This window comes from Syzygium oleosum, unplaced genomic scaffold (assembly GCF_021117445.2).
Source record: "Syzygium oleosum isolate NSW1041296 unplaced genomic scaffold, Sole_v2.1 Sole_v2.54, whole genome shotgun sequence".
NCBI lineage: Eukaryota > Viridiplantae > Streptophyta > Magnoliopsida > Myrtales > Myrtaceae > Syzygium > Syzygium oleosum.
The window spans coordinates 381,646-453,734 of NW_026607538.1; the positions used below are offsets into that span (position 1 = coordinate 381,646).

The 72,089-nt window shown below is 41.9% G+C and overlaps 3 protein-coding genes and 1 long non-coding RNA gene across 4 annotated transcripts; 2 read left to right on the forward strand and 2 right to left on the reverse strand.

Moving 5' to 3' along the window:
- Nucleotides 1-1,737: 1,737 nt before the first annotated feature.
- LOC115693892 (disease resistance protein RPV1-like) lies at nucleotides 1,738-3,545 on the forward strand. Its single transcript, XM_030620953.2, has 2 exons — nucleotides 1,738-2,246; nucleotides 2,900-3,545. The coding sequence occupies exons 1-2, from the start codon at nucleotides 1,777-1,779 to the stop codon at nucleotides 3,543-3,545; spliced, it is 1,116 nt and encodes a 371-aa protein (XP_030476813.1). The 5' UTR covers nucleotides 1,738-1,776.
- A 3,434-nt stretch (nucleotides 3,546-6,979) lies between these two features.
- LOC115693888 (disease resistance protein RPV1-like) lies at nucleotides 6,980-9,568 on the forward strand. The gene is made up of 3 exons (XM_030620950.2): nucleotides 6,980-7,466; nucleotides 7,562-7,846; nucleotides 7,929-9,568. The coding sequence occupies exons 1-3, from the start codon at nucleotides 7,080-7,082 to the stop codon at nucleotides 9,537-9,539; spliced, it is 2,283 nt and encodes a 760-aa protein (XP_030476810.1). The 5' UTR covers nucleotides 6,980-7,079; the 3' UTR covers nucleotides 9,540-9,568.
- Nucleotides 9,569-37,539: 27,971 nt separating this feature from the next.
- On the reverse strand, nucleotides 37,540-38,246 carry LOC130136916 (heavy metal-associated isoprenylated plant protein 47-like). Its single transcript, XM_056307519.1, has 3 exons — nucleotides 38,145-38,246; nucleotides 37,944-38,022; nucleotides 37,540-37,735 (listed from the first exon to the last, which is right to left on the reverse strand). Exons 1-3 carry the CDS (start codon nucleotides 38,148-38,150, stop codon nucleotides 37,599-37,601), a joined length of 222 nt encoding a protein of 73 aa, XP_056163494.1. The 5' UTR covers nucleotides 38,151-38,246; the 3' UTR covers nucleotides 37,540-37,598.
- A 28,154-nt stretch (nucleotides 38,247-66,400) lies between these two features.
- On the reverse strand, nucleotides 66,401-67,206 carry LOC115686413 (uncharacterized). The gene is made up of 2 exons (XR_004006349.2): nucleotides 67,051-67,206; nucleotides 66,401-66,708 (listed from the first exon to the last, which is right to left on the reverse strand). It is a non-coding gene; the product is annotated as an uncharacterized LOC115686413 (long non-coding RNA).
- Between the last annotated feature and the right edge of the window lie 4,883 nt (nucleotides 67,207-72,089).

A 72,089-nucleotide genomic window follows, 5' to 3' on the forward strand; every position in this document is an offset into this window, starting at 1 on the left:
TTCTAAACTTCTTCACGTTTTGATAATTGAGTCTAACCGGTTAATTTTGGCTTGAAATCGCTAACGTGCACGCCAGCCGTACTACGTGGCATGACTGGTATTGACGTGGATAATTTTTAATAATATTTTAATTTTCTTGATTTTAATTTAATTTTCTTTTATTCTTTTCTTTTCTTTTTCCTTTTTTTCCTTTTCTTCTATTTTCCTTCTTTACTTTTTTCTTTTTTTTTCTTTTTCTCTTCTTTTCTTTTTTTTTTCTTTTTTCTTTTTCCCCTTTTCCCTCCGCTGGCCATCACCGCGCCTTGTCGACACCGGCCTTAAGTGAGAGCTACCCTCTCCGAGCCCTCGCGACAAACATGAATACTCTACCTTGCACGGCTCTTCCATGGATGTGTTACCATACCTCAACCGTTGGTACTCCTTTGTTGATACAATGTATCAACTGTTGAAAATTGATTAAGGGAGTTCTGTGTTCGGTAGAGAATTTGATTCGCATATATATATATATATATATATATATATAATATATATAGAGAGAGAGAGAGAGAGAGGTACTCCTTTGTTGATACAATGTATCAACTATTGAAAATTGATTAAGGGAGTTCTGTGTTCGGTAGAGAATTTGATTCGCATATATATATATATATATATATATATATATATAGAGAGAGAGAGAGAGAGAGAGAGAGAGAGAGAGAGAGAGAGAGAGAGAGAGAGTTTGTTAGGAGCTTTTTTACTGGAGCAAGTAGGTTGATTATGTCTGAAAAAACAATTGAGTGGGTCATTCTTAATACCCAATTATTATTTGTCACATTATTTAGTTAACTAATTTTGTAAATCTAGTAAACATAGAATTCTCTTTTAAAAATATCATGGCCATATTGGGCTAACAATGGCCGCTACCTTTTTTTATTTTATTAATATAAAAGTAATACAGTGAGATGAGAAGATAGCAGAGAGAGAATATCATCTAAGCATCCATTTGTTTGAGGGAAAACTGTTTTTGAAAAATTATTTTTGACTTTTCGGTGTTTGGGTGACGTAAAATTAATTGATCTACGGAAAACATTTTTCATGGATTGAAAACAACATGCTTATTTTTTATAAGAAAGACATTACTTTTCTTAAACCATCAAACAAAAGAAAACTAATTATTTTTCTAGAAAATTATTTTCATTAAAATTTTTTCCTTTATCATTAACTTTTCAGTGGAACAAACGCACTCTAACTCTCTCTAGAGTCTAGACTTGGGAATTGTGACTAGATGGGTTTTCGGAATCAAGTCGTCCGTGTCCGGATTAATACAAGTTTGGGTTATAAAGTGATTTTATTTTTAAACGGGTTGGGATTTAATTTGCCGCATGAGTCATATCCGTGTCTATCCTTTGAAAAACCAGTGATCGCCAAAACGTTAAACAGAAAATCTACGTATTGATAGCAACTCTATGATAGTTTCTAAATGAAGGCTAAATAAGTTTTCTAAAGACACCACAAGAAGTATAATATATAGAGACCTCAAATCACTTAGGACCTTTATATTCCTATTCCAATCCCTCCGGCGGTCAGAAAATGCATCACACGTTTTACTCCTCCACCAGTCAAACTTTAAAAAATAAACGACCGGCACCAACTGCAAGTCATCGACACTTATCTCGTTCGGACACTTGGAATTGTTGCTCCAACTTCCCTCCTTACTCGACTTAAAAGGGCCAAAAAGAGAAAAGAGAGAGAAACAAATAGCTTGCAGGCAACCCCAAACCCTAACCATTCTTGACGATGGACGATATCAATTATTCATCATCATCCGCATCCTCTATATGGCCCGAAGTGTTCTTGAGCTTTAAAGGAGCGGATACGTGCAGGGATTTCGCGGATGCCCTCTACACCGGCTTGACCAACGCGGGGATAAGCGTGTATCGAGACAAAAGGAAGGCGGGGGCAGAAAAGGATATTAACCCCACGCTGGTCGAAAAGATTGGACAGTCGAAGATATCGATACCGATCATCTCGCCAGGGTACACTTCCACCAAGAGCTGCCTCATGGTGCTGGCCAAGATGTTGGAGTGCAGGGACACCATGAACCATGCCATTATTCCCATTTTCTATGCCGTCAAGCCCTCTGGCAATGGCTCCTCCGCAGATAACAAAAGACGAAGGATCGATCCCATGCTTGCCGACCCCTGGAAGTCCGCCCTCCATTGTATTGAACAGTTGGAGGGATATCGTCTTGACCAGCAGACCGACGTGTAATTCTAATCTACTTTCCTTTGCCTGTACCTCATAAATTCCAATGCGAAGTGACTGATGTTGAATTATCAAGTTTTTGTAGATTATCTTTGAGACTTTATGGCCGCCCGGTTACACTCTATGCTTTGAAATGGCTCCAGAAGAAAGCACGATTGTGGTTATTCAAAAAGTGGCCTTTATTTGATTTTGGAGTTCTTTTAGTATCTTTTAAAAATCTTTTTACTTCCCTTATGTCGAAGGTGGGAGTGGGACATCGATAAATTCTCACCTTGCACATGTAAATCCTGAGTTCGTACAAGAACAAGCCATTTATCGAATTGAAATACGCCGTTTGGATAACTACTGAGTCTTTAGAGACAACAAAAATCATGCAGGTTACCGGTCTGACATAATAATAGTTGACCCAAATCATGATTAAGAACTGATGTGGAGCATACACTAATTCCACAAAATTTACAGACTCTCGATTCTGTGTTGTGATAGATTCTATTTGTCATAGTCGTACATGGCTTTTCCATAATGCTTTGCCCTCGTGGGTCACTAATTGGGTATAACTCAAGTATTTTGCTTCATTTTTTTGCCTTTCTTGTTATTTCTTTCTATAGTTTCTCATGATTAAACGTTGCTTTTATTTACTCATTTGGACTGTTAGGAATGGCAAGCTTATATCCGAGATCGTCTTGTATGTCACTCGGCAGCTGAAGAAAGCTGAACTAGTTGGTACTTCCATGCCAGTTGGAATTGAGAATCAAGTCCGTGAGATGATGGTGAAGCTTGACGTCGACTATCGCAACGGACAAGCGGTTAATGTACGTGGCAATGAGGTCCGAATGGTCGTAATACATGGCTTCGAGGGGATTGGGAAAACGACTCTTGCGAAGTTTGTTTACAACCAACTATATCCTCTGTTTGAAGGCTGTAGCTATCTGGGAAACATCCGAGAGATATCAAAAACCGACCCCCTGGAGCATCTGCAAAGCCGAATGGTTTCTGACCTGCTAAAACAAGAGCACATCAGCTTTGGTTCCCTAGAAGAAGGTATTTACCACATTGAACAAATGTTTCTCGATAAGAGAGTTCTCATCGTGCTCGATGATGTCAATAAACAGGATCATCTCGAAGCATTTGCCGGGAACCTAAGCTGGTTTGGTCCAAGAAGCAGGATAATTGTAACGACCAGAAACGCCGATCTTCTTAATATCCCTAAAGAAGTTGTGATTTATGAAGTTGTGCGTATGGATTTTAAACAATCCCTTCGTCTTTTCTGTCTACATGCTTTTGGGGGAAGTTCTCTGTAACAGCCCGAATTTCGACGTAATTCCAGGATCAATAAAATTAACAATATTTCGCATTTCATTTTAGTAAGTCTCGCCCAGAGCTGATCACTCTCGGGATACTAACCAATGGGGTATGGCTAACTAGGAAACGGTACGTGGACTAGGGACTCGATAGTGAACGGGACACCGATCTCGAGATACGATGAGTGAATATTTTGGGCCAACGTGAGCCGATCTTAGGAAAGGTGATGGATTTGGTTTGGCCAAGGCCAACGATGTACAATCGGATCGCAGGTGATTCTGCAAGACCGAAAGTGCACGTGGCCAACCAGTCCTGAACCTGAACCTAACGATCGTGAACTTTGGAACTAATGATAATTTCTCATTCTCTCAATGATCGGGACCGTCGTAATTCGAATAACCCTAGGTCGATACGCGTATGTCCTAAACAGCCGCCCGTTAGTGAGAGACCCTGAAATTGGAAATTGAGCGAGTTTTGATCACGAAATTGGGTCCGGATTTCGATGTTGATTTTCGAAGGCTTAAGAGACTATTTTAGGAATCTGACGTCATATTACGCTGGCCACACACGTTTGGAGTTAGTACGAGCAAAAAGTGGAATTTCGGTCCGGGGGTGAAAAATTACGGTTTTGCCCCTGTGGGCACCGAGGCTGGATTCGGAGGCCGTTTGAGGTTATTTTTCGCGGCCAAGATCATTTTGGGGTGGCCAGGCACATTTAGAGTGGTTTTGGCCAAAAATTGGAATTTCGACAAAAATTGGAAAAATAATATTATTTTATTCCCGAAACTTCGTAGTCGATTTTCGAGAGCTTAGAAAGTGAATTTCGCGAATCCGACGCCGTATTATGTTGGCCACGCACATATGGAACACGTATGTGCGAAAATTGGAATTTCGCCCCGGGACCGGAAAAATGACGGTTTTGCCCCTGGGCCGTTTTCGGGTCCGAATTTTTGGGAAATTTTTGGGATAAGTAACTGTGGTTATCAGCTGCATTATTGGCACCAAAGACCCAATTGCCCCTCAATTATTTAAGCCTATCTCTTTAGAACCGTTAGATTAGGGGCGTTTTGGTCATTTTTCACGGATCGGCGACACGTGGCACTTTGGGCTGCTTTATTTGACCAAGTTGGACTGTTTTCTCTCTCCTCAGCCCTCCCTCACGGCAGAACCAGCCCCCACCAGCAGCTTCTCTTCCATTTTCCTCTCTTTTTCTCCATTTTCTCTCTTGGTTTTGGCTTCGCCGGAATTTGCCGCCGGCCACCGGAGTGCCGCCGCCGACCGCCGTGCCCCGCCGTCGACCACATAGTCCCCCAGCTTCAGCCTCGCCCCTGTCCAGCCCTTTTCTCTCTCCCTTTCTCTCTCTTTCTCCCTCTTTTTCTCTTTCCCGTCCGGCAAAAAGGGTCGCCGGAGCTTCGCCGGAGCTCGGATCGCTGTTCCGTCACCACCCAGCCGTCCAGCCTCGCCGTGCGTCGCCATCCAGCCCTGTCCGTACGGTGTCCGTACGGTGCTGTTCATCGCGCCCCGTACGGATCACTGTTCATCTCGACCGTACGCCGTCGCGGCCGTCACCGGCACTTCGCCGGCCACCGTTTCCGCCCGTCCGTACAAGTCCTTACCGCGGTGAATGGGGCCGCGTGAACAAGACTCCTGTGAAGGCAAGTGCGGCGTGAATGCACGTGCCCGTGAATTCCGCCGCCGGTTTCACTGTTCATCAGTGATCGGCCGCCGTTCCCCGTCGTCGTGGTCCAGAAATTAAGTGAGTAAAATTCCTAAACCCGGATTGGGACTGTTAGTGCGTTTTTCTGGACTGGTTTAGGTATTATCGGTACAATTTAGACTGGCTTAGATGGTATCAGTGTGTATTTCAGACTGGGTTGAGGACGGATTGGTAGAAATTATCATTGGGAAATTTAGTGGATTAATGAGAATTAATTGGGGAGATTAATTGGATTAAATGACCAATTTAGGAGCCCGTTGAAAAATTACCGGGTATGTCCGGATTGACTGATTGTACGTCAATTGTGCTTAATTGTGATTGATTTCGTACTGCTATGTCGTATGTGGTGTGGCTGATTTTATGGAGCGCGATTGGCCATTGTTTGGTTTACAATGATTTACTGATTGGTGAATCGCACGTTAGGCCACACGGTATTAATTGGGCCAATTAAGCACGTGTTGTGACATTGGGTGTCTGAATTATATTGGTGCTCGTGGTGCATTGCATTGCATAACATGGACACGCATTGCGTATGCCAAGAGTGAGGCATGTGATGAACTTGCGTGAGAATGCGTGTCTGCCATGAGTATGTAATCACCTAAAATACCCTGAAGCGTTATACGCTGGGTTCAGATAATAATGAGTTGTGTGATCACCTAAGGACCGTTGGGTCATGACCTTCGGGTCGATACCGTCCTCATGCACTTTGAAGCAGGACGATGCCCGGTACGTCCGGAAGGCGACCATCCTCATGCACTTTGAAGCAGGCTCTGGTTCGCAAGGAGAACAGTGTTGCGCCTCATGCACTTTGAAGCAGGCTAGAGACACTGGGCCAGATCGGTTGCTGCGCCTCATGCACTTTGAAGCAGGCTAGACGCACCGGGCCGTGAATGTTGTTGACTCGAGTCGTAATAAATAATAAATTGGGCGATTGTCAGTGTGCCAGTGTGGGCCAGTGGGCCGGGAAATACACGTGACATGTCGACAACATTTGCATGCATGAACATGCATGGACTGGCATGCGAGTGTGTGAGCCTCGGTGCATGAGCATGTGATTGGCGTACGTGTGATAATATGTGCCACGTACGTGCCGTGATTATTATATATTGAACTGCCTAACCTGCAGGGTCGGAGGATTAATTGATTATTGTTGCACTATGGTTTCACTTATTTATTTTCCGGTCAGGAGATTGCATGCTAGCCTAGCCTAGGTTTAGGGGTTGAACTCACTGATATTCGTCTCACGGTTGTGTAAACCGAAACTTTTCAGACCCCCAGCCGTAGGATGCCGAGGAGAGCGCCTCTTTTTGGTTTACCGCAGTTCATCCAGCGGTCATCTAGTGTGCACCCTTGTGGGGACGGACCTGCAGCCATGGTCGAGGAAGCTGAGGAGCCGAAGTGTTTTTCATTGACCCCTTTTGACTGAGTGGCTGCTGACTGTGTGTTTCCTCTGCTGTTGTCTAAATGAATTGTGTAAAAAGTTTTCTTTGGTACTACTAGTATACATACTTTCAGAGGTGTTGTTTGCTGGTTGTGCTACCTTGGCCTCATGTATTTTATTGTCAGGGTGTATATATATATTTATATACGTACTTCCGCTTGTGCTTGATCTCTGTTTGGGTTTGGGTCGGCGACGCTTCCTGGGACGTCGCAGCCAACTTATCGACCGCAGGTGGGATGCTCACGCTTCGTGGGGTACGGGGCGTGACATTCTCCCCGAGAGAACTATGATGGTCTGTCCAGGCAGATTGTTTCCACAATTAGAGGGCTTCCTATAGCTATTGAGCTTCTGGGTTCATTTCTGTACAGGAAAAACATGCAAAAATGGAATGAGACGATAGAAAAACTAGAGAAAGAGAAAGAGCCAGTGGATTCCGTCCAACAAGTGTTGATGACTAGCTACAAAGCTCTAGATCAAGAGACAAAAGATATATTTCTCGATATAGCTTGTTTCTTTATAGGGAAGGACAAGAGAATTCCCTTCTACATGTGGGAGGACTGCGGTTTTAATCCTAGTAGTGATATCGAGAGGCTGCTTCTCATGTCCCTGGTGAGAATCGAAGAGAATAACAAGCTCTCGGTGTATGATCTATTAAGAGACCTAGGTCGAACAATTGTCTACGAGGAAGACCCCATGAACCCTGGAAGGCGCAGCAGGCTATGGGATAATGAGCAAGCCCTCAATACCTTAAAGAGAAAAGAGGTAAAAATATCCTTGTTTTGCAATTCTATCCATGTTATACTTGCTTTCTGACGCTAACCAGTAAAATTCACTCATTTTCTTCTTTCAATCTCCAGAAAAGGAGAAAGGTTCAAGCCCTCTGTCTCAAGCTCGACAATGGTTCACACAAATGTTTAACACCTAAAGAATTTGAAAGCCTGTCCAAGTTGAGGTTCCTCAAATTGGACAACGCAAATATCGAGGGAGATTTCGCGAATCTACTTCCCCATTTAAGGTGGCTCGACTGGCGAGGGTGCCCCCCGACCTTTCAAGTCGAGAACTTGTGTCTAAAGAATCTGGTGATTCTTGATTTATCATGGAGCAAGGTCACTCAAAAGTGGGGGGGTTGGAGTCAAATCGAGGTGACATGGAACATATTTTATTTCGTTTGACTCATCACGGGGAATTAACTTTATCTGAAATATATTTTATTTGGGATTGCAGATGCCACGGTTGAAAGTTTTGAACCTCACAGGGTGTAATGAAATGCAGATAACTCCCAACTTCTCTGGTTACCCACAGTTGGAGATGTTGATCCTCGAAAGCTGTTTTCAATTGGTCATGATAGACCCTTCAATTTGTCATCTAAGATTGTTGGTTTCCATGAATTTGAAATCCTGTGGAAATCTCAGTGTGTTGCCACAGGGAATCGGTGACATGGAATCGCTGAAAGAGCTTCTCATAGATGGCACTTCCATACAAGAAATACCTGAATCGATAGCTTGTATGAAGAAACTCGAAACTCTTAGTGCCTCCAATTGCTACTCACTAACTAAGCTGCCCAAATCCATTTGCTTAGAAGCTCTTTCAATGCTCTTGCTGGACAATGCGAAGATCCTCGAACTCCCCGATTCAATTGGAAGTTTGGTGAAACTTAAACGGTTGTCGTTGAGGGACTGCCAAGAGATGGAGAAACTTCCAGGTTCTATCGGCGAATTAGGATGCTCATTGGTGGAGTTGGACATATCGAGGACGCTTATTTCAGAACTGCCTGACTCCATGAGAAACCTGCAGCTATTGAGAGTTCTTAAGATGGAGCGTTGTCATGTGAGAAAGTTTCCTAGAGCCATTGGCAGGCTAAGGAAGCTTGAAGAGATCCATGCCTCCCACTGTAGGAGTTTAAAGGGAAGCATTCCTAGTGACATTGGGAATCTAAAATTCCTGAAAATATTGATGCTAGGATATAGTTGTGTTTCTAGCCTACCACCGTCAATCCAGTCGCTAAGCCGTCTCCAGATCCTTGATTTACTTGCTTGCGACAACCTTGAAACATTGCCGATGCTTCCCTCAAGTTTGACTTGTCTGCGCATAAGTTCAAAGAAGATGAGCATAATACCAGATCTTCAGAATTTAGATGAATTGGAAGACTTGACCTTCGGGGATGAGAATCCCAAGGAGCTGATAATTCCTCCCTTGGAGTTTGACCCCGCATCCATTTTGACCGAGCCACAGTCGCTTTGGCCCGTAAGGTTTCCAAAGCTCAAGAGCTTTGAGTTGTCTCATTCCCAACTCACCGATTTGGGATTTGAGTACGGCTCCACGTGCAATTCTCAGCTCAAGGAAGTTGTCCTGAAGGGCGGGAATCTTCGAGAAGTATCAAGGCTTCCCCTATCGTTGTCCGTCTTGTCGATCCAAGCTTGTTTGTCGCTGCAGAGTTTGCCGACAGTTTGGAAATTGGCTAACTTGTTGGAGCTAGAGCTCTTGAACTCGGCTGTCAAAGAGATTAAAGGGCTTGGAGGGCTAACAAGTCTAGAGATCCTGGTCGTGTCGTGTTGCCGCCAGATAGTACATCTCGATGGCCTCTCCAATTTGATATCATTGAAGAGATTGTCTCTCAAGAACTGCAAAACCCTCGCCAATTTGCCCAGTGTATCCAAGCTCACCATGTTGAAATGCCTGGAAATCCATCGATGCCGGAGGATCCGCGACATCGAAGGCCTCGAGAAATTGACATCCTTGGAGGAGCTGCGCGTGAGTGAATGTAACGCTGAAAGATCATCAAGAGTAACAGATGCCCAGGAGAGAATCAGAAGACGTTGGAGTGCATCCCCTTGAGTGTAATCATGATGTCATATGATGTGTTTGGTTTTTGCATTCATTGTAAGAGACTGTGTCCAATAATATTTTTATTATGATTTTAAATTTCTCTCCAGGCTATTGATGGAAAGTGGAAAAACTAATCATTCTTGTGTTTCAATTTATCCAAGAGCAGAGAAGTCGCATGTAATTAGACAGTTTAAGGTAAAATGGGGAAAATTGTTCAAAAAGTCTTAAACCTATTGCATTTTTTCCAATTCATAACTAAACATTTTAATTGTATCAATTGAGTCCTAAACGTTTTCATGTTTTGCCAATTAAGTCCATCCGGCAAATTTTGACTGGAAATGACTGATGTAGACTCTGGTGCTGAATTGGACAATTTTTAATAATATTTTAATTATTTTCTCCAAATCATTTTCTTTTCTTTTTCCTTTTTCTTTTCTTTATTTATTTCCTTCCCATCTTTCTCTAGCCAGTCGCCGGGCCTCAACAACTGGCCAAAGGCAAGGGCCGGCAAGGTCGATCTCGCCCGCCTTTGGCAAAGCTTCCCCCGCTGACCACTGGCGAGGGCGAACCTCACCTGCCCTTGGCAAGGCTTGACCTCGTCGTCGCCGAGCGAGCTTGGCCTCGCCAGATCCGGCAAGGGCAAGCCTTGCCCACTCATGGCGAGGTCGAACCTCGCCATGTTGAGCCTTGCCTAGCCATGGCGAGGCCGACCTTGCCCAGAGATGGCGAGGTCAAGCCTTGCTGGCCCTCACCTCTCATCGGTCATCGGCCATCGCTGAGGCCTGTGCGACCGGCTAGAGGAAGAAGGGAAGAAAAAAAATAAAATAAAAATTCGAAAAAATATTAAATATTGTTAAGAATTGTCCACGTCCGCGCCATGTAGGACGACCGGCGTCCACGTCAGCGATTTCTAGCCAAAATTAGCCAGATGGACTCAATTGGCAAAACGTGAAAATGTTTAGGACTTAATTGGCACAATTAAAAGATTTATAACTGAATTGGCAAAAGTGCAACAGTTTCAAAACTTTTTGGACAATTTTCCTAGTAAAATGAAACATGATGAGGGCCAATTATTAAAGCTTTGGAAAAATATAGGACTCTATTATGAGTAGGTTGTCTCAACGACGATTGAATTTGTGACAACATAGACGGTGAGACCCACAACATGTAGCACTTCTAAACCAGGCATTGCGCCGCTTCCGAGAGTCATTTCCTTTCCACTTAAAAGAATACATATAAGTTCTCTCGAATCTTTTCACTGCGTGGCAAGTTTGCCACATGGAAGATAACGCGTTTAGTACCCACGAAATAGCACTTCTCAACAACTCTAGTCTGACTTCAGATAATTGGGACAGCGAAATTGAATCTCACTGTCTGGTTCGAATTTACCACGACGCGGTCAAATCCAAGCAAATCTTAAATTGAAATTGAAATTAAAGGGCGTGCCGTATTTGGGAGAATAAAAAATAGGAATCGAAATATTGGAATTCAAAAGTAAAATGCTTTGATTCAAAGGGCAAGGAGGATAGAAGTTTTCTGTACATTGTGTGACGGTAATTGAAATGCGACTTGAAAATTGAAGGAATATAACTTATAATAGATGTTAATTCATAATCAGTCTTCAAGAATCCCTGAAGGCTTCTACCTCCAATTGGACTTGCCACAACGAACACAGGTTAGGGCATCCGGGTTTATAGCCCGGATTGCTCGCCGATGCTTAAGTTGGAGTTTGGAGGAAGATGGCCGATGCTTAAGTTAGAGTAGGGACTCGAGAGCTCCAAACCTGTTTCTCAACTTCCAAACCTATTTATAGTATTTGTGGGCCTTTCTACTTTGTCCATCGGGTTGGTGTTGACAGGTGGTGATCAAATTGTGACAAGTGTCAGTCACGACAAATGGTAATAAATCATGACAAGTATGATGTATCTTGGCACGTGACGGTCAAACAATCTATGAGGTTAATGGACGCTTAATTCTTTTGATAGCGCTTTCATCGTCGATATAATTTTAGGTAAGATATCTTGTCAGTGTACTTCTAGCCCGGTTGACCCATCTTGACTTAGCGCCTAAGTTGTGTTCTTTCTTCGTCATTCCCATCCTGTCGGATAGGGGTACTCTCATCTAATGGGATCAATATGGACACGTATCTGACACCTAATGGCTTGCCAAGCCCGTTTTAATAAATAAATGCTCAAAGTCAGATATTGAAAGTGAAAACGAGATTCATATTTGAGCTACAGCTACGAACATAATAATCAACACAAACAAAAGGGCTGAAACAAAAAGGTGTTGTAAAAACTTCGAAGGAATTTTGGCAGACATTTTACACGATTGAGCGTCTTCTTTCTTCCTTGTTCTTGCAATTGATCGATGAAATTTTGGCAGGAACAGTTATTTCTCTTATCTAGAATGAATCACAAATCTTGTGTATGATTTGTCCGTCGCACCTCTCTTTCTATCTCTCAATCACACATGAACACAAACCCACATCCACACGAGCAAATCTTCAACGAGCCTTAACACGTTTTTATAATCGTTCCTGAGTAACTAGGGACGATCTGGGAAACGACCCAAACGCATCGGGACTTATACCCTCCCAATGGAACGTTAGGACAAGTGACTTGTGTGTTTGTGGTAAGGATTATTATTTGGTCCATTATTAGTGTAGAAAAATCCTTGTGCATTCGTCATTGGATAAGTGACTTGTGTATTTGTGGTTAATTTTCTAATGGAACCTTTCCCCATGTCAAATTTTGTGCACTCAATAGATATGCACGGGGAAAATTACCAAAAAAGTCCTAAACCTATTGCAATTGTATCAATTCAGTCATAAACCTTTTTTTTTTCCAATTTAGTCCTAAACCTTTTGCAATTGTGCCAATTCGGTTCATCCGGCCACTTTTGGCCAGCTGGCGCTGACGTCGACGCTAGCCATCCGTGTCATGCCCCGTACCCAACGAAGCGCTAACATCCCTACCTTGGCCGGTTATGGTGCAACGCTCCCAGGATGCGTCACCGACCCAAACCTGTAACAGCCCGAATTTCGATGTAATTCTGGGATCAATAAAACTGATATTATTTCGCATTTCATTTTAGTAAGTCTCGCCCAGAGCTGATCACTCTCGAGAATACTAACCAATGGGGTATGGCTAACTAGAAAATGGTACGTGGACCGGGGACCCTATCGTGAAACGGACACCGATCATGAGAGACGCTGAGGGAATATTTTGGGCCCACGTGTGCCGATCGTAGGAAAGGGTAATGGATTGGGTTTGGCCAAGGCCTACAATGTACAATAGGGACGCAGGCGATTCTGCAAGACCGAAAGTACACGTGGCCAACCAGTCCTGAACTTGAACCGAACGATCGTGACCTCCGGAACTAGTGATAATTTCTCATTCTCTCAATGATCGAGACCATTACGATACTGATAGCCTTAGGTCAATACGCGTAACCTCTAAATAGCCGCCCGTTAGTGAGAGACCCTGAAATTGAAAGTTTAGTGAGTTTTGTTCACGGAATTGGGCCCGGATTTCGGTGTCGATTTTCGATGGCTTAAGAGACTATTTTTGGGAATTTGACGTCATATTACGCTGGCCACACACGTTTGGAGTTAGTACGAGTAAAAATTGGAATTTCGGTCCGGGGGTGAAAAATTACGATTTTGCCCCTTGGGACGCCAGCGTTGCTTTTCGAGGCCAATTGAGGTTATTTTTCGAGGCCGACGCCATTTTTGGGTGGCCACGCATACCAGGAGTCGTTATGGCCAAAAATTGGAATTTTGACAAAAATTTGGAAAATAATATTATTTTATTCCCGAAACTTTGCGGTCGATTTTCGAGGGCTTAAAAAGTGAATTTCACGATTCCGACGCCATATTATGTTGGCCACGAACATATGGAACACGTATGTGCAAAAATTGAAATTTCGCCTCGGGACCGGAAAAATGACGGTTTTGCCCCTGGGCTAATTTTTGATCCGAATTTTTTGGGATAATTTTGGGATAATTACCAGAGGTTATCAGCTGCATTATTGGCCTTATTGACTCTTTTGCCCCTCACTTTTTGGATAAGATTAAATTAGAACCGTTAGATTAGGGGCGTTTTGGTCAAAACCGCCGGATTTGCGACAAGTGTCGCCCCTAGGCTGCCATGTTTGACCAAGATAATACCCTCTCTCTCTCCTCTCACCCTCACTCTCGGCCAAGACCACCAGAACAGCTCTCTCTCTCTCTCTCTCTCTCTATTTCTCTCATTTTCTCTCCCGGCCAAGCTTCACCGGAGTACACCGCCGGCCACCGGAGCGCCGCCGCCGGCCGTCGTGCCCACCATCGACCACCACAGCCCCCAGCCTCGGCCTTGTCCCTGTCCGACCCATTTCTCTCTCTCTTTCCCTCTCTTTTTCTCTCTTTTTCTCTCCCAGGTTAGTACCGCCGCCGCGTCGGAGCCTCGCCGGAGCTTCGCCGGAGCTCCGATCGCTGTTCCGTTGCCACCCAGCTGTCCAGCCACGCTGTACGACGCGACCGTACCCGTCCGTACAGTGTCCGTACGGACGATACTGTAGCGCCGTACGGGTCGCCGTACGTACGGCCGTCGCGCCGGCCACCGTCCCGGCCTGTCCGTACAGTGTCCGTACATGAGTTACTGTTCATCGCGTCCGTACGGTCACTGTTCACGCCGTCCGTAAGCCGTCGCCGGGAATTTCACCGCCGGTTTCACTGTTCACCAGTGATCGGCCGCCGTTCCCCGTCGTCGTGACCTTGGATTAGGTGAGTAAAATTCCTAAATCCGGATTAGGACTGATAGTGCGATTTTCTGGACTGGCTTAGGTATTATCGGTGTATTTTGGACAGGCTTGGGTAGTATCAGTGTGTAATTCGGACTGTATTGAGGATGGTTTGGTGGAAATAAAATCCGAGGAAATTAGTGGGATTATTACGGATAATTGTTGGGCCCGGATTGAGGAAATAGCGGCTGTCCATATTTTTGAGGAATGTACCGGATTATAATGGACAGCAAGAATTATTAGCTGAATGGCCGGGATTACCCAGAATGATTGGCTGTTGATTGATTGGTGATCAATTGTGTTTAATTGTGAAATGCCATATTGCGTGCTTGTGTGGCTGAATCGTGCGGAGTGTGATTGGCCAATTGATGGCTTGAATTGTGTATTTGGAATTTGGCCGCACGGTATTAATAGGCCAAGTAAGCACGCGGCTTGTGAATTAGGCACTGTGGAATAATTCTGATTGAACTGTGTGCATGTGCCTATGTTATGTGGATGCTCATGTTGCATTTCATGGCACGCATTATGAATGCCGAGAATGAGGCTTGTGATGAAATTGTGTGAGACTGCGTGCCTGTCATGAGCATGTGATCATCTAAAATACCCTGATGCGTGTTACGCGGGGTTCAGATAATAATGGGTTGTGTGATCACCTGAGGGCCTTCGTGTCGTGACCTTCGGGTCGATACCGTCCTCATGCACTTTGAAGCAGGACGATGCCCGGTACGTCCGGAAGACGGCCATCCTCATGCACTTTGAAGCGGGCTCTAGTTCGTAAGGAGATCGTATTGCGCCTCATGCACTTTGAAGGAAGCTAGACACCGGGCCGAGATCGGTTCTTTGCGCCTCATGCACTTTGAAGCAGGCTAGACGCACCGGGCCGTGAATGTTGTTGACTCGAGTCGTCGTAATAAATAATAAATTGGGCGATTGCCAGTGTGGGCCAGTGGACCGGGAAATGTGCGTGACCTGTCGACGACATTTGCATGCATGAACATGCATGGACTGGCATGCGAGTGTGTGAGACTCGGTGCATGAGCATGTGATTGGCGTACGTGTGATAATGTGTGCCACATACGTGCCGTGATTATTAATTATTGAACTGCCTAACCTGCAGGGTCAGAGAATTATTTGATTGTTGTTGCATTATGGTTTCAAATATTTATTTCCGGTCAGGAGATTGCATGCTAGCCTAGCCTAGGTTTAGGGGTTGAACTCACTGAGATTCGTCTCACGGTTGTGTAAACCGAAACTTTTCAGACCCCTGACCGTAAGGATGAAGAGACCACCGCCTCTTTTTGGGATCCCTCTGCAGATCCGGCAATATACTACTACCTACCCCTCAGGAAATGGGGAGGCTTTTGTGAGATATCGATCTGAAGTAGTTGTGAATATAGGCGAGTACTTTTACCAGAAGCAAGAGTACGTGGCATGGTGCCACCGGGATGCCAACGGAAATGAGGGAGAGCCCCTTAGGACCTTTGATATCCCGATCGATGATACTGGGTTGATGCAGCCAATTATAGCTGCTGGTGAGGTGATAGACCCTGAGGCCACGCCCGAGTGGATGAGGCAGGAGGAAGAGATGGATGAGGAGCCTGAAGCACTAGCGGAGGACCCCGAGCCTATGGATGAGGAGGAGGATGACGAACCCGAGGCCATGGAGCAGGACATAGAGGAGGACGGAGAGGTTGCAGAGCTGGGATCAGACGAGGAGGGGTTCGAGATGTACCTGGACCCGGAATTGGAGCTGGACTCTGAGGACGAGCGAGCTCAGGCCATGGATTCGGAGGAGTCAGGGACTAGCGAGGATGCCTCCGAGGAGCTGTCAGATGATTCTACTGAGTCGTCTGATCCTGACTGGGAGCCATAGAGTCGCCCCGTGTCCTTAGCTAGTAATGAGGGCCGATACTTTTTGGATTGTAGCCCTCTTCCCAAGTTTGAGCCTAACCTCCCTAGCCGCTTACCACTTTTTGACCAAGTGGCTACTGATCTTATGTGCCTTTTTGGTTTGTACTTGTAAATATTGTACAAATGTTTTTTTTAATAGTAATATAAATGTGTAATTATTTTCTTCGATGTTTTTTTTTTTGATGTATGGCTATCCTTGGCTCATATTGTAGTTGTCTGGGTTTGTTTATTTTATGCTTCCGCTTGTGTTTGATCTCTGTATGGGTGTGGGTCGGCGACGCTTCCTGGGACGTCGCAGTCAAACGACCGAAGGTGGGATGCTCGCGTTTCGTGGGGTACGGGGCGTGACAAAACCCAATCAGAGAACAGACACAAGCGGAAACCACGTATATAAATACATATATATACACTCGTACAGATAAACATCTGAGACCACAGATAAAACATCATACAAACTTGAATGTACATTTCATTACTCACTGAAAACCCCTTTTTACAACGTACTTTATACAGATCAAAAGATTTAAACAAAGACAACAACTTCTAGCAGCCACCAGATCAAAAAGGTACTATGGCTGAGGAAAGGTGAGGTTAACTACAGGGAAGATCGCAGGCAAAAAGGTACTAGCTTCCCTATAAAGAGTTGGGACCTAAGCTAGGGCTCCCAATCCGGATCCGACGATTCTGAGGACTCCCCTGCTGGTCCCTCTTGAGGCTCGGACTCTTCGGAATCCATATCCGTTGCTGCTGCCTCTTCGTCTTCAATATCCGGTTCAAGCTCTGGGTCAAGATAAAGCCCTAGCTCATCATTGGGTCCTATCTCTACATCCGATCCTACCTCTGCTACTTTCCCATGGTCTTCATCAGCATCCAGATCCATGTCCTCCAGTTCGTCTTCTTCCTTGGCAGCTTGGTCTAGGTCTTCAGCTATCACCTGTGGCTCCTGTGGCTCCCCATCCATAGGCTTATCAACGCCATCTACATCGTAGACATCCTGAGGATTGATCACCTCGCCATCCGCATATATGGGTTCCATCCATCCATCCTGACCAACTGGCGCATCAAAAGTCCTTAGGGGTTGCCCTAGGTTTCCGTCGGCATCCCTCAAGCACCAAGCCACATACTCCTGAGTCTGATGAAAATATTCACCCACGTTTACAAACACCACGGATCGGTATCTTACATACGATTCCCCATTTCCTGCGGGGTATGTACTTGTATACTGATGTATCTGTATAGGTATTCCAAAAAGCGGTGGATTCGGCATCCTTACGGCTGGGGGTCTGAAAAGGTGGGTTATTACAACCGTGAGACGAATCTCAATGAGTATAACCCCTAAACCTAGGCTAGGCTAACATGCATTCTCCTGACCAGCAAAACAATGAAAAAATACAAACAATGACCTAGGCCCTCGGGCCCAGATCGATCATACAATTGACCCTGCAGGTTAGGCAGTTCATAAAAATGCTCACGGCACATACGCGAACACACTGGTCACACGTACGCCACACGCATGTTCATGCTCATTAATATTTGATTCGCATGCCAAACACCGAGTCCCGCACACTCGCACATTAGCCCATGCACTCTTATGCATGTAATGTCGTTATCATGCCATGTTCATATTGGCTCACACTGCACACTGGCTTATAGCTCATTTTAATTAATAACTGATCCAAAAATCACTGCCCGAAGGCTCACAACACTCCATGGCCAGCGTAAAAACGCCCCTGGCCCAGTGTCTCTAGCCTGCTACAAAGTGTATGAGGCGCAACACCGATCTCCTTACAAACCAAAGCCTGCTACAAAATGCATGAGCATAGTCGACTTCCGGATATAATGGGCATCGTCCTGCTACAAAGTGCATGAGGACGGCACGACCCGAAGGCCAATATGTGATCACACGGCACACTGCCAATTTTATCTGAACCCCGCGTAATACGCCTTAGGGTATTTTAGGTGATCACATGCTCATGACAGGCACGCATTCTCGCACAATTTCCTCACATGCCTCATTCTCGACATACACAATGCGTGGCCATGAAATGCAGCACATTGCACTATGAGCATTAAATATAATTAGGCACCCAGTCGATTTATACCACAACAATCTGCTCACTAGGCCAATTAATACCGTGCGGCCCAATTTACAATGTGCACTGCAATAATCAATCTCAAGCCATCAATTGGCCAATTACATTCCACATTGGTCAATCACACGACATGGCAATATTCAATTCCCAAAATTAGGCACGAAGTCAATCAGTCAGCCAGCCCGGGCATACCCGGCAGTCCCGTCACCTAATCCTCAATTAGTCCCGGCTAGTCCGATAGCCCACTAATTAATCTCACATTGATCCACTAATATTAATCCGATAATATTTCACACTATTTGATTCACCACTTTCACCCGATATTAGCCTACAACACCCAAACTAGTCCAGAAAACGCACTATCAGTCCTAATCCGGGTTTAGGAATTATACTCACTTAAATTCTAGACCACGACGACGAGGAACGGCGGCCGATCACCGGTGAACAGTAGAACCGGCGGCGGCGTTCCTGGCGGCGGCGTTCCCGACGGACACTGTACGGACGGCGTACGGACACTATACGGACAGCGACGTATGGCGACGTACGGACGGCTGGAGGTCACGGCGGCAGCAGCTCAGCTGGACGGCGACGGGACGGCGGTCCGGCGGTGCTCCGGCGTTCCTTGGCCGGACGGACAACAAGGGAGAGAGAGAGAACGGGGACGAGAGAGAGAGAGAGAACGGCGGGAAGGTAGTGCTTTGGCGAGTGAGGTCAGTGCAGTGAAGCGGGCAATTTGCGCGATGGCGGCGCACGGCAGTAAGGAAAACCGGCGGAGGAGGAGGAAAACGTGGAGGAGGGGCTGCTCGGTGGGGGTCTTGGCCAAATGAGGGAGGAGGAGAGAGAGAGAGAGAGGGGGGGGGGGTTCAACCGGTCAAATGTTGGGGGCTTGGGGTGCCAAGTGTCGCCGATCCGGGCAATTGACGAAAATGCCCCTAATCCAACGGCCTTGAATCATTCCTATCCAAAAATTGATGGGCAAAAAGGTCTTTAGCCCCAATAGTTTAGCTAATAAATACTCTTAATTATCCCAAAATTCGGAACTGAAAACGGCCAAGGGGCAAAATGGTCATTTTTCCAGTCCCGGGGCGAAATTCCAATTTTTGGCTATACCAACCCCAAATGATTGTGGCCAACATAATATAGCGTCGGAATAGCGAAAATAGTCTCTTAAGCCCTCGAAAACCGACTGCAAAGTTCTGGGAATAAAATAATATTATTTTTCACTTCCGAGCCAAAATTCCAATTTTTGACCGAAACCAATCTAAATGCGCGTGGCCACCCGAAAATATCATCGGCCTCGAAAAATAATCTCATACGGGCTCAAAAAGCAAAGTCGATGTCCAGAGGGGCAAAAAGGTAATTTTTGACTTCCGGGTCGAAATTCCATTTTTCGACCGTACTATCCCCAAATGTGTGTGGCCAGCACAATATGACGTCAGAATCGTAAAAATAGCTGTACAAGTCCTAGAAAATCGGTACCGAAATCCGGATCCAATCTCGTGACCAAAACTCGCTAAATTTCCAATTTCAGGGTCTCTCACTAACGGGCGGCTGTTTAGGGTTTACGCGTATCGACCTAGTGTTATCCGAGTCATGACGGTCCCAATCATCAAGAGAATGAGAAATTATTACTAGTCCCAGAGGTCGCGATCGTTCGGTTCCAGTTCAGGACTGGTTGGCCACGTGCACTTTCGGTCGTGCAGAATCACCTACGATCCGATTGTACATCGTTGGCCTTGGCCAAACCAAATCCGTCACTTTTCCTGAGATCGGCCTACGTTGGCCCAAAATATTCCCTCATCATTTCTCGAGATCGGTGCCCGATTCACGATCGGGTCCCTGGTCGCCGTACCGTTTCCTAGTTAGCCGTACCCTTTTGGTTAGTATCCCGAGAGTGATCAACTCTGGGCGAGACTCACTAAAATGAAATGCGAAATAGTGTCGATTTTATTGATCCCGGAATTATATCGAAATTCGGGCTGTTACAATCCGGCTGACGTTGACGTGGAAATTTTTTAACATTTTTTTTTTTATATTTTACTTTTGTTCTCTCTTTCTTATTTTTCTTTCCTATCTTCTTCCTCGGTCGCCGAACGGTTCAACGACCGGCCAGAGGTTGAGGCTAGCGAGTTCCACATCGCCGGCCATGGGTGAGGCTAGCCCTTGCCGGCATTGGCGAGGGCGAGCCTCGCCGTCGTCGGCCTAGGTCGAGCCTCACCATGGCTGGGCGAGCTCGACCTCGCCCAGCGACGGTGAGGTCTCGCCAAATTTGGGCGGCCTCACCGTTGCCGGGCAAGGTTGAGCTCGCCTGGCCATGGCGAGGCTCGACCTTGCCCACCGACGGCGAGGTCTCGCCAGATCTGGGTGGCCTTGCTGTCGCCGGGCAAGGTCGAGCCTCGCCATGGCCGGGCGAGCTCGACCTCGCCCGGCGACGGCGAGGCCGCCCAGGTCTAGCGAGACCTCGCCGTCCCTGAGCAAGGTCGAGCTTGCCCGGTTATGGCGAGGCTCAACCTCGCCCGGCTATGGCGAGGCTCAACCTCGCCCACTGACGGCGAGGATGGATCTGGCGAGACCTCGCCGTCGGTGGGTGAGGTCGAGCCTCGCCATGGCCGGCGAGGTACCTCACCAGCCTTAGCCTCTTGCCGATCGCTGGTCGTCGGACCGGCAACCGAGGAAGAAGATAGGAAAAAAAAATAAGAAAGAAAGAAAAAAAGTAAAAAAAAAAATTAAAAAATTGCCACGTCAGCGCTGGCCGGCCAAAAGTGGCCGGATGGACTGAATTAGCACAATTGCAAAAGGTTTAGGACTGAATTGGCAAAAAAAAAAGGTTTAAGACTGAATTGGCACAATTGTAATAGGTTTGTGACTTTTTTGGTAATTTTCCCGATATGCATGTCCCTTCTAAGTATGCATATCTTCATTTTTTTCCCTCCTATGAAACTACCAACTTATTAAAATGAATAATTATCACATTCATTGTCCGTGTAGATTTCTTTGATACATTTATCATTGGATAGGTGACATGTAGATAAATTCGGTTACACAACTATTTCTTAGTATTAACAGCACCCATCAAATGGTTAATGTGTAAGAAGTTCCTGACACTGACAATGGACTTGATAAAAATCCTTTTAAAATAGATAATCTTTGCAATATTTTCCTCAACTGTTTTTGTGTTAAGCCGTCTTCGTGTTCGCATTATTTCTTTATTTAATTTTTATTTTTCTATATCTTTAATGTCATGGAATGTACATACTTAGAGATGGATGAGGTCGTAATTGCTGGTCATCGAAATTGTTTTCAAACAATCCAAAAAATTTTCAATTTGCAAATTTGAATTCATGACAGTTATCTCATCCTTCCAATTTCATGACGAATTTAAAAGAACATTCACAAAATGGAAGAATGGATCCAATATTTACAAATAGTATCTTTTACAAAATTTGTAGTTATCTCTCACACAGAATTATTTTTTGAGGTCAAGAACATTTGGTCCGGAGATTAATATCACTATGAAGTGATAATGGACAAATTGAAAAAAGAGTGTACTGTCATTGTGGAATAGCCAGTTGGCTACAAAATGAAACTTAGAAAAACGAAAATATGGCTTAATATCCGATCGAATAATTCTATGCTCTAAACTATCGATTGATGCAAACTGCAACTGTTGGATATCTTGATCAAGCCAAATTAATTAGCGAACTTATCTATATTAATACCCAATTGTTGACTATTGTGCTCTTTATAGTCTTGATCTAATCTCCTTTTCTCTTTTATGTTATGTACCGACTATTGTGAACTTGCTATGGAATTTCGCTTTGCAGTAAGTTAAGTTGATATCGCCGTTTCAACATGAATTGGCACTATTAAATATTTTCATCATCTAGTTTAATCAAATATATTGTACTGAGTATTACATTAACGAGTGCTTCAGGGACATTTGTTAAGTAATCAATGACAGAAATTTTCAAATTTTTAATACACTTACAGTCCTTGTATTATTCAAGATCATTTCAAATAAAGTATACTTGACACAGGACCCTTGTACCCAAACCGACTATGAGTGCATTTAACATGGAAGTGTTTTCTTCCTAGAGATATGTTTCACCGTGGCACTCCTATTCCTAATTACACTCCTATTGTTGACTACTTTTGGAGATTTGTTACTGTCAACCACGCTGGTGTGGTGATGGTGAAACAAAATTGTATTCATTGCCGATACAAGTAATACAATCTTTTATTGTTCTTTCTTCTCCACCATACAAATTCAGATACAGACACGAAATATATGGCTCAGAAGATTTTGTACTCTATTTAAAGAACAATGAATGGAATCTAAATGTAGCCCGTGCATCATGGCTAGTATCTAATGAAATATATGTATTGGGGTGCCTTATGGAGAAGCCAACGAGGACTTGACATGTGGCCCTCTCCATGGTTAACACACGATTTACTATTGAACTTTTCTTCTATCGTTCTTTTTTCCATAAACTCAAAAAAAATTTCAAGCAATTCTTTTTAGAATAACATTAGAACCTTCATCATTTCTATATAAGTAGGAAAAAGGTAACTAATGACACTTTCTAGCTACTTTTTATCAAAATGATTCGATTGAAAGTATTACATATGCTGAGACATACGTCCTCCATGTCCAACTATTCTTTTTACTCTTTTACTTTCTACAAACTCTAAAAAAAGTATTTAAAGAATCTTTAGAAGAAAAATTGTAACATCCTGAATTTTGACCCGTTATCGGAACCAGTAAAGCGTATATTAATTCTCGTGTGAATTTAGTGAGTCTCGCCCGGACTTGATCAATCACGGGATACTAACCAAATGAGAAAGGCTAAATAGGAACAGGTACGTGGACCGAGAAACCGATTGCGATTGGACACTGATTTCGAGAAACATCGAGGGAATATCTTGAGCCAATATGGGCCGATCTTAGGAAGATAATGGATGTGATATAGTTAGTAACGTACAATTGGATCGCGGGTGATTCCGCACGACCGAAAGTACGCCTGACAAACAAATCCCAAAATTTATCCGAACGATCGCGACCCCCGGTACTAGTGATAATCTCTCACCTTCTCTCGAGATTTGAGACTATCGAGACTCGGACAGTCTTAGGTCGATACGCGTAACACCTAAATAGCCACCCGTTAGTGAGAGATCCTAAGATTTCAAAACGAGCTATTTTGATCGCGATATTGAGCCGAACTCCGATATCAAAATTTCAAGGGTAATTATGACTATTTTGTAGGACGGACGTCATTTTATAGTGGCCAAGTAAGTTTGGGACAAGAACGGCTGAAAATAGGAATTTCGACAAAAATTGGGAAAATTACGGTTTTGCCCCCGTGGGCACCGGGGCAGGATTCGGAGGCCGTTTGAGGTTATTTTTCGCGGCCAAGGTCATTTTGGAGTGGCCACGTACATTTAGAGTGGTTTTGGACAAAAACGGGAATTTCGGCAAAAATTGGAAAAATAATATTATTTTATTCCCGGGACTTCGCAGGCGATTTTCGAAGGCGTAGAAAGTGAATTTCGCGAATCCGACACCGTATTATGTCTCCCATGAACATATAGGACCGGTATGGACAAAAATTGAAATTTCGGTCCGGGATCGGAAAATTACGAAAATGCCCCTAGGCCATTTTAATTTATTCCGAAATTTGGATAAAATTTGAGGACTAACTAAGGTTAAGTAGACCAAACCAGACCTGGTCAGCCTTGGTTAGGGGCATTTGTCCATTATACCCTTGAATTATTGGAGAGGAGTGAACCTAAGCCGTTGGATTCAAGGGCAAATTGTCCAAACCCTTGGATTGTTGACACTTGGACTCCACTCACTCAAGTTTGACCACTTTTGACCTGCTTCTTCTCTCTCCTCAGTCCCTCTCAGCTCAGGTTCTCTCTCTCTCCCGAGCAGCCTCACGATCGTCCTCTTCACGCCGCTCCTCGGTCATTCTCGCTCACTTGACCCACTGTTCACGCCTGTAATGCCGCGCCGCCGGGAGTCGGCCGACCTCCGGCCGCCAGACAAGACCCTCGGCACCGCCCCGGCCTCCGTCGACCAGCCCCACCCTCTGCATTGTCCGCCCCACAGCAGCTGTTCCAGGCGAGAGAGAGAGAGAAACACCGTCGGTCTTCACCTCGCCGGCACCGCGCCGCCGTCCACCGTCGTGCGCCGCCCTCGTCGACCACCTCACCCTCACCGTCTCTCTCTCCACCATCCTCAGCCCGTACGCCCAGCAGCTCCCCTGTTCCGGTTGGGTGTGTGGCCGTGAATCACACCGGCGCCGCCGTGACCGCCGGCTTGCCCCCGGAGCTCCGCCGTCGATCCTCACCGCGTGTCGGTAATCGACCGCCCGCTCCCGTCGCCTCGAGTCGATTTTAGGCGAGTATAAACCCCTAAACCCCTAATTAGTTTAATTGTGCATTTTTAGGGGTTAATTAGGCCTAATTAAGGTGTTAATTAGGCTCATTTGAGGCTTAATTAGGTGTATTTGGTGGCTGGATGTTTAGGGTAAGTGATTAGGCCCTAATGAGATGGTTTAAAGGTGGTTTAGTACCTAAATGTGAATTTTTCCTGGTACTGTTCATGGGGCTCCGAAATTGTGTAAAATTGTCTAAGTGTGGCACTAATTAAGCTCAAGTACTAATGACTTGGAAGTGGACATTTTGGGGATTATTTAGGCTTATTTGAACCTTAATGAAGTGAATTTGGTTGTTGGGTGATTGGGGTTTGAGATTAGAGCCTAATGAGGGTGTTTAATTGTGGTTTAGTGGGCAAAATGTGTCCTCCCCTAGTACTGTTCATTGAGTACCGAATTTGTGCAATTTATCCAGGTTGAATACTTAGTTGAGTCATTGGTTGATGGCAAGGAATTAGGCATTTTTAGAGGTTACTTAGGACTTATATAAATCCTATCTTGTGACCCCGTACCAATGAGAATGAGGACTAAGTTTGATTTACCCAAGGCGGGCCTTAGGTGCATTACATTGAATTGTAATAAAGGTGCGAATCATTGTCGAGTGGATTGGGTGAGAACGAAAGTATATTGATTGTCTTGAGGATGAGTTGAATGCGTCTAAGTCGAGAATGAGTATGCTTGGTATATTAGAGTGGGCGATTAACCTTGAGTGCCTTGGCTTGTATTCATCTCTCGTGACGTTGATTGATCGATATTGGACGCATTGATGTACATGGTTGTAGTGAGTTAAATTGTGGCCTTCGGGTCGGGCCTTCGGGTCGAGTTAAATTGTGGCCTTCGGGTAGGGCCTTCGGGTCGAGTTAAATTGTGGCCTTCGGGTCGAGATAAATTGTGGCCTTCGGGTCGGGATAAATGGTGGCCTTCGGGTCGTGGCCTTCGGGTCGATTTAAGTGAATATGTTTTATATTGATATTAAAAGTCTAACCTGCAGGGCAGAGTAGTGAATTGGGCTGTGGGCCCGGGTGAGCTTATATTGATTGTTATACTGGTTTATTTATCTATTTATGTGTTTTATTTACCCTCTGGAGGTGCACATTAGCCTAGTTTAGGATTAGTGGTTTTTACTTGCTGAGTTTTCTCACGGTTGTGGTAAAATCGACTTTTCAGATCTCCCGCCATGAACTTCGACGATGCACCGTTACGCTTTGGGATTCCCCACCATATAGAGCGTACGCTGACCGTGCACCCCGTGGGGAACGGGGAGAAGTACTATAGACACTATGCTTTAGTATGGGTAGACGTAGGCTTAGCTCACTTTGAGACTCACGAGTACCTAGCCTGGTGTTTTCGGGATCGTTTTGGAGTAGAATTCGGTCCCATCAGGTCCGCCGACGTCCCGTTTGTGGGAGAGGGTCTGCTAGATATTCAATGTCCAGACGGTGATATAGTAGATGTTGATATGGAGGGCAATCCTGATTCTGAGGTTGAGTACGAGATTGTGGAAGAAGAGGAAGAGCACGAGGAGCTTGGTGGATTAGCTTTCGAGCCGGAGATAGTCGATCCAGCTCCAGAGCAGGTGGACGCAGAAGCCCCTGAGCCTATGGACATAGACGAGTACGAAGAACAAGACCCTGAGCCAGAGATAGAGTTGGAGGCCATGAGTTCTGAGGAGGATCAAGAGCGACTCGAGAGTTCTTCGGAGTCGTCGGGTTCTGATCCTGACTGGGTACCGTAGGTTAGATATCAGCATAGGAGTGAGGGTTGACACTTTTTGACCGTACCCCTCCGGTAGTTAGTTTGACACCCCTAGGTCACCGATCCCTTTTTGTTCGTGACCTTTTGATGTACCTTTTTGTTTATAGATGGATAATGTATATGGGGGTTTAATCAATCGTAATTTGTTTTCTCTTGCCACTCGTGATTGCTTTTAAATTGTCTGGGTGTATATATATATTTATTATTTATACGTCGTTTCTGCATGTGGCGTGTTTTCTCTGATTTGGGTTTCGGGTCGGTGCCGTAACCTGGGAGCGTCGCGCTACTATTTCGACCTATAAGCGGGATGCTCATGCTTCGTGGGGTACGGGGCGTGACATCCCCGTTCGAAAGTGGTATCAGAGCAAGGACAGCTCGGTCCATTCTGGTCGAGCCCTGGAGTGATAAGGAGGAGTGACCATGGGTAGCCATAGGGTAACCTAGTGTGCTAAGTGTACCTCCAGATTGCTTGTGTTTGAATGTTGTGGTGATTATTTGAACCAGTATTATGCAGGTGCGGCAGGATCTAAGGTAAATGTGCGAGTTCTTGGGTGAAAATTATGTGCCGTTATGCTAGCTGCATGCTGAGTGTTTCATTATTTTTGTATTGATACCTGCCTAGGACTTAGACCAGATTGTTTGGTTTAGGTCTCTAATTCCTGGATGGAATTATATTAGGTAGTTGAGCACTCAGATTTGGAAGGATGAGCAGCGAAGGAGGAAGTGTGAGAAGAGTCCCAAGGAGGGGCACAGGAAGAGGAACTAGAGGTGGAGGTCGTGCTCGAGTGAGAGCTGTAGAAGACCTCGAGACGGGTGTTAGAGCGGCAGGAAACCCTGGAGTCAATGCTGGAGCTGCAGTAGACCCCAGAATGGAACAAGTGATTGAAACCCTAAGAGAAATAGGGAATGTCATGGGCAGACAGGCCCAAGATAGAGCAACGATCATTGCTTTGATTTCTGCAGCTGCGACAGCTACGCCATCAATGGGAATCAAGCCCAAGCCCGGCAAGCTCAAGCTCAACCAATGGTAGTAGCTAGACCAATACACCAGTTGGTGGAACAGTTTCTTAAGCTGAAACCGCCCAAGTTCACGGGCAGAGGTGACCCAGAAACCGCCTCACGTTGGGTGGAGGAGTTAGAGAAAGCATTCGACTTGTTAGGATGTACTGAGACAGAAAAGATTTCGTTGGCGACTTACCAGCTGCAAGATAATGCGCACGACTGGTGGAAGGCAGTTAAGGATAGAGTATTTCCAGAAAATATGGAACAGACCTGGGCAATTTTTGTCGAGCATTTCTATGGGCAGTTTTTCTCAGAGAGTGCCCAGGAGAAGAAGATGGCGGAGTTCATGAGACTTCGTCAGGGGTCGATGACAGTAGTTCAGTACGAAGCAGAGTTCACAAGACTGTCCAGATTCGCCCCAAGGATGGTTGAGAATCCGCTGGATAAAGCTCGAAGATTCCGGGATGGACTGAAGTCGGATCTTCGTACCCAGATGCTTTTACTGAATATCAAAGATTACAGAGAATTGTATGAGCGAGCCCAAACGATGGAGCGAGATCAGATGGAAAGGACAGCAGCATCGGGTTCAAGGTTTATTCAGAATCGGGACAATCGTCGCTTTGGCAAGAAGCCGATGGCTAGCAATAGACGGTTTGTTCCACTTCCGAGGAGGAATATAGGGAAACCCAGCCAGACGCCAAATAAATTCGGGGCTTGTTTTCGTTGCGGGAGTTTGGGACACCAGATAAAGGATTGTCCCCAACAACGACCTTTAGGACCCCCAGGACAACATCAGCAGCCCAGAGTAGGAAATCATGCCAGAAATCCCCCACCGGCTATTCAAGGCAGACCACCTGCACAAGGACGGGTATACGCAATGGCGCGTAAGGATGCGGATGACGCGCCAGGCGTGGTCACAGGTGCCATCTCTCTCTGTGATCATGCTGCCTATGCGTTATTTGATCCCGAGGCAACCCATTTGTTTATTTCAGAACAGTTTGTTAGATTGGTTGGTCTGGAGCCTATATTACTTGCAAGCATGTTATGTGTGACGACCCCATTGCATGATAGGGTGTTAGTATCATTGGGGTGCTTGGACTGTAAAATCGTGATTGGGAATGTAGAGGAAATGATTGATTTGGCTGTGTTAGCCATGTATGATTTCGATGTGATCATCGGTATGGATTGGCTATCGAAACAGAAAGCCGTTATGGATTGCGGCAATAGGACAGTCCAATTTAATCCGATTGGACATCCTAGGTTTGAATTTCGTGGAAAGCGAGGAGGAACCTCAATCCCTTGGATCTCCTCGCAGAGGCAACCGAGATGCTCGAAGAAGGTTGTGAGGGATATTTGGTTAATGTTAAGGATCCGACCTTAGCGGAATCCAAGTTGGAAGAAATCCCTATTGTGTGCAATTTCCCCGAGGTTTTCCCTCAGGAATTGCCAGGCTTACCGCCAGAACGGGAAGTGGAGTTCGTAATAGAATTGGCCCCAGGTACTGAACCGATTTCTAAGGCCCCATATCGGATGTCCCTATCGGAGTTAAAGGAGTTGAAAGTCCAAATGCAGGAACTGCTGGATAAAGGGTTCATTCGTCCTAGTGCGTCTCCATGGGGAGCGCCAGTCCTATTTGAAAGGAAAAAGGACGGGACGTTGAGATTATGTATAGACTATCGGCAGTTGAATCAGGTGACTATAAAGAATAAGTATCCACTGCCCAGAATTGACGACTTATTCGATCAATTGCAAGGAGCGTCAGTGTTCTCCAAGATTGATCTACGGACCGGGTATCATCAGTTAAGAATTCGGAAGGAGGATATACCCAAGACTGCATTTAGGACGAGGTATGGGCATTACGAGTTTACAGTCATGCCATTCGGTTTGACGAATGCCCCTGCAGCTTTCATGGATCCGATGAACGAGTTTTTAAGGAATTCCTGGACCAGTTCGTCATTGTGTTCATCGACGATATTCTAGTATACTCGAAGAGTTCAAGAACATGAAGTGCATTTGACTCAAGTATTACGGACGTTGAGGGAGCACGCACTTTATGCGAAGTTCAGCAAATGCGAGTTCTGGCTTAGCAAGGTAGCATTCCTTGGACATATTGTATCGGGAGAAGGAATATCCGTGGATCCAACTAAGATTGAGGCAAGTGCTTAAGTGGCCCGGGCATCGACATCGTGACGAAAATCGGGAGTTTCTTGGGATTGGCCGGTTATTATCGACGTTTCGTGGAAGGATTCTCGTCGCTAGCCATGCCATTAACGCGATTACTGAAAAAGGAGGTTAAGTTTGAATGGGATGACAAGTGCGAATGAAGCTTTCAGGAACTTAAGCACAGACTGACAACAGCTCCAGTCTTAACTATTCCATCTGGACCTGGTGGATTTGAGGTCTACAGTGATGCTTCACTCAGAGGACTCGGTTGTGTACTAATGCAACATGGAAAAGTAGTTGCATATGCGTCACGTCAGTTGAGACCACACGAGTTGAACTATCCGACGCATGACCTAGAGTTGGCTGCCATTGTTTTTGCACTTAAAATCTGGAGGCATTATTTATGTGGGGAAAAGTTCCAGATTTATACGGATCATCAGAGCCTCAAATATCTGTTTTCACAAAAAGAGCTAAATATGAGGCAGCGTAGATGGATGGAACTTCTGAAAGATTATGATTGCGACATCATGTACCACCCTGGAAAGGCGAATCGAGTGGTGGATGCGCTAAGTCGCAAATCAAGTATGGCGCATATGATGATCAAGGAGTGGACGTTATTAGAAAAGCTTCGAGACTCAGAATTTAAATTTGAATTAGGCCATGTGTCAAATCTGCTGGCTACTTTGAGAATCGAGCCGGAGATTCAGGCCAAGATTAAGGCGCTGTAGTCCACGGATCAGGAAATTCAGAAAATTGTGGAAATGGATGCCGCTACAAGGAAGCCAGATTTCCAAGTATCAGAGGATGGAATCCTGAAATTTAGAGGGCGATGGTGTGTACCTGATGATACTGAGCTTAAGGAAGAGATACTAAGAGAAGCTCATCGCAAAGAATTACAAGATATCTACCCTGGCAAGATGAAAAATGTACTGAATCTACGCCAATATTATTGGTGGAATGGATCAAGACGGATGTGGCCAGGTATGTGGCTAAGTGTTTGACATGTCAGCAGGTAAAGGCGCAACACTGTAAACCAGGAGGACTGCTGCGACCGTTGGAAATTCCCGAGTGGAAATGGGAACACATCACCATGGACTTTGTAACCGGATTGCCGAGGAGCCAAAGAGGGCATGATTTCATTTGGGTGATTGTGGATCGACTTACAAAGTCGGCACATTTCTTAGCTATACGAAAGGATTTCGAGCTGGAAAGGTATGCAGAACTGTATGTGAGACAGATCGTTAGACTGCATGGAGTGCCGGTAACAATTACATCAGATCGTGAGCCGAGGTTTACGGCGAATTTTGGAAAAGTCTCGCAGACGGCCTTGGGAACAAAAGTGCGATTCAAGACAAGATACCATCCACAGGCCCGACGGTCGGTCGAAAGGACGATCTGGGACCCTCGAGGATATGTTAAGGGCTTGTGTATTGGACTTCCTAGGTAAATGGGAAGAACACCTGCATTTGGTAGAGTTTGCGTATAATAACAGCTATCAGCAGAGTATCCAGATGGCCCCATTTGAAGCCTTATACGGCAGAGCATGTAGGACTCCTGTGTGCTGGGATGAAGTAGGTGAACGGAGTATTACTGGCCCAGAGTTGATCCAGCAGACAGTGGAAGTTGTCAAGATTATCCGAGAAAGGCTGAAGACAGCCCAAAGTCGCCGTAAGAGCTATGCCGGATCGGAGACGACGACATTTGGAATTCCAAGTTGGAGACCATGTATTCCTCAAGGTGTCACCTATGAAAGGGTTATCCCGATTTGGCAAGAAAGGGAAGCTGAGTCTGAGGTTTGTCGGACCGTTCGAGATCTTAGAAAAGATTGGCGATATGGCGTATAGGCTTGCCCTGCCACCTAGCTTGTCCCAGGTACACAATGTCTTCCACGTGTCGATGTTGAGAAAGTATGAACCAGACCCGACACACGTTCTAAGATATGAAGAAATAGACGTGGACGACAGGGTGTCGTACGTGGAGAGACCAGTCAGAATTGAAGATCGGAAGGATCGAGTACTACGGAATAAGACGATTTCGATGGTCAAGGTAGTCTGGGAACACTATGGGATGGAAGGCGCTACATGGGAAAGCGAGGAGGCCATGCGACATCAACACCCCCAGTTGTTCGAGGAACGAGTTTAGAGTACAAATTTCGGGGACGAAATTTTTATAAGGGGGGAAGAGTTGTAACATCCTGAATTTTGACCCGTTATCGGAACCAGTAAAGCGTATATTAATTCTCGTGTGAATTTAGTGAGTCTCGCCCGGACTTGATCAATCACGGGATACTGACCAAATGGGAAAGGCTAAATAGGAACAGGTACGTGGACCGAGAAACCGATCGCGATTGGACACTGATTTCGAGAAACGTCGAGGGAATATCTTGAGCCAATATGGGCCGATCTTAGGAAGATAATGGATGTGATATAGTTAGTAACGTACGATTGGATCGCGGGTGATTCCGCACGACCGAAAGTACGCCTGACAAACAAATCCCAAAATTTATCCGAACGATCGCGACCCCCGGTACTAGTGATAATCTCTCACCTTCTCTCGAGATTTGAGACTATCGAGACTCGGACAGTCTTAGGTCGATACGCGTAACACCTAAATAGCCACCTGTTAGTGAGAGATCCTAAGATTTCAAAACGAGCTATTTTGATCGCGATATTGAGCCGAATTCCGATATCAAAATTTCAAGGGTAATTATGACTATTTTGTAGGACGGACATCATTTTATAGTGGCCAAGTAAGTTTGGGACAAGAACGGCTGAAAATAGGAATTTCGACAAAAATTGGGAAAATTACGGTTTGCCCCGTGGCACCGGGCGGGATTCGGAGGCCGTTTGAGGTTATTTTTCGCGGCCAAGGTCATTTTGGAGTGGCCACGTACATTTAGAGTGGTTTTGGACAAAACGGGAATTTCGGCAAAATTGGAAAAATAATATTATTTTATTCCCGGACTTCGCAGCGATTTTCGAAGGCGTAGAAAGTGAATTTCGCGAATCCGACACCGTATTATGTCTCCCATGAACATATAGGACCGGTATGGACAAAAATTGAAATTTCGGTCCGGGATCGGAAAATTACGAAAATGCCCCTAGGCCATTTTAATTTATTCCGAAATTTGGATAAAATTTGAGGACTAACTAAGGTTAAGTAGACCAAACCAGACCTGGTCAGCCTTGGTTAGGGGCATTTGTCCATTATACCCTTGAATTATTGGAGAGGAGTGAACCTAAGCCGTTGGATTCAAGGGCAAATTGTCCAAACCCTTGGATTGTTGACACTTGGACTCCACTCACCCAAGTTTGACCACTTTTGACCTGCTTCTTCTCTCTCCTCAGTCCCTCTCAGCTCAGGTTCTCTCTCTCTCCCGAGCAGCCTCACGATCGTCCTCTTCACGCCGCTCCTCGGTCATTCGCTCCGCCCACCCATTGTTCACGCCGTAAGCCAGCGCCGGGCCGGAGCTCGCGACCTCCGGCCGCCGCACAGCACCCCCTGGCACCGCCCCAGCCTCCGTCGACCAGCCCCACCCTCTGCATTGTCCGCCCCACAGCAGCTGTTCCAGGCGAGAGAGAGAGAGAAACACCGCCGGTCTTCACCTCGCCGGCACCGCGCCGCCGTCCACCGTCGTGCGCCGCCCTCGTCGACCACCTCACCCTCACCGTCTCTCTCCACCATCCTCGCCCGTACGCCCAAAGCAGCCCCTGTCTCGGTTGGGTGTGTGGCCGTGAATCACACCGGGCGCCGCCGTGACCGCCCGGCTTGCCCCGGAGCTCCGCCTCTACGCCGATCCTCACCGCGTGTCGGTAATCGACCGCCCGCTCCCGTCGCCTCGAGTCGATTTTAGGCGAGTATAAACCCCTAAACCCCTAATTAGTTTAATTGTGCATTTTTAGGGGTTAATTAGGCCTAATTAAGGTGTTAATTAGGCTCATTTGAGGCTTAATTAGGTGTATTTGGTGGCTGGATGTTTAGGGTAAGTGATTAGGCCCTAATGAGATGGTTTAAAGGTGGTTTAGTACCTAAATGTGAATTTTTCCTGGTACTGTTCATGGGGCTCCGAAATTGTGTAAAATTGTCTAAGTGTGGCACTAATTAAGCTCAAGTACTAATGACTTGGAAGTGGACATTTTGGGGATTATTTAGGCTTATTTGAACCTTAATTAAGTGAATTTGGTTGTTGGGTGATTGGGGTTTGAGATTAGAGCCTAATGAGGGTGTTTAATTGTGGTTTAGTGGGCAAAATGTGTCCTCCCCTAGTACTGTTCATTGAGTACCGAATTTGTGCAATTTATCCAGGTTGAATACTTAGTTGAGTCATTGGTTGATGGCAAGGAATTAGGCATTTTTAGAGGTTACTTAGGACTTATATAAATCCTATCTTGTGACCCCGTACCAATGAGAATGAGGACTAAGTTTGATTTACCCAAGGCGGGCCTTAGGTGCATTACATTGAATTGTAATAAAGGTGCGAATCATTGTCGAGTGGATTGGGTGAGAACGGAAGTATATTGATTGTCTTGAGGATGAGTTGAATGCGTCTAAGTCGAGAATGAGTATGCTTGGTATATTAGAGTGGGCGATTAACCTTGAGTGCCTTGGCTTGTATTCATCTCTCGTGACGTTGATTGATCGATATTGGACGCATTGATGTACATGGTTGTAGTGAGTTAAATTGTGGCCTTCGGGTCGGGTCTTCGGGTCGAGTTAAATTGTGGCCTTCGGGTCGGGCCTTCGGGTCGAGTTAAATTGTGGCCTTCGGGTCGAGATAAATTGTGGCCTTCGGGTCGGGCCTTCGGGTCGAGTTAAATTGTGGCCTTCGGGTCGTGGCCTTCGGGTCGATTTAAGTGAATATGTTTTATATTGATATTAAAAGTCTAACCTGCAGGGCAGAGTAGTGAATTGGGCTGTGGGCCCGGGTGAGCTTATATTGATTGTTATACTGGTTTATTTATCTATTTATGTGTTTTATTTACCCTCTGGAGGTGCACATTAGCCTAGTTTAGGATTAGTGGTTTTTACTTGCTGAGTTTTCTCACGGTTGTGGTAAAACCGACTTTTCAGATCTCCCGCCATGAACTTCGACGATGCACCGTTATGCTTTGGGATTCCCCACCATATAGAGCGTACGCTGACCGTGCACCCCGTGGGGAACGGGGAGAAGTACTATAGACACTATGCTTTAGTATGGGTAGACGTAGGCTTAGCTCACTTTGAGACTCACGAGTACCTAGCCTGGTGTTTCCAGGATCGTTTTGGAGTAGAATTCGGTCACATCAGGTCCGCCGACGTCCCGTTTGTGGGAGAGGGTCTGCTAGATATTCAATGTCCAGACGGTGATATAGTAGATGTTGATATGGAGGGCAATCCTGATTCTGAGGTTGAGTACGAGATTGTGGAAGAAGAGGAAGAGCACGAGGAGCTTGGTAGATTAGCTTTCGAGCCGGAGATAGTCGATCCAGCTCCAGAGCAGGTGGACGCAGAAGCCCCTGAGCTTATGGACATAGACGAGTACGAAGAACAAGACCTTGAGCCAGAGATAGAGTTGGAGGCCATGAGTTCTGAGGAGGATCAAGAGCGACTCGAGAGTTCTTCGGAGTCGTCGGGTTCTGATCCTGACTGGGTATCGTAGGTTAGATATCAGCATAGGAGTGAGGGTTGACACTTTTTGACCGTACCCCTCCGGTAGTTAGTTTGACACCCCTAGGTCACCGATCCCTTTTTGTTCGTGACCTTTTGATGTACCTTTTTGTTTATAGATGGATAATGTATATGGGGGTTTAATCAATCGTAATTTGTTTTCTCTTGCCACTCGTGGTTGCTTTTAAATTGTCTGGGTGTATATATATATTTATTATTTATACGTCGTTTCTGCATGTGGCGTGTTTTCTCTGATTTGGGTTTCGGGTCGGTGCCGTAACCTGGGAGCGTCGCGCTACTATTTCGACCTATAAGCGGGATGCTCATGCTTCGTGGGGTACGGGGCGTGACAAAAATACCATTAGAAGGCTTCATCATTGTTATTCTTAAGTAGGAAAAAAGATGAATAATATTACTTTCTAGGCTTCTAGCCACCAAAATGATTCTATTGAAAGTAGTTTCATATTCTAAGACAAAAGGACATGGTACAAAGTTCAAACTCAAATATTATAATTTTAACTAAACTACTTCTAACTAACAAAATGAAAAGCTCTTAACAAATTATAAACACTGTGCTAATAAACAAACTTTGACACTAAACGATGTTTAACTCAAATTAATTTTTTTTAAATAACCTAAGAAATGTCAAACTAAGATTAATATTTGAAATTCAAAGAAGGACCGCATTTAAATTTGAAATTGTAATTGACCAAAATAATCAATACAAAGAAATAAAAAGATTGGCAGTGAAATATGGGATTTTGTCGCAACATATTTAATCTAATGTGGAAGAGTAAGAATTCGGTAAAGAAAGGAATTAATATCTCATTGACATGTTATGGCTAACTAACATTATATATCTCCCTCCGAACAAGGGTCACGAGAGATGACCAAAATGAGCAACAAATTCAAATAAGAGGAAAAATCTGTGGATGGAGTTTTGAAACAAGGGAAGAAATAGATGCAACTTCTTTGACATTAGTTAGGAATAAGTGGTAGGTGAGTTATTTTTCTTTTCAATTGCAAAAATTGAGTGAATGATCAACGCGGAATTAAAATAATACATTCATATAAAAATACATAAGCAAACAGTTATTGGATTCATTATAACAAATAAAGAATTTATATTAATGACTAATATTCTCAAAGCGACCGAACTTACATATTTTACTTATAGCATTGTGTTATCATAGTTATTCGAAGAAAATTTAAAAAGTTTAAGATGATAATCTATGTAAGTTCTGTGTAAGGCATGGTAAATTGTCATATGATTAGTATATTCGTTTATGGTACTACTTTTTTGCAACAACTTAATTTTAACACTTATATTCACTTAGAAGGTCAAATGAAATTCGGTTTTAACTTAGAATGACAAAACCTGATTCCTTTGCCAAGATGTCTATTTCAAACTGGTATGTAGATACAACATTTCATGGGGTTGGGGACTTGGAACGATATTTGGTCATCCTCGTGCAACTTTTTGCTAATCGAGAAATGACTTTAATGGGAATCTTCACGGAAAAGGTCGTAGATATTCAAGGTCAATCCGATTGTAAAAATCTCGACTCCCCTAATTAAAGTATGAAACCACGGCGTAAACATTACGACTTTTAGTTGTTAGCAGAGATCTTCGTACTGCTTTGACCCAACTACAAATTAGCTGGATTCTCTGTTTACAAAAGGAACAAAGAGCTTATTTTAGATTATTAAAAGAGGACCAAGACCCTAGCAAACGACTTTGCCCATAGAGTCCGTTGGTAATTAGAATTCTAGTCCGCCTTCTCGGCTAGAATTCTTAGACTTGGTGACCTTTCTACATGACCATGTCTCTCCCCCTCTCTCTCATCGAATGACTTGGTAAAATGTTTAGTCGCAAATAGATTTATAGGAGGAAAAAAAGAAGATAAACAACGAAGTATCTACTTTGATTGACTTGCTCCTAGGATCATGTGTAGACCCTCGATCTACTCGGTGACAAAAACAAAGAATTAGACAAATAGATTCATTAAAAAAAGGACTGCCTATGTAACATCCCACTAAATAAATTAAAATCTTTGATATCGTTATTCATATGGAATCATAATTGTAAAAGGAGCCAAGAAAAGTAATACAAAAAAATTTCGACAGCCTCCTAATGGAACTCGACAATCTCTCTTTCTCTCTCTCTTTCTCTCTCTCTCTCTCTCTCTCTCTCTCTCTGAAAATAGGAAAAGCACAGAAAAGAAAAATCTGAGTCATGTCAGTTTCTTCATGTGAGTATTTTCTTTACATGGGTGTTACTTCGCTTCTCCGAGGCTAATAACTTCAGTCGGACCGACCTTCTTTCTTAAACGGTTGACCAGAGGCACTGCGTCAACTCCTTCCCCAACCACGACCACCTTGTCTTCTCCTTCAAAGGCCACTGAGTTTACACCTGCAAATGTCGACAACATGGCTTGTCATGGGCGTTCGTTGTGTAAGGGACACGCTAAATCTAAGCAGAAAGTGATTATTTATTTGTTTTGGAGGAACCGAGGTTGAGCAGAAGTGATTATTGAACATCAGGCACGATGAAAACGACGGCGAACGAGGCCGATCGACCTAAGTATAAACCTAGTCCATTCGAGGTAGAGGGTCATTACCGTCTGATCCGGAGATGATCTGAAGTGCCTTGGTTCTGCATTTCTGGCAGCTCATCTGAACCTTCAATACGATTTTCTTCTGCGGATCAACGCACAGACACAGTCAACACGCCAAACCAGATAACTCAAAGATATAAAAAGAGAAGAGAAACAAGAGATCTGGACACCCAAAACATAAGCGCACAAGCAGAGCACACAAACCTTCATGTTTTCTCAGATATGCTCTGATCAAATCAATGGAAGCAGAAAGTTATACAGGAGCCCGCGCACGTAAGCCCTAGAGAAATGAGTGAATACTGGTCTGGAGCGTTGAGAAGACGTGGGTGGTGTTGAACGGCTTTATAAACACTTGTGAATGGCTTATACAGACACACGCGTTGATGGCGCGTCTTTGAAGCCTTCTCGTGCAAGGCAACATTGACGCAGGAGGAGGACCCAAATAAAATAAAGAACGAAGAAAATCGTTTCATTTCAAGAGAAGCTTCTATCGATGTGACGTCATAATTCGACCGCCTACTTAGGTCATAGGTGCATCTCCGGGTGAAAATTTGGAGTCCAACCAAACTAATTATATCATAAAATACACGACATGTGACCACTGATTGGATATACTATGAGGAAGCCAAACTGCTTTTGAATTGTACTCCGATACCATATAGGAAAAAGATTGCTTAAGGATTAAGATGACGAGTGCCTAGTAATTGTCCTTTGTGTCGCTTACGTTGAAGAGTATTGAGATATGTAAGTTCATTTTTAATATATTTTCAATTTTTTGCGGGACAAATTGAACATTCGAGAAGAATGTAGAACATTTTAGTAGATATGCGTATTGTGCACGCCGGTTAATCAAGCCATTGCTGTATAAGAAAAGGTCAACAAAAGTAGTGAGGAATGGAAGCATTGGCTTTCATCTGAAATTTTTGCATTGACTCAACTCGCGCCTTTGGTAACATTGTTATCATGAAATTAATATTAAATTAAGGGATATATTTACTAGAAGTCTTATAACTTGTCACCAAAGTACAATTGAGTCTTAAAACTTGCAAAAAGTGCAATCAAGTCCTTAAACTTGTCAAGTTGGTTCAATCGAGTCATAAAGTTAACACCGTCAATTTATGTGACGGAAAATGCTGACATGGCATATTTAAATCATTTTCTCTCTCCTACGTGACATTTATTATTGTTATTATTTTAAATATTATTTAAATTAGATTAAAAAAGTAAAGAAAGCTAAAATTTTATTTGGGTGAGCCTCGCAAGCCCTTTAGGCACTGCCCGAGCCGTCCGCCCTTGCCAGGGCTTGGTGAGCCTCCCCAACCCCGGGTGAGGCCTTGTCAGCCCCAGGCGAGGGCTGGTGACGCTCACTAGGCCTAAGCGACGGCCGGATTCACCCAGATCTGGGCAAGCCTCACTAGGGCTTGGCGAGGGTCGCTGGCCCTTGCCTGGGGCCGGCGAAGGTCGTGGGCCACTCCGGCGATGGGCCGCAATGATAGTGTCCAACAGGGAGGACTCGCCTTTCTTTTTCTTTTTTTTTCATTGTTATTTTTTTAAAAAAAATTAGCTTTTTAAATTTTTTTATTTAATTTAAATAAGATTTGAATGAGAAAATAATAATAAATACCACGTAGGAGACAACTTTAATTAGTTTTACTATTTAAATTTGGATCTTGTTCACAGGTGTCCTGGAATAATCGTTAAACATGCTTTAATGAATAAAGTTCTTATTTCCTCAGGTAGATTGCACATAACACTAGAAAAACAGTACATGGGAAACTATTAACGAATCTTGTTCACCGGTGCCTTTAATCACAATTGTTAACAAATGCTCTTGGAGCACTTTTTAGCAAAATCCTTAACATAAATTACCAAATGATAAGAACGTGGGCGTTTTCTTTAAAGCACAATATGTACGAAAAATTTATTGACTTCAATGAACTTTCGTCAAGAATAATATTAGGTACACTAAAAAATTTACAATTTTTTTTTAAATGATGAGATGTAATTAGGTATTACATATGTCTACTTGCCCAATGCCTGGTGTACTAGTTTATAAATTATTTTTTATATCACTAGCATTACTATTTTTGCGGGAAAAAAGGCCACTAAAGTCAGGCGTTCATGTTGAACATGTTAGATATACGTATTGTGCACGACGGTTGATCAAGCCATTATTGCTTTATTAGAAAAAGTCAAAAAGCAGTGAGAAAAGGAAGCATGGGCTTTCATCTGAACTTTCTGCGTTGAGTCAAGTCGTGCCTTTGGTAACATAGTTATCATGGAATTAATATTAAATTATTTCTCCAGTTTGAACTCACATATAGCACACACTCCGAGTTTGAGAATTGTAGTGTGCGAGTAATTTCGGATGTGGCGTTTACCACTTTGCTTGGTTATTACACATTAGAGTAATCGAGAGTAGTGCTAGAGTTTTCTATGTACGAGTTTTTAAAGGTAAGTTCTGTATAAAATATTGTGAGATAATACCTTTGGGTTTACTTTGTAATATAAATTTGAGAAATTAATCTCTTGTCGTGAAGTATGTATCAACAATTAGGTTGAACTATGTAAATATCCGGTATCCTTATTGTTTCTTGTTGATTTTTTCAAGTAATTGCTTTCTCCCACATCTTGTGATATTGAATTGCAAATTCTGTTATTTTCCACACATGCCTACAACCATCATATGTTAAAAAAAATCATATGTTAAAAGAAAAAAAGCTATGCTCATGTACTTGTATGTTGGAAACGGATGAAAGAGAAGAGATTATATAGAGGATGGACTCAAGAAACTATTTTATAGATATAAGTGCCATCTAAAATGTGGGTACAAAGAGAAATCCAAGCGACCAAAGAACATCGACTTAGAACTTTTACACACTCACGACTAATAAAATAGTTCACGAAGAACAAAGCAATAAAGTAAATGCACTAGAAAAGTAAGGTTTGAATCTAGGACAATGTCTTCCATGTTGGCTTTTAGCTTTTGGTTTCATTAATCAATCCACAAGATCCTCAACGCTTAATAACTTGGTTGACCTTCCAACTTTCTTCCTTAATTTGCTCACAATCTTCACTGCATCAACTCCTTTCCCTTTCTTGACCAAAAAAAAAAAAAAACGCCTTTCCCTTTCACCACCATCTCGTCTTCACGCTCTTCATCAAAACCCACAAATTCTGCCCCTGCAATGACAATAGAAGCATTGTAACTTAGCAGTTTTATATCGGATCATTGACGTATGCGCAAAATTAAAAATAGTTACGAAAAAAGCCATCTTTCCGACACCAGTTTGGGTAAAAAGTACTTTTCACTAGATAATGTTAAATATTTTGGTGTGTAATTAGGTATGTTGACCGTATGATATATGATTTCTAGGGTTTGTCACCATCGGCTGTAGCTGCAATCTGACATGCCTTGGTCTTGTTTTTCTGGCCCTTCAAACCAAGCTTAATCACAATCTTCTTCTGCAGAATGATGGAGAAAGCTTAGAATATCGATTAGCAAATAATGAATGTGTACACAAACACAAAATAAATAAACATCAACTATACTAGTAAAATGAGTTAGTGCAAGTACTAACCTTGGTCATGTTGTCTCTGTGATCACTTTCTCTGCGAAAAAGACATCCGCGAGATGCTTATACTCAAGATGAACGAGGAAAAACAAAAGGAAACTCTGCAGTGCTTCTTATATAATATGAACTCGGCCATGCCGCTAAGACTTCGACGCGTTACAGCTATTTAGCTGCTTCCCTAAGGCAAAATTCGTTTGTATGAACGTGCAAAATCTTCAATTTGACGTTCTCTACAGCATGGTCATGTGGCCTTTTGATTTGGTCCGATTGAAAGCGGAACGACTCGATGGACTTCCGTTGGCTAGCTGATCAATTTAAAGTTGACTTAAAAGAAGTCTTCCTTAGTGAGAACTTCACGTGCCCCAGCAAGACGTCCATTGCAAAATATTATTAGCTAGATCATTCCATGGAGATCGGGGCATGGATTTACATCTATAATTCTCTGGACTTATAGTGGATTTATTTGTGGCCGACTCTTCCTATAGAATAAGTACCAATACTCAGACCGAACCAAGTTAACATCTGGTGCCCTTATTGTTCATTGTTATTTTTCTCTAGTAATTTCTCCTCTCGCATATTGAATTACAAAATTCGTTATTCTCCCTGTTATTTCACACCACCCACAACCATTAAACGAAGAAGAAGAAGAAGAAGAAGCAGCAGCAGCAGCCATGCTCGTGCACTTAGTCATTAGGAAGAAGAAGAAGAAGAAGAAACCATGCTCGTGCACTTAATCATTAAAAGCAGATGATAAAGGAGATATTATTAAAGAAGGATAGACTGAAGAAACTAATCCGTAAAAGAAGGGCCACGTAAAACGTGGCTACAAAAAGAAATCCAAGCGACCAAAGAACATCGACTTAGAACTTTTACACACACACGACTAATAAAATAGTTCACGAAGGACAAAGCAATAAAGTAAATTTGCTAAAAAGTAAGGTTTGAATCTAGGACAATGTCTTTAGCTTATGGTTTCGTTAATCAATCGACAAGATCTTTAACGCTTAGTAACTTGGTTGACCTCCCAACTTTCTTTCTTAATTTGCTGACGATCTTTGTTGCATCGACTCCTTTCCCTTTCACCACCATCTCGTCTTCACACTCTTCATCAAAACCCGCATAATCCACCCCTACAAAGACATAGAAGCATTCTAAATTAGCTCGACGCAGATTTATTATTTAAAGATGTGGATTCTTATATACCATTAGAAAAGATCATATGTTCCCTCTAAAAGCAGTTCTATATAGTGTCGAAGACAAAAATTAAAAATTGTTATGACAAAAGCTGTCTTGACTATACCAATTTGTGTAAAGAGTACTTTTTGTGAAGTAATGTTAAGTATTTACGTCACGATAAAAATATTTTTTGGGGTTAAATTGTGTAATGGGCTATTTTGACTTTGATATATAATTTCTAGAGTTTGTCACCATCGGCTGTAGTTGCAATCTCAAGTGCCTTGGTCTTGTATTTCTGGTCCTTCAAAGCAAGCTTAATCACAATCTTCTTCTGCAAAATGATGGAGAAAGCTTAGAATATTGATTAGCAAATAAGGAATGTGAACACAAACACAAAATAAATAAATAAATAAAACATCTACTATACTTAGTAGAATGAGTTAGTGCAAGTACTAACCTTGGTCATGTTGTCTCTGTGATCACTTTCTCTGCCAAAAGGACACATTTGCGAGATGCTAATACTCCAGATGAACAAAGAAAAATAGAATGGAGCTCTGCAGTGCTTCTTATATAGTATGAACTCGGAGGAATTCGTGCTTCTAAGACTACGACGCGTTACAGCTATTTAGCTGCTTCCCTAAGGAAAAATTCGTTTGTATGAATGTGCGAAAACCTTAAATTTGACGTTCTCTACGTAATGGTCATGTGGCCTTTCGATTTGGTCCGATTGAGAGCAGAACGACTCGGTGGGGTTCTGTTAGGTAGCTGCTTAATTTAAAGTTGGCTACAAAGAAGTCTTCCTTAGTGAGAGCTTCACGTGCTCCAGCAAGACGTCCATTGCACAATGGTATTAGCTAGAGCATTTCATGGAGCGATGGGGGCATGGATTCAAACCTCGCAATCCGGATGCCCAGTTGGAGATGGGTTAAAAAAAACTTTAATCAATGTAGACAATGTAAACTTTGATCAAGGTTACGTGAAATTGTAGTATCACTGAAGCAACAAAGACCTCATTTTAGATTATTAAAAGAGGACTAAGACCTTCCACCGACGTGTTCGCCTAATCAAGTTCGTTCAAAAGACATGATTCACTTCCACCAATGGTCAAGCCTTTGTGGCAAGAATTCTTAAGAGTCCACGACCTTTTCTATGACCATGATGCATTCCCATGAAGCAAACCTTTCTAGAGCAGGACTTTCTTAAACACATGCAATGAGCAGCATTTGTTGTCCAATGCATTAGATGATGACGTTGAATATTTTATTTATTTTGCGTGTTTGACACTCGCTGCCGAGGCGGAGTCACATGCACCCTTAAATAATGTGGGGCCCAGTAGGTCCCACATCATCTAAGGGTGCGCTTGAGCTTGGCCTCGCTACATTTGGATCATCCAAGTTTTCCTTTATCACGCGGTAACCCACCAAAATCAAAGGTAAGATTGTGATTTATTGAGGTCGTATACACTCGGAATGCCTAAGAAGTTTTTGTACTAATACCTAATAGATAAATAGTAACACTAGACGGTCCGACCGCCCATTCCAAAAATTATTTTGTAGCTAGAAAACATTTTCATTAAAAAAATTTATGACCATTCAGGATCACATTGAACAAAAAATAAGTTTCAAAAAATAAAGAACATATTTCAATGAGTAAGTCCTAGATTCTAAGTGAAATCTATAAGGATCTTGGAACCGCTTACTTCTAATTTTTTGTTATCGAATGCATAAGATGAGGACATTGAATATTTCATTTAGTTTGTAAGTTTGACAGTCGTTGCCTAGGGTGGAGTCAGCTGCACCCTTAAATAATGTGGGGCCCACGTAGGTCCCACGTCATCCGTTGGGTGCGGGTGAGCATGGATCGCGGGTGAGCATGGATCCCGTGCGAACCCACCAGAAGAAGTTGACTAAAATGAAGTCTGCAATGCACAATGGTATTAGCTAGAGAGCATTGCATGGAGATGGGGGCATGGATTTACACCTCGAGATCCTCCATGCAATTTCGCTAGTACAAAAAAAAAAAAAAAAAGCTTCATTGACAAGTTTAATGGCAATATTCATAAAAAAAATTTGTGTAGTACAAGGTTGATCCAATTATGAAAAGTAGTTAGTCTTGGTCCCCTTTTAAAAATCTAAAATTAGGTCTTTCTGAGTGTTCATGAAATTGTAGTATGATTAAAGCAACAGAACTAATTTTAGATTTTTAAAAGATGACTAAGACCTTCGCTAATGCGTTCACTTAATTAAGCTCGTTCACAAGTTATAAGAATTATAGCCCCGATCGTCAACCTTTTGCCAAGAGTCCTTTAGAATTCTCGACCTTTTATATGACTATGCCTTATTCTCATGAAACAAACTTTTCTTGAGCAAGAATTTCTAAAAGAGATGCAGGGGACAGCGCGAGGATGAACAAAGGTCAACTGTTCTTTGTTGTCCCGTTCATTAGATATGACTTATTTGTGCTTTCCCACATATGAATGAAATCCAAAATCAATCAATCTATCTATCAATCAATCAAGAGACTCTAGATCTAGAGGCAGCTCCTCCTCCATGGTCTTGGGAATCGAATGTGAGGTCAAGTCATTAGGGAGCTGCCGAGCTCAACGACGGGGAAATTGCGTGTACATAGCAAAACATTCTTAGGTGCATCAGGCGCTCGTGGACCGTAGGGTATTGGTGAGCTAGGACTCACTACATGGGGATCATCCAAGTTTTTCTTTATCATGTGGAGACCCATCAACCTATCTTCGGTTTACATCCCAGATAGTGAGAGCCACGAACTCGAGACTAAAATCGAACCAAGTCGAAAAGGGCAAGACCGCGAGAGTGGTTACTTGTCTTGTTGAGTGGTGAGGCCCCGGGTGAGAGAGGGAAAATCAAGAGAAATGAGGGATCGAGAGGGAGAGCGAAAGGCAAAAATGGAAGAAATGAAAGATAAATCAAGAGCCAAGTGAGAGCTAGGGTTATGCTATTTTATTTTGTAATTTTAAGCTCAATCTTGATTGAAAAGAGATGGATGTGGCCTCAAGGCTGGGCATATGATCTTGGCAATTGTATGTCTTTGTGGGCCAATTTAATACCACGAAAAACCCCAAACTGTTACATATATGACAAATTTGACCCAAAGTAATTTTTTGACCACAAAAAACCCCAAATTTGTACACCTATGACAAATTTATCCTCCATTAGTTTTTGTTAAATTTTACTGTCAAATTACTAAGTTGAATGGCACATGGTAGTTGATAGATGTATCAGTTTGGGGAATTACCCTTCATTTGTCACATGTGTACTAGTTTGTTATTTTTTTTTTTTGCATTAATCCAATTTAACGAAGAGTAAATTTGTCACAAATGTACCAATTTGGAGATTTTGGTGGTCAACAAATTACTTTAGGGTAAATTTATCACAGATATACCGGTTTTGGTTTTTTCGTGGTATTAATCCTTCTTAAAATAGATCTATAATGGATGAATAGCATGAAATAAGGCATTTTAAACAAAATAAGGAACTCATTCACAACATGAGCGAAAATATGATTTCTTTAGACCTCAATAACCAATTCATAGATAAATTTCATTTGCACGTGGATTTTCAATAAAAAAAGTGCCTTTTGATGGTAAAAAAAAAACTCTTTCTTTCCCCAGTAGGTCCGATCTTTGAAATATAACAAGTAATTAATAAATACGGAGCAGATAAGAAGCGATTAATAAACAAACTCTGAGTAACTCAATTATTCAAAGTACGAGGGCAAACTACAAGTACATATGACTTTAAGAGCACACATACATGAATAACAAGATATTTAATTGACAGACCAACAATATAAGTATCTGACTGAACTTTCTCTACGACGACAAGGATGAGAATTTGCATGGAAAGAAGTAATCAAATCTACGTGAACACCAAGTGTAATATGTGCTTAAACAGACAATTTTAAAATCTTCGGAACTGTATATAGTCCGTCTCATTCTAGCTTTAGGCTTCGTCGGTTAATCCTCAACGCTTATCAGCCTCGTCATCCCTACATTCTTCCTCAATGCCCCCACAATCTCCACAGCATCAACTCCTTTCCCTCTCACCACCACTTGATCTCAATGCTCTTCGTCGAACCCCACAAATTCCGCACCTGCAAGTACACCGATACAAGACCAAATTAATCCCGGTTACTTGCATCATGCACCACAAAGTGCACTGAAAGATGACTGTTTCGGTTCGGTTCGGTTTGCTTTTGAAAGAGAAGAATCAGATACTCGGATTAATTCGGAAAGCAACTGAGCTGGAGGGCAAATGAGAATTCTGAAATATATCAATGCGAGATGTGTCTATCCGTAAAAGCGAAAATACATCGAAATGAGAGGTTTGTGTGGTGTAGGGTTTAATTAATCACCATCTGCTTGAGCAGCGATCTGCAATGCCTTGGTCCTGCACTTCCCGCATTTCATCTGGACCTTCATAACGATCTTCATCTGTACATGTATGAAACAAAATCATATTAGAGACAGAATACACAAGAACCCATCTCACTGGGAAAGCGAGTATATACAGACGTTCTCGTTGTCGCTCCCTCTGAGGTTCTTCTGATCTAATGTGGCTGAGGTTTATACACACACAAGTGCTTAGCTCGAGTTATGAGTGCTGAAAGCGAGTGCTTCTTTGAGCAGTTATTTATACGCCGAGCAGATCACCCAACTGCTCCATTGCTTCAAGACCTCGACGCGTACAGCCCTTTGTCTACTTCATGAAGGCTTTTCTTTTCATTTTTTGAACAACAATGTGCACGAGATCTTCACGTTGAAGCTATTTCCACGAACTTGATCGTCACTTTGACGCCATTGCCACGAAGCTGCGATGTGGATGTACGCCACATGGAGTGGACTTCAGTCCTGGTCAACACTTAGTTTTCGGCTGAAATTTATTCAAGGCATTCACATTATTTAACTTGAGACACCTCTAGCCAACAGGTTCTCTTGTTCATTATCTCCTACCGATAGGCGGCATAGGAGAAGAAGTTCTTCGGATAACTTAGGATTGCACGCCGCGTTGCATTGATGCCTCATGTTCTTTAGCTGTCGTTTCCATTGATTTGACCCAAAATTTCGGTGCGTATGGTGGTTTTCGCTTGTGCCATTCATTTAGGGTTACTAAGAAGGACCAAGACCTTCATAGAACGCGTCGAATACGTTTTCTTAAAGTCATTAATTATATATGTTCTCTCTTGCATATTGCTTGCATCCCAAGATAATGGAATACGGTTGTATGATCGACTGAACCTATCTCACTCTTCACACCAATTGTGAACCATGAACTTTGGTTGGGTGGAGGCGAGATAAATTTCAACTACATATTTTTCTTTTGGAATTTTTTTTTGAAGATTCCAAATTCTAAACAACGTCATAGTTTAGTGTTCAAATATTGAACAACCTCCCTCTCGATAGGTTGTAATTTAAGTTTTAAGAATGAAGTGCAGAGATTGATTCTAGTGGGAGATAAACAACGGAAAGACTTTTTTCTTGGAGCACATGACCCACCGCTCAATACTATATTAAGACTAAGTGTGGAGTTGCTATGACATCAGAATTGGATGTCTCAAGCTAGATTCCAGAAGAAATGATATTAAAGTGCACAGGAAAAGTGCCAAAAAAGTCATAAACATTTTGTATTGATGTCAATTCAGTCCTAAACCTTTTGCATTTATGCCAATTCAATGATCAACCTTTTTATTGTGTCAATTCAGTTCTAAACTTTTTGTATTGGTGTCAATTCAGTTCTAAACCTTTTGTTTTTGTGCCAATTCAGTCCTTCTGGTCAATTTTGGCCGGGTTTTGTTGACGTGGACGCCGACCTGCCGGCGGCCAGTCACCGGCGCTGACGTGGACAACTTTAATAATATTTTAATATTTTCTTAATTTTTATTTCTTTATTTCTTTATTTCTTTTCCCCCTCCCCTTCCTCCTTCCTCCTGTCGGTCACTGGTCCGGCGACCGGCCAGAGGCCGGCACCGGCGAGGTCGACCTCGCCGGCCACTAGCTAGGGTGGCCTCATGCTCGGCGAGGCCCGACCTTATCGGATCTGGCGACCTGACCTCACCGAATTTGGCGAGGTCGGGCCTCGCCAAATCTGGCGAGGTCGAGCCTTGCCGGCGGCGGGCACGACCTCACCAGATCTGGCAAGGTCGGGCCTCGCCCAGCCATGGTGAGGCTCGCCTTCGCCGTCGCTGGTGAGGGCGAGCCTCGCCAGTGGCCGACGAGGTTGAACTTGTCGGCACCGGCCTCTGGCCTCTAGCCGATCGACGGTCCGACGACCGGCTGAAGGAAGGAGAAAGGGGAGGGGAAAAAAAAAGATAAACAAAATTAATAAATATTAAAAAAATATTAAAATATTATTAAAGTTGTCCACATTAGCATCGGTGATCGGCCGGCGTCCACGTTAGCAAAATCCGGCCAAAATTGATCATAATAACTGAATTGGCGCAAAAACAAAAGGTTTAGGATTGAATTTGCACAAATGCAAAAGGTTTAGGATTGAATTGGCACAAAAAAAAAGTTTATGACTAAATTAGTATCAATGCAAAAGGTTTAGGACTGAATTGGCATGAAAAAAAGGTTTAAGACTAAATTGGCACCAATGCAAAAGGTTTAGGACTTTTTTGGCACTTTTCTCCAAAGTGCACTCAAAATCAAAGTTGAAAGGGTACAGTTTTTTCATGACTCATTCATTACCATGTACGTTTGTCACCGTCGTTTGATCACGATTTTCTTTTGGAAATTGATGGAGAAAGCTTAGAATGTTGATTTACAAATAATGAATGTGTACACAAACATAAAACAAATAAATAAAAATGGTTAACTATACTAGTAAAATAAGTTAGTGCAAGTACTAACCTTGGCCATATTGGTGAGGTCTACCCTCGCTAGATTTGGCGAGGGCGAGCCTCACCGGTCGTCGCCTGTGGCCGGTTGCCAGCCATCGCTGAGGTCCGGCAACTGGTGGAGGAAGAAGGGAAAAAAAAGAAAGAAAAGGAGAAAAAAAGAAAAGGAAAGGAAAAAATAATTCAAAAATATAAAAAATTCAAAAAATTGCAAATATTGCCCACGTCAGTAGTGGTCATGCCACATAGGACGGCCGACGTCCACGTCATCGATTTCCAATCAAATTTAGCCGGAATGACTAACTTGACAGATTGTCAAAAAGTTTATGATTAAATCGGCCAAATTAAAATGTTTAGAACTGAATTGGTATTCGTACACTAAATTTATGAATTTTTTGATAATTTTTCTCAGAAAAAGAAAATGAAGCTCTGGAGTGCTTATTATAAAATGTACAAAGTCTACAATTTGACGTTTTCTGCACCATCGTCATGTGCCCCTTTGATTTGGTCCGAGCGAGAGCGTAAAGACTCGGCGAACTTCCGTTAGTGGGCTGATTAATTTAAAGTTGACTTAGAAAAAAGTCTCCTCAGTGAAAGCTTCACGTGCACCCACAAGACGTCCTTTGCAAAAATGGTATAAGCTTAGAGCATTTCATGGAGACGGTGACTTGGATTCAAAGCTTGCGATCCTCGTATACCAAATCCTGAGTAATTTCGGCTAACATAGCCATTCGACAATGCCAAATGCAATGTAGCTAAACTAGAGTTAATGTAGATAACGTCGAAGCATGATGTGCCTAAAATTTAGTCAATGCGAACGTCCACATTGGGAAGATCTTATCCACGTCATGTGACAATGTCGTATGAAGGCCAAACAGCTGGATTCGATGTCGGGGGGACATGATTAGGAAATTTACTAAAGTAGGCATCGTTTAGACAAATTGAAAGTGTGTGAATTTAATTAGAAAAGGTGCTAAAGTACATCCACGAAAAGTGGTTAGAATTAGTGTTATTCCTCTTGAGCCAACTGCAGATTATCGGCATTCTTTCTATGCGGTAGTTTAGTGATAGTGTCACATGAAATTGTAGTATGATTAAAGCAACAAAGACTTCATTTTAGATTATTAAAAAGAGGACTAGGACCTTCACTAACGCGTTTGCTCACTACAAGCGGATCATCGGAGTTTATTTTTCTTATCATGTGGGGACCCACCAATATCAAAGGTTGTGATTTGTTGGGGTCATATGCACTTGGAATACCTAAGAAGTTTTCGTACCTAAACCTAATAAATAAAAGAGGAACGGTAGATGGTCTTATTGTTACGGATGTGCTTGTTTCGAAAAATTATTTTGTAGCTAGAAACATTTTCATCAAAGTAACTTTTTCTGATCATTCGGGTTTTGAGTCCTTGGTCCAATGCCTAATGACTAAGGTTATTTTTTGGATGATTATTGTGATCTCGAGCACTGATTATGTTCTATACACTCGTTCTACTTAGGACTGAGTATGATCCGGCCGGTCCTATTCCAAAGCTAGACTTGGTGCTGGTCTCAGAAAATCTAGAATCAGGCACCGAATCGGTTCTACCATAGCACTGGTAACCAACCCGTCTTTTTTTGTCATCTGCAACTCCCTATTGAAATTAATTTGTAATTCTTGAATTATCATTGTAATTAGTAATTCTAAGTAGCAATCTATCTGGGGTTTGCATCCGAGACGTCAAGAGACCGTACCGAGTCAGAGTGAGAGAGAAAAGCGGAACGGGAGGAAACAAAAGAAAAAGAAAGAGTGAAGTAAGAGCTAGGAGTTTGATTTTTAAATTTGTAATATAAGCTTATATTCTGGTTTATGGGCTCAGGCTGTGCATGTGATCTAGTTCAATTGCATATCTCTGTGGGCCTCTTATTATTTTAAAGCTGTAAACTTGTTATAAGTTTTTTCTAAGAAAAATTTGATGACCAGTTCAGGATCGGTTTTACCCTGAAATTGACCGTAAAACTGAATCGAACCTGATCGGTGCCCAAGCGTTCAGCCCATGAACTTACCCGGTTGTCCTAGGAACCGGCCTTGAACTAGATCGACAAGGCCTGTTCTGACCTATTTCCGAATTGAATAGAGACTCTTGCTAACCCCTTCTTTTACTTAATAATTTTTGTGAGTCGATCTTTGACAAATAATGAGTAATTAATACATATAGGGCAGATAACAAGTAATCAATAAAAAAATTCTGCGTAACTCAATTATTCAAAGTACGAGGTTGAACTCCAAGCATATATGATTTTAAGAGATATACATGAATAACAAAATAAGTAATCGACAGTCCAAGAATATCTATCCGACTTCATTTTTTCTACGACAGGAAGAATGAGAATTTGCATGGAAAGAAGAAATCAAATCTATGTGAACACCAAGTGCAGTATATGCTTAATAGAAAATCTTGAAATCTTCTGAACTCTATATGTCCGTCTCTTTCTAGCTTTAGTCTCCGTCAATTAACCCTCAACGCTTATCAGCCTCGTCTTCCCAACCTTCTTCCTCAATGCGCTCACAATTTTCACAGCATCAACTCCTCTCCCTGTCACCACCACTTCATCTTGACGCTCCTCGTCGAACCCCACAAATTCTGCACCTGCAATTACAACGATAAAAGGCCGGATCATTCTCAGTTATTTGCATCATGCACCACAAAGTAAACCGAAAGAAGACTGATTCAGTTCGGTTTGCTTCTGTATTTTGGAATTAGCAAAAAGAAAAGTGTTAGAAACTCAGACTATTTCGAAAAGCAACTTGGCCGGAGGGCGAATGAGAATTGCGAAAAATATCAACGTGCAACGTGTCTATCTATAAAGAGAAAGAAATATCGAAATGCGAGGTTTATGTGGTGTAGGGATAACTAATCACCATCTGCTTGAGCAGCGATCTGCAATGCCTTGGTCCTGCACTTCCCGCAATTCATCTCGACCTTCATCACGATCTTCATCTAGAAATGACAGGAAATAAAAGAGGACAAAACCAAATATTAGCCGCAAAAGACTTTACTCTATAGATGTGTGGAACAAAACCATATTAGACACAGAATACACAAGAACACATTGCTATGCAAATGCAAGTATGCGCAGACCTTCGTGCTGTCTCTCTCGCTGAGATTCTTCTGATCGATGTGTCAAGACATCCACAAGAGCTTGGTTCGAGTTATGAGTGAGGAGAACGAAAGGTCTTGCGACCGCTTATTTATACGCGCGCAGATCATCCAAATGCTCCAATTTCTTCAAGACCTCGACGCGTTACAGCTCTTTGTCTTCCTCGTTAAGGCTTTTCTTTTGTTTTTTCCTCTTCTTTGAAAGAACAGTATGAACGAGATCGTCACTTTGACGCTATGGCACACGTAAGTAAATCGTCACTTCGACGCCATTGCCGCGAAGTCGCATGTAACGCTCCGCGTGGCTGCACGCCACATGGAGTGGACTCCCATCCCGGTTATTTAGGATTGGATGCAAAGGTTGACCCAAGATTTTCGGTGCGTGTAGGGGGTCTTTGCATGTGCCATTAATCTTAGTATAGATAAGAAGGACCAAGTCTTTCGTAGAACGCATCAAATACGGGTTCTAAAGTCATGAATTACACGAATTCTCTCTTTGCCCATTTGACATTTTCCCCTCTCTTTACATTTTAATACTAAGTGCGCGGCCACATAACATTAGAATTAAATCTCGAGCTTGCTCCAATCAAAATGATATCAACATTTTAGTTAATATAACGGATAAAATATGTACACATAAGAGTAATGTGTACATATTTCTCACGACTCGTTCATTACCATGTACATGCTAGCGCAAGAGCGCACACATATGCATGTAAAACAATCATAGAAAGCACACAAAATGATAGATTTTGTTTTGTTGATTGTAGATGAATCCGAATGTATTTAGGAAAGAGATTTAAATTACAACTGGAGAATATGAGTGAATTTGGGGATCATATATGGGTTTGGTACATGAATTTTCTTAAAATACGAATCCGCCCATCATTTATTTATTTGCAGACATGGACTTGTAGGGTATGGAATGTCTTTCTGAAAGTTCGAGATTGAAAACGTTGTTGGGGTTTGCTCCACGTGTAACTGGCAGGAAGGGGACGCATTTAGGTATGCGCACCTCAAGAAATTGGAAAAAATGCGGGGATAATTTGATTTGAGTTATTTTAGGAAATGAAAGTAAATAATCTCAGGATGAGAATAATTCGTTAAAATTGAATTATAAGATGGCATTTATGTTCACCCTTCTGAACTACCATTTTATTTATTGTTTAGTATCATATCATATTTATTCGGCAGGAAATTCTTACGTAAAAAATACTCCTTTTTCCTAAAGGGAAAGCCTATATTCTATACCGGTTGTAACATCAATATCCTAAACTGTTATTGACACCTAAATTTTGCCTATCATATATAATAGGAAAATAACAAAAAAAGTCATAAATCTATTGCAATTGTACCAATTCAGTTTTAAACTTTTTTTTGGGCCAATTAAGTCATAAACCTTTTGCATTTGTGCCAATTCAATCCAACCAATTTTGGCTGAAAATCGATGACATAGACACCGGCCGTTCTACATGGCGCGGCCGACGCAAACGTGAACAATTTCTAACATTTTAATATTTTTTCGAATTATTTATTTAGTTATTCTGTTTCTTTTCATTTTTTTCCTTTCTTTTTTTTTTCTTCCTTCTCCCTCACCGTGGGTGGGCGAGGCGAGGCCGCCCTCACCTCTGGCAAGTTATCGAGGTTCGGGGAGAGAGAGAGAGAGAGAAGCGGAACGGGAGGAAACATAAGAAAACGAAAGAGTGAAGTAAGAGCCAGGAATTTGATTTTTAAAATTTGTATTGTAAATTTTATTTTAATTAGAAAGAGATGGACGTGGGCTCAGGCTTTGCATGTGATCTTGTTCAATTGCATGTCTTTGTGGGCCTCTTGTTATTTTAAAGTTGCCAACTGGTTACAATTTTTTCTTAGAAAAATTTGATGACCTATTTAGGACTGGTTCTACTTGGGAACCTAAAATCGACCTGGTCTTCCCAAGTAGAACCGATGAGTATAAGGCTGAATCGAACCTAGTCGAATCCCAAGTTTTCAGCCAATGAGCTTACCTGGTTGTCCCGGAAACCGGTCTTGAGCCAGACCGGCAAGGCCCGGTTTTGACCGATTCCCAGATAGAATGGGGACCATTACTCACCTCTACTTTTACTTAATAATTTTTGTGACTCGATTTTTGACAAATAACAAGTAATTAATACTTAGAGGGCAGATAACAGGTAATCAATAAACAAACTCTGCGTAACTCAATTATTCAAAGTACGAGGGTAAACAACAAGCATATATTATTTTAAGAGCATACATAATGAATAACAAAATAGGCAATTGACAGTCTAAGAATACATCTATCTGACTTCACTTTTTCTAAGACAGGAAGTGTCACGCCCCGAAAACAACTAGAAAGGGAGATGACACTGCCGACGTCCTTCCACACGAAGGAAGAAGCCTTAAAAAATAACCAACAATCTGTTATCAATATATATATCTCAAACCACATTTTTATTAGATAAACCAACAAGTTGGTTGTAACATCAGAGTTTCTATAATCCACCAAAAAAACATGTACATCAAGAACTTAGCCAACCCAAAGAACTATCAACAACCTTACATACAAATCCCAAAAAATTATACCCAAAATCTAACTTCCAAATGTCCCTGCGATAGCACTCTCGTACTAACGGCCGCTAGCCGAGGAACCTAAAATGATTGGAAAAGAGAGGGGTGTGCAACCACAGCTCAGTGACTAGTACATATCTTATAAGCATATCGAGCCTCCACGATGCACAAGGACATAATTCAATTATAGCAATCAAAATATAACAAACTTACAAGAGTAAAATGAGTTATATATCATTTCAATATAACTATATTCATAACATGAATACCCATTCATCCATAATATCAAAACCAGTATTGCTGGTCCAATTCAATAATCAAACTCGTCAAATCACGTTTTAATGGTCCATTCTGTGCTCAATATTCAACTCAAGGGTCTAGAGGTGGCTTCCACAAATTTACGTTATTGTGTAGCAATTAGTCCTTTACTACACATATTAATAGTACAAGGCTCTAAAGGTGGCTTCCATGTGACCCGAGTTACCATGTAGCACTTAGTCCTTGACTACAAGGCTCTAGAGGTGGCTTTCATGAATTTATGTTATCGTATAGCACTTAGCCCTTTTACCAATCCATATCACAAATGATTTTACAAACCAAAACGCATAACCCCTCAAGAGTTATCTTATAAATCTAATGCACAAAATAGTACGCATAACCTTTCAGGAAAGGTTTATCAAACAATTCGACCAAAATCCAAAAGTAGTAAGCATTCGACAGCAAATGTGTCCTTCTTACTTCTATATATATATACATACCTCAGTATATGGGTTTTACAAAACCAAAGAAAATATCAGCACTACTCACTTGGGAATACCGGAAACCAATAACACGTAGCTAAATGAGCCAACGATATCGTAATCTTAACAATTAAACGAGAATCGACGTCAAAACCAAGTAAAATATTATGACAATTACAAAATGGATATAGCAAGCTTAAACGCTAACAAAATGGCTCATACGCACTAACAAAACTCTCAACCGAAGAGGATATTCAAAATTATCCACAACACGGAGCTTGAATGCATAGCTCGATCATGCTATAACTCTCTCTACCAAATCCCGTTCCAAGCGAGCTTATAGTTAAGAGGAAGATCTTTTGAAGCACTATTGGACGCACAACTTGGCCGTCCCAAAATCGAGCCGAAAACCGACAAAAATTTGCCTAAAACCTACTGGTTGCGCACTGTTTACCACACACACGTAACTTAAAAAATTTGTATCGGGCAAACCGTAACTCCAAATTGAGATCCGTAAATTCCCACGGCCCCAAAACACCCTAAACTACCATTCCTATATATATTCGTAGCTAAATGACTCAAAAATTGGACTTCGCAGCTCGATTTTCACAAAACTTCGAATACATGCCCCAATTCCGAAAAATACTCCGATTGGACAAACGAGGGACACGAATACTTACCAAGCGTTGCGACATGAAGTCGAATCGGCTTGGTAAGGTCCCACGGCGAGCCCACATGAAAACCCTCCTCTTCTTTCTTCTTCTTTCTTCTTCTTCTTTCTCCTTTTCTTTCCTTTTCTTTTTCTGTTTCTCGGCTGAGGGAGCTCTCAATCATAAAATGCAGTCCACATGCTGCTTTATTGACCGTGCCTTCTTATTCTTCTCTTCTTTTCTTTTTTGTTTTTCTTTTGCTTGCGGGCCCCACCACTAACTCTCTCTTCTTCTGTTTAAAAGATACAAATGTTACAGGAAGAATGAGAGTTTGCATGGAAAGAAGTAATCAAATCTATGTGAACACCAAGTGCAATATATGCTTAATAAAAAATCCCGAAATCTTCTGAACTCTATATGTCCGTCTCGTTCTAGCTTTAGGCTCCGTCAATTAATCCTCAACGCTTATCAGCCTCGTCTTCCCAACCTTCTTCCTCAATGCGCTCACAATCTTCACAGCATCAACTCCTCTCCCAATCACCACCACTTCATCTTGACGTTCCTCGTCGAACCCCACAAATTCCACACCTGCAGGTACACCGATAAAAGCCCAGATCAATCCCAGTCGTTTACATCAGGCACCACAAAGTAAACCGAAAGACGGCCGAGTCAGTTCAATTTTATCTTGGATTTCAGCATTAGCAAAAAAGAGAAGTGTTAGAAACTAGGACTAATTCCAAAAACAACTGTGCTGCATGGCGAATGAGAATTGTGACATATATCAACGTGCGACGAGTCTATTGAAATGCTAGGTTTATGTGGTGTAGAGATAACTAATCACCATCTGCTTGAGCAGCGATCTGCAATGCCTTGGTCCTGCACTTCCCTCAATTCATCTAGACCTTCATCACGATCTTCATCTGTAGATGTCTGAAAAAAAAAAATCATATCAGAGACAGAATACACGAGAGCACATCTCACTGCAAAAGCAAGTATGCACAGACCTTCGTACTGTCTCTCTCGCTGAGATTCTTCTGATCAAATTTGGCTGAATGATGAAGACAGTCACAAGAAGACAGTCACTTCAAAAAAGAAGACAGTCACAAGAGCTTAGGTCGAGTTATGAGTGATGAAAATGAAAGCTCTTGCGACCGCTTATTTACACGCGAGGAGATCACCCAACTGCTCCATTGCTTCAAGATCTCGACACGTTACAGTTCTGTCTTTTGAAAAACAATATGAACGAGATCTTCAATACGACGCTATTGCCACGAAGTGGATCGTCACTTTGACGCCATTGGCCCGAAGTAGCTCGACGTGGGTGTCCGCCACGTGGAGGGGACTTCGATCCTGGTTATTACTTAGCTTTTTGGGAGGACAATCTGTCTCTAGTGATTCATTCCTGACCAGTGAGCAGACAGACAATCTAGGATTTGCCTGCAGGGTTGCCATTGACGTGTCCTGTTCTTTAGCTGTTGTTTCCATTGCTTTGATCCGAAAGTTCCAGTGCGTATGCAGCTGTTTGCATGTGCCATTTATTTAGGGTTTAACAAGAAGGACCAAGACTTTCATAGAACGCGTCCAATACGTGTTCTAAAGTCATGAATTGCATAAATTCTCTCTTTGCCTAGTTGACATTTTAGCCTCTCTTTGCATTTTGCTTGAATCCCAAGATAATGGAATAAGGTCATATGATCGATCAAACCCATCTCATTCTTTTTTTTTTTTTTTTTTGGTAACCCAGGGAACCCCCGCACGGCCGACAGCCGGGGAGTAAACCCTGGGGGCGACACGTGCTAGTCACCACACACGTGCCACCGGTTAAGTCACCCTGCGGCGCCCGAGATTCGAACACTCAACCTTTTGCGAGAGGAAGAGTGCGCGCTCCAGCAGCGCCACCCAGGGGGGTGGTAAACCCATCTCATTCTTTACACCCACTAAGGACCAAGAATTTCGATTTGGTTGGAGGGGAGATAAATAATTTTATTTTGAAAAAAAAAATTACAAACAGCCGTAAATTCTAAACACGAATTATAGTTTAGTATTTAAATATTGAACAACATTGCATTCGATAAGTTGTGATTTAGTGTATGACCTTATTTTAGTGGGACGCTGGATCTCCCACTCAGTACTATAGTAAGATTATGTGCACAGCGGCATGACATTAGAATTAGAGGTCTCAAGCTTGATTTCAGTAGAAATAATATTGAAATATTAGTTAATATATTGGATATAATCCATCTCCCACCCCGAAGAGTATTGCTAACCCCATGGTTACCCAGTCGAATGCCCCTGTTGCTGTCATGTCTTATCCTTCTTCCTCACAATATACACTAGTTGGTAGAAAGGAAAGAGGATCAAACAGTTGAAACAAAGGTGACAACAATATAGTGCCTTCTAATAATAGATTTGCTCTTTTGGAAGCGGAGACTGCTTCGGATTGTTCCATGGATACACTGGGGGTTTTGGGGGATGTAACGGAGCCTCCTGATTTATGAATATTGTCGCATGTAATGTAAGGGGCCTTAATCGCAGCCCCAAGATAAGGGAATTGGTGGACTTTGCTCTATCCCTAGATTCCCAAATTCTTCTTTTGTTTGAGCACAAGATTAAAGAAGAGAATGTTGATTTTGTCATTGATAGTAGTTTTAGAGGTTGGAGTTATACTCATAACTATATTTACAGCAGCTTCAGTAGAATATGGATCCTATGGAAACCGGCTATACTTAGTCTAACCGTTTTGGAGGTTTCTGCTCAAGTCATACATTGTCTCATTGAAAAACCTGGGGTGGACCCTTTTTTTCTATCTGTCATCTACGGATACAATACTAAAGTTGAACGGAGGTTTCTTTGGCGCAACATTTCAAATTTTTCTTCCAGACAAACAAGAGACCTACCTTGGTTGTTAATGGGGGATTTCAATGAAACAAGGGACACAAGTGAAAGGATTAGCTCAACTGTTTGTTGGACTGCGGGTATGGAGGAACTAAATACCATGATTGAAGAACTTGCACTTATTGAACCTCCGTCTACGGGACCTTTCTTCACATGGACAAACAAAAGCATGGGGGATAATCTCAAAGCGAGCAGAATTGACAGAGTCCTTATTAATGCAAAATGGCAGAACAAATATAGCAACTATTCAGTTGAATTCCTACTTCTAGGAGTTCCAGATCACTCCCCATGCTTGGTGCGACTTGACACCAGATGTAGGAGAAGGAAACCTTTGTTCAAATTCTTTAATTTCTGGAGTACTAGCCCGGGTTTCTAGCCTTTGGTCTCCACTTGCTAGCTATAGGTTATCAGAGGATCAAGAATGTTCACAGTGGTGGCAAAGCTCAAATCACTGAAACGGCAACTCAAGAGACTGAATAGATCTCAATTTGGTGACTTACACTTAAAGGTCAAACATGCTAAGGAGAGCCTAAAATGACTTCAACAGGAGCTTGTGATTGACCCTTATAATCCCATTACTCGAGCTAAAGAAAAGGCACAACTGGAGGAGTTACTTGTTCTTAGTAGACATGAAGAGGTTTTGCTTAAATAGAAATCCAGAAATCTATGGCTAAAGGAGGGTGACAACAATAGTAAGGATTTCTTCGCCTCCATGATGCAGAGGAGTGCCAAGGACAAGATCAATCATATCAAACTCGAGGATGACTATATTATTACCGAGGAGGGTGCTCTCAAGAATGCAACTATAACATATTATTAGCACCTCCTTGGAAACCCTAGTCATACTAGCATTCCATATGAGAAATATGCTTCTTTATTTCATGAAGATATTAATGCTCTTGTTACCTTTCCTATACTTCAGAGATCAGAAATCCTCAGAGTTTTAAAGGGTTTCAACAACTTCAAGGCTCCGGATCCAGATGGCTTTAACAGTCTATTCTACAAAAGCGCCTGGCACATCATAGGGAAAGACATTGAGGAAGCTATCATGGAATTCTTCTCGTAAAAAGAAAAATGTTGAAGTCTATAAATTCCTCATTGATTTCGCTCGTACCGAAGGTTCAGAATCCATCATACCTCAAGGAGTTCAGACCCATTTCATGCTGCAATGTCATATACAAGATCATATCTAAGCTTCTTGCATAATGGATTAGTTGCATGCTTCCGAAGATCGTCGGCCTCAACCAAACTGCTTTCATCAACGGACGATAGATCTCGAAGAATATTATGCTATGCCAAGACTTTCTACACAACTACCACAAGGGAGGAAAGGGTAAACAGGTTTTGACACCTAAATTTTGGCAATCCAGTCAGTCGTTCGTTGCATAAAAAATTAGAGATCGATCCTAATCTCTAGAAAAAAAATTAGTTAAATTGCATATAGATTAGGAGCATTTGAATTAGTATTTAGGCTCATATATGTTGCATTTGCATTGGACCAGCGGCAGATGGACTTGAGTGAATGATTCTGAGCTTAACTGGACTAAGCCTGTGGTGGCCAAAATCATGCGTATCAAGTTAGGAAAATTTGATGAAAATTTGAAGCAATAAAGTTTGATATTATCAAGATTTTGGTCACATAGCAAATAAGAACGAAACAATCGGCATAATTCCCGTTATATTTGTGAGATCAACTATTTGAGGGAATAAATAGCGGAGAGCAAGATTTAGTCAACAAAGGGGATATTTGATTGAAAAGAAAGAGGAAAGAAAATATTCATGCCTCCAAGGATTTATCGGTGAAAAAAATATATATAAGAGGAGGGGGGCTTCACTTCACGGGGGGGGGGGGGGGTGGGGGGGCCAAAAATCGTGAGTCAGAGCATAGAGAGAGGAGGCCACATGTACTGAAAGACACGGCCGCGAAAGAGATACAGCCACTTGCCTTAGTCTTCACAGCAAAGTCAGAATTTCTAGCACCGAGCCAGCAAGCAACCAGTGATTGTCGACGCACTTATCGGATTATATCAGTATCCTGTCAGTGACGCACTTTGAGTACCCTAGGTCACGCCCAACTCGCAGCATTGACGTCAAGCGCCTCAGGCCCGACACCAACGACCAGCCACGGAGCCCCCGCGACGTCCTCACACAAGCTGAACCTCCCTGGTTTGCAGCGTGAGGCCCAACCGACGGATCCCGCTGTTGTTGCACTTACATCACCGAGAAATCATCGGGCGTTGTCCTCGGCCTCGCTCGGAGTCCCTTGCCGCCATCATAGCTATCACATCTCACTATCGTCGTCTTAAGTGTTCCTGCTTTGCAGATTGATCCGTGACGGTCCATACGAGCCCAATGTTCATACTAGCGAGCCACCTTCAGCAGATTCCAATCGCTGCTCAGCCAGATCGAGATTTCCGCGTGATTTTAATCGGAATCCAGCAACACTTGACAAATCCCGTGCATATTCAGTACAATATGGGTCAAAGCTTCATCACTTGATTTCTTTTACTATAATTTTACTCCAGGAACATCAAAGTCCATCCTGCTGCGCCAACCTTTTCCGACAATGGTTTGCTAAGCCTCATCCTGGGAGCTCCTCAACAAGCCATCTTGTCGTCACCCACCGCCGTCCGCCAGTCTAAACTTGGAAAGTAAATATTCGAATTAGGTAAAAATCTCATCTAATTTGCTTTTCGAGTATATTATTTCTTTATTTGAAATATTACAATCTTGTGTGAATCTTTTGAATGATATTATCATATCCAATAAATTCCCGAATAGCCTTTAAATTAAGAATTATTTCCTAATTTCACAATATGCATATAATCGATAGTCTGATTTCATACTCGAAATATGACTTGCGATTGCACAGAAAATCGTCAATCCGATCTCCCGTCCGAAATATGATTTGCGATTGTGCGGAAGATTGGCCAATCCGATCCTCATGCCCGAGATATGATTCGTCAATCTATTGTTTCTAAATTTAAATGGATATGGATAATATTTCTTGTGATTGGGTGTCGTGTTCATTGCTATGTTTTTCCGTCTTTTGTTTGAATTGAATTGATTGTCTTTCCATAAAAAAAATACAAAAAGATTATGTAAAATTTGAGTAGATAATATATTGCATGTTTAGGATAAATTTTGATTATTTTCTTAGAATAGAATAGATTCTTTTCTTAGATATTAGAGTAGTTGCATATAAATTAATTCTCGTCATTAGAAATCTCACATCTAAGTTCATTTGCGTGCCACATTAGAGATAGTGCATTTAATTGTTGTTAGAATTAGGACATTTAAATAAATCATATGTTGCATGTCATACTAGACGTAGAATGCATTGCATAAAGTTTAGTTTTCGTTAAATCAGAGAAAACCTTAAAAAAGATTTGAGTGAAATTGTATGTTAATTAGAAATCATATTAGGATTGTCAATGTGATTTTCTAATTAATATTGCAGATGCTTTCGCTGCTTTGAGGTAAGTCCCTATCATGCAATTTATTTATTGCTTTACATTATTGAGTGTTATATTATTGATTGCGCATCCGCATGATCACTTTGCATGTTAGTGGATAGGTTTAAAATCAATCCAAGTTGCTTGCAAATATTTTTTTGAAATAAAAGAGAAAAGGTACCGAAAGGGCATTAAAGTAATCTAGTGTAACCAAGTCCCCGAATCCATATTCTCTGGTTCGTAGGAGTAAAGTAATTCTCCCGATACTTTACTTGGGTTTCTAATCAACCCACCAAAAAGTAAATTAGTGGCGACTCCTGATTGAAATGATTTGCATGTTAAGAACTTAAACCTTAAGTCGCAAATTGGTAAGGGTTTGGGAGAGCCTGAGTTAGGCCTAGACTTAATAATCCATTAGCCGAATTCGTAGGTGGTGCACCACCCATAGGAGGTGGGGTCGCGACAACAGGTGGCAATAAAGATTGATCTCATGAAAGCCTATGACATGGTAAAATGTGATGCAGTCATCGGGGTTCTCAAAGCTATAAATACTCCCCATGACTTGGTTGCTTTGATAGCTGAGTGCATTACTACTCCAACATTTTCAGTGAACTTCAATGATGAATGGGCTACGACAAGGTGATTCTCTTTCTCCATACCTTTTTGTAATGGTTATGGAAATTCTTAACAGAATTGTTAGTGCGAAAGTTGCTGCTTCTTCTTTCAAGTATCACTGGCGCTGCAAAACACAACGAATCACACACTTATGCTTCACATACGACTTGTTATTATTTTCTCATGGAGATGTAGATTCCGTCCTTTGCCATGTAGATGCCCTAGACGAATTTGCAACTCTCACAAGACTGCGGTTCAACCCAAACAAGTGTCAAATTTTTTTTCTAGGTTGAATGAGGAAGAGAAGCATCTTATGCCAGACCACGTGCCTTTTTCTCTAGGTACCCTCCCTATCAGATACCTGGGTATCCCCTTTGTTACCAGAAGACTTACCGACACAAACTGTAAGAGTCTTATTGATAAGGTCTTCAAGAAAATTGAAAGTTTGGACATGAAGTATATCAGTTATGCAGGGCGTCTACAGTTAGCCAAATTAGTCCTCATCTCCATCTGCACCTACTAAATGCAAATGTTCCTACTTCCAAAGCACACTATATATAAGGTGGAGAAGAGGATTAGACAATTTTTATGGGCTGGTAATACAACAAATCATGACTCGCACAAGGTTGCATGGCAAGTAGTTTGCTCACCTAAAAGGGACGGAGAAGTAGGGCCGCCTAATCTAAACATATGGAACAAAGTATTGCTAGGCCGCATGCTATGGAACCTCATCAATCGTCCTTCCTCTTCCCTTTGGAGTGTTTGGGTTCACAACACCAAATGCAGAGGCACCCCAATTATGCAGCTTGATATTAAGGGTAGTATGGCTTGGAGCTGGAGATGTCTCCTTAAACTGCGACCCATTCTAACGTCGATTATCCCGAGTTCAAGGTACTGTTGCCAAGATATATATGATGAACTCAGACACGTAGGACCAGCTGTGGAGTGGTATAACCTAATTTTGACTAGTGACATTAGCAAACACAATTTTATTGGTTGGCTAGTTTACAGAGATAGACTATTTACAGCAGGGATCGTCGCACAATGGATGTCTTCAGTTGATATCTAGTGTAATTTATGTAGAGCTGGTATTGAAGACAAAACACATTTGTTCTTCCAGTGTGAGTGGACAAGCAGCATATGGCGTTGTAACCTAGCACAACATGGGATTAGGCACCCTTTAGGAGGATGGAATTAAGAACTTCAATGGATGATTAGGTCAACAAAGGGCAAAGACTTGGCGATAAGACTCCTCAAGTTGTCCTTCCTAGCAACCATAAATTGCATTTGGATGGAGCGCAGCAGTAGATGGTTTCAAAACAAGTCAACTGACTTCCATATTCTTTTGGCGAAGGTCCGTAAAAATGTAAGAGGTAGAGCGAAAAATTAGACCTTCCCAGATAAATGTTGTATTGACTACTATATGGAGACTTACTATCTCCATCTTTTTGAATTATTAGCACTATTTGTGATGCTGGGGGATGTCCCGAAACTGTTGTACTTTATCTGATTTATACAACTTACATTCACACCAAAAAATATATAAATATATATCGGATATAATATTTATTCTATCATACTATTATTAAAGTGTGCTCAAGGTCAAAGTCAAAATTCTGACCAAGAAAACAAAAAGGTTAGAGTCAAAAGAATACGCTAAATACATTAGAATTATGTACTCATAAATTCCACGATTGATTCATTATCATGTAAGTATTAGCGCAACAGTATATGCATATGCGTGTAAAAGGGGCAATGGCACAATAAGTCATAAAACCCATTGCACGGAAATAATTGAATTATAAACATTTTAATTGAGTCAATTTAGTCTTCAACATTTGAGTGTAAATGAAATCAAGTCCTTTCGATCAAGTCTCACCGGACTTATCTGACGTGACAGTCAGTTTTAGTTGGCCATCCTATGTATAAAGGCAACGGCGTGAGGTAGACAAAACAACGCCATTCTTCTTCTAGCTTTTATGTGTTATTCTTCTTTTTTATTGCTTATGTTCTTTCCTTCTTTCCATTGTTGGAGCTCCTCTTGCTGTTCATCATCTTCAACCTCTCGATCGCTTTGCGAAGCCCAGCAAGCCAATAGATTGCCAAAAAGTTGGGTCTCAAACCTAACCTCAAGCCTTTGGGCTCTTCAATTTCTCATGCTCCTACTATGTAACTTGCTCATACTACTTGAATGAAATGAAATCAATCTTTTGCATGGATTTTATGCATATTTTATGGCAAAATGTTGGAGGATGTTTTTCAGTTTACTTCTTATGGAGAACCTTTGTACTTGTAATGTTTGGAATTGAATAATTTTAGTGCTTCTTTACAAAACTAGGTAAATATCTCCTAGCTACTAGAAAATGGCTGAGCGTTTTCTTGAGGGCTAGTGAAAATAAAGCCTACAAATCTCCTAGCTGGTATTGATATGACTATTTCAACGCACTTATGTATGACCACTTCTAGCAGGCCCCACTTGCAAGCAGCTATTTCAATTCAAAATGGTTAAACTCCATGAAGCCAATCGATATTTGGAGATACATGGGCTGACAATGAGCTGATTCACCTTTGCATTTATGGCCTAATGAATTGACTATTGACCGATGCCTAAAATGATTGAAGCGACCTACCGATAGCTACCATCGTTCACCACCACTGGAAATAAATTAGACATAATCTTGTTCATAGATCGAAACGAAATTGAGTCCTCTGATTTTGATACTTAAGGATCGTACCAAAATTGTCGAGAAGGAAAATTCTTTCACAAACAATCCTGAAATGAATACACGCTTCACTATATTTTATTCATATTACCATATCAAAACATAACGATTCTTAGCACAACACATTAGTCTTAAAATAAAAGCTGCACGTAAAACTATCTCAACACTATGTTCGGGGATTCCTTGTACACAGTCGGTCCACGAAATGGGAAAGATCTTTATAGTACCGAGAAGCAGCTTTGTCGCTTGAAACCAAGACCTTAAGTCACATCAAAAGCCTGGAAGCCAGGGTCCACTTAGCCAAGACCGCCCTGCATTACACGTCTGTCGTCTCTTCCATTCATCATCATCTCATTCCAGAATCCTACAAATAATTTGACCTATAGCGTCAGGATCCGTCAGACATCCAAGTCGTTACATGTGAATAGAGAATACGAAAATCTTGGATCGTTATATTTTTTAGGAGAAAATGCGAATTTCTTCTATGTACAGATAATTATATCGTGGTCGATGGACCTTATATAATTTATTAAAATCAATATATATCTTGGATCATGAATTTCTTTGCACTTGGAATATGGAAATCGACATCACCGGAGCTTCGATTTAAGTGAATCGTGGGATTTTGTTTTAGAAAATGACACTAGCACAAAGTTCCATCCAATAATGTAGCCGACAATATTGTACACGACATGACCGCACGTACCGTCCAACTTTACAGGAATATGACCTGAAAGATAAGAATTGGAACTTGGAAGTAGGGCAAAGCATCTTGTCCAGTTCTGCATCATCCATACGAAACATCAAATCAATCACAGGGCTCCATTATGCGGGAGCAATCTGTCAATAAAGAGTTTCCAGAGTGATGAAGAAAGGTCACGTGGGAAAAATAATTTTGTAATTACTGTGTATTTCATAATTAAAAAAAATTAATATTATGAAAAATTTCAAATTGATATATTTATAATAAATTTATTTCAAACTAATTTTTTGATCACTAAAAACTTCAAATTAGTATACTTATGACAAATTTACCATCCGTTAAATTAGATTAATACTACAAAATACCACAAATTGGTAAATCTGTGACAAACCGAAAGGTAAACTCCTAAACTGATACACTTATTAACTGTCATCCAACTAAGCAATTTGATAGTAAAATTTAATAGAAACTAATAGATGATAAACTTATTACAAGTGAATCAGTTTGAGGTTTTTTGTGGTATTAACTCTAATAAAAATTACACGAGATATTTATGAACTTTTTAAAATGACTATTTATACAAAATATCAATTATAATCAGTTAAAAATATGCACAATCAACAAAGAATCTTCGAATTAACCCGTGGTGACGTAGATAAAGCCAATTGAAATTTAGAGAAAAGATTTAAAAATTGCCTTGCGAATGTACTTTAGTGAAAACATTAAAAGTTTGATCAATCGGTAAAATGGAGACAAAATGAACAGTGCCATGAAACATGTCATATAATGTGAAATGACAATCTCATAAGTAGGGTTGCAATGAGACTTCGAGCGACATTATCTTGCAGGCATAATTACCTCTTATCAATTCAAGTGGAAATACATGGTCCCACTGGTTTCTTTATCATTTAAAGCTAGATTACATTATCTTACATGGTCCCATTAGTTCAACATGCATGCATGATCTTTTTACTTCTGATTCCAATTTCTCTGGAATTGACCCCTTTAGGGTCCACTCAGAAATTTTACCCGTATATTTTTATTACCGGCCTATGTTATCCCATAAGTGGGAAGAAGCAAAAGAGTATAGGATATACAAAAATAGAGAGAGAGAGAGAGAGAGAGAGAGAGAGAGAGAGAGAGAGAGAGAGAGAGAGAGAGAGGGAGGACCAATTTGAGGGTCAAAACCGCAATGAAGCCCCACCTCGCTTCTCTAAGGTTTATGTGGACCGTCTCACGAGGATCTTCAATCCGAACCTTCACATCTGCTGGAAGTATCCATATGACACTGCATCGGCTCGGGAAAGAATATATGTATGTCGCTGAGAAAAGCTTAGCTCATCCAAAGGGAGACCTACATGTCAAAGGAGGCAAGTTAGGATAAGTCGTATTGGCTAATGAGAAGTGAACGAGAAATTAAGTTGGTGAAATTAATGACTTATCTTAGGTTGTTGATGACCTGAGTTTGCCTGCTTGTAATGTGTGATGTCCTGTATTAGGGCCTGCATGGCTCCCCTCATGCCAACTAAGGAAGTACCCAACTCTGTCTTTGGCAAAGGCTGCTTCTTAGATGGCATTCAGGGAGCCAGGCAGGTCCATTTTCAGAAACTCAACCAAACAAGACATTTCATTTGAGCTTCATCGTCAAAACCTGCAAAGCAATGTGTCATCTTGTCACGTTCTTTCTTTCTTCTTTTGATCCTATTCTTATTTCTGAAATGACCATAGCATCACATCACACATGACTCAATTTCTTGGGTATTGGAAACTCGGGATGATACTATCGAAGCACTTACCTTTGCTCTTGGAGATTACTAGCTTCCACGGTTGGGAGCTTGACCCATCATCGAAGAGTCTCTGTAACCTTTTCACTGCGCTCTCTCTCTCTCTCTCTCTCTCTCTCTCTCTCTCTGCCTTGGGGACAAAGAGGAGGAGAAATTTGATTTAAAGGGAATGGAAGAAGGCAAAGACAAGAGAAAATCCATGGAGGAGAGGGGATACAGGTCATATACAAGGCGGCAATCAAGGCCTTTTCCTTTTTTTGTTTCTTTTTATTTTTTGGGTCAAATAATAATTCCATAGAATAGAGTCAAAAGTTGCTGGGGTTTTGCAGGTACCTATTTTGTATCATCTTTACTTGCTACAAGTGATTATTGATTCATACTCTTATTTCATTGCTAATTAAATTACATGAGAGAGCGGATTAATGATACGTTGTACATGACGAAACATTTGAATTTTTTTTGGGTATAAATATGTGAATATCATTAATCAGATGAAGTACAAAAACTTAGGAGAAACCCCTAGCATTTCAAAAAGACTAATTATGCGAAAAGATGGAGGAAGTAAGCCTCCATACAGTAGCCAATAAAATATTTGCTTGGGAAGGTCTACACTGTTGGTAGAGTGATGCCCTACCTCTCACAAAAACTTATATGAATGTTGCATAATGTCATGTTTTAATCATGTAAACTGAACCCACTATTCGTAAGAATTTGCAATCACATAAAAATTTCTTATCATCTTTTTTGTTGTGGTCGAGGATAGCTTTTCTTAGTGTTTGAGGTGTACTTATCGTTTTCTTTTCAGCTTTTCTAAGTTTTGTGGTTGTGTATTCTCCATTGGTCCCATCAATCATACTTAATAAGAAATTTGATTTTCAATGCACTATCCATATTTTATATGGCCGTAATGCATTGAAAATTGTAATTTTTCCTTATTTAGTTAATTAACAAGCACTCCTACAACACTTATTACAATATTTTTTATTATCAGGATGCCAATTAAGAGAAGAATATTGGTTAAATTAACGGCATTTGATTATTTCAAGATGGAACCAAAGACCAGTTAATAGGACAACGCCAGCTCTATAAAGAGAGGCATGGATTCTCATTTGTCAAATAGCTTTCATGTTGACCACTCAACAGTGTCTTATCTCTTGCTTTATTTCCTTCATGACAGTCCATGCATGTTTTATGTGATTTCTTTTCTGAAGCACATCAAACCCTAACTGATACAAAAACAAAAAACTGGGACTGTCTTCATCTGTTGAAGTAATTTGAGAAAGCAATCTCCTGATTAATTCCTTCATCTGCATGTTACAAAGCAAATGGTGCGAAATGGTAAAACATTTGGAACCTCACTTTTTAATATATCTTTTGTGTTAGGGAAGTTTTGCTTCTAAGATTAAGCTTTTGCTTTGTGCTTCTAGGGTTTCAGATTTTAATTTATAGTGGACACCTCAAATTTCACAACCATAATATTGACAAGAAGAGTAACTTGAATCGTGTAGAACTCCATTATAATTTTTGTAAAATTTTTTTTATTTCTATAGAAAAGCCAATAAGTTCTTATCTTTTATTAAAAATTTTGGGCTATACATATCATTTTGTAGGTAGGTAGTGTGAGACTTTGTGGGACCGCTGCCAACTGTTCTAAAAATTTAAGCTATTAGATGAAGGCGTTGTTTAATATTTAATTATTCTAACAAGTAGGCGTCCACATGGGCACAAATTTTTGACCAACTAGGAAAATTCCAAATAAATCATGGGATAATAACACCACAAAACCCAAGTTGATACACCAATGATACATTAACGATAAACTAATTTTCATGTCACAAAAAATTATAAATTGGTCAATTAAGTGACACATCTACTCCAAATGGCTCTTTAAACAACATCGTTGTGGGCAAGCCAGATCCGAAGAAAATGAATTGAGATTGGGAATTAGGGCGAAATTGTATCATACTTCTTCTATCTCTTCCAAATGACCCAATTCATAAGAGTGTGCAATATAAACTGGGCTTAAGTTTTCCTAGCTCAAAACTTACTTTTTTGACAAAGATGTCCTTGAGCCCAGTTACAGAATTGGGGGGCAGCATAATACATACCAGTCCCAGTTTTTTGCTTCTTTCAACTTTCTTGTTTATTTTCTTTTCATGTTTGTTTATCCTTGGCAATAAATTGTATTGATTTTTGTTGCTATGTCTTTTTGCTGTTGTATGCTGAATTATCCCATCAATAGTTGCTAGGAGTCAGTGACATGTATGGTTTGGGGAGAAAAGTGTCAAAAAAGTCATAAACCTTTTGCATTGGTACCAATTTAGTCCTAAACCTTTTTTTGGTGCCAATTCAGTTATAAACCTTGTGCAAATTTAGTCCTAAACCTTTTTTTGGTGCCAATTCAATTCTAAACCTTTTGCATTGGTGCCAATTCAGTCCTAAACCTTTTGTATTGGTGCCAATTCAATCCTAAACCTTTTTTTAGTGCCAATTCAGTCCTTAACCTTTTTTTAATGCCAATTCAGTCCTAAACCTTTTTTTAGTGCCAATTCAGTCCTTAACCTTTTTTTAATGCCAATTCAGTCCTAAACCTTTTGCATTGGTGCCAATTCAGTCCTTCGACACGTGAATAGCTATTAGCCGAAAGGACTGAATTGGCACAAATACAAAAGGTTTAGGACTGAATTGGCACCAATGCAAAAGGTTTAGGATTGAATTGGCACCAAAAAAAGTTTGAGGACTATATTGACACCAATGGAAAAGGTTTAGGACTGAATTGACATAAATGCAAAAGGTTTAGGACTAAATTGGCACCAAAAAAAGGTTTAGGACTGAATTGGTACTAGTGCAAAAGGTTTAGGACTGAATTGGCACCAAAAAAAGGTTTCGGACTAAATTGGAACAAATGCAAAAGGTTTATGATTTTTTTTACACTTTTCCCATGGTTTGGGCAAATGATCCAGATATTTGAGATGCGAGGCTAATATTGATGAGCCCGTAAACTAGGAAACTGTTTTAGATGAGCCGATCGTTCATGTCCTTGTGAAGGATCTCTCTATTGATGAGTGAATCTTAGAATGAAATTGTTATGTTCTTTGTAGGTTGTTTTCTAAGTGACATGCTTTCTTTGAAGTATATGCTAAGATATTGTTTTCTGCTTAAGTTGGATATTAAGAATGTGAAAATTCGAACATTGATCTCTACTTCCACCGGTTTAATTGCATTACTCTTTCATAATTTTTTCTTAGGGTCTTATTA

Bases quoted from the DNA above. Each gene is read 5' to 3' on its own strand.
- LOC115693892 (XM_030620953.2), top strand. From the start codon at position 1,777: ATGGACGATATCAATTATTCATCATCATCCGCATCCTCTATATGGCCC. The intron at 2,247-2,899 runs GTAATTCTAATC...TTGGACTGTTAG, and splicing joins CTTGACCAGCAGACCGACGT to GAATGGCAAGCTTATATCCG.
- LOC115693888 (XM_030620950.2), top strand. From the start codon at position 7,080: ATGCAAAAATGGAATGAGACGATAGAAAAACTAGAGAAAGAGAAAGAG. The intron at 7,467-7,561 runs GTAAAAATATCC...TTCAATCTCCAG, and splicing joins ATACCTTAAAGAGAAAAGAG to AAAAGGAGAAAGGTTCAAGC. The intron at 7,847-7,928 runs GTGACATGGAAC...TTGGGATTGCAG, and splicing joins GGGGTTGGAGTCAAATCGAG to ATGCCACGGTTGAAAGTTTT.
- LOC130136916 (XM_056307519.1), bottom strand. The intron at 37,736-37,943 runs GTAATGACCCTC...CGACATTTGCAG, and splicing joins GATCATCTCCGGATCAGACG to GTGTAAACTCAGTGGCCTTT.